Here is a 72,089-nt window from a genome sequence, read left to right as displayed (position 1 = left end):
TGCTCATTGACTCATCAGTATGCACCGCACTAGGTGATGACGACGACATGATTAAACCTAATTCATGACAACATTAAAATATTTGTCATTAATATGTTTACATAAAAACTTAAAGCTAGCATATTAATTATTCTAAGATCTCAATTTTAAATACACAAAATCATCATAAATACATTAAATCTTATAATAAGAATTTACTATCAAAACTTATCTTAAAAACAAAAAAATATGATAAAGCCTAAATGTGCATCTAAATCCGCGTTTACATACGCGTCTATATTGGCGTCTATTTCCGTATCTATGTTCGCATCTATACTCGCGTCTACCTGAACAATAGACGCGCATATACACACAAAAATAGACACACACAACAAAATTCAAACCATACTTAAATCATTTCTTTTCAAACTGCGCCTTTCCTTTCCTGTGTTTTTTGCAGTTCTAAAGCTTGAGTTTAGCCAACATGCAGTCTCTTCATGCCTCACCTAGTCTCTTGATGCCTCACCTCCTCATGACTCACCTCTTCTTTCATTTCAAACACACAAGAAGGGAAAAAGGAAAGCCAAGGAGAGGAAGAAAGAGAGAACAAGAGAGAGGAGAACAAGAAGAAGTAGCCATGCAAGCAAGCAAGGATTAAGGGAGGGTAACTTACCAAGGAGAGGAAGAAGGAGAAGGAAGAAAGGCCACCACCTGCCACACCAAACACCCAAGGTGAGTCTCTCTCTCTCTCTCTCTCTCTCTCTCTCTCTCTCTCTCTCTCTCTCTCTCTCTGTTTCTCTATTTCTCTCTCTGCTCTGTCTGTGTATTTAGGATTTCTGATTCCATTATGTATTGCATTTTGTAAATCATCAATGGCGGTCGTTGGGCTAAAATCAGCCGACTGAGCGCGTCTGATAGCGCGTCTACATTTCAGTGTAGATGCAGGTATAGACGCGAATGTTTCATCCTCACTTGAGGATGTGCTCATTGACTCATCAGCATGCACCGCACTAGGTGATGACGACGACATGATTAAACCTAGTTTATGATAACATCAAAATATTTGATATTCATATATTTAAATAAAAACTTAAAGCTAGTGTATTAATTATTCTAAGATCTCAATTTTAAATATACAAAAATCATCATAAATACATTAAAACTTATGATAAGAATTCACTATCAAAACTTATCTTAAAAACAAAAAATTATGATAAAGCCTAAATGCACGTCTATATCCACGTTTACATACGCGTCTATATTGGCATCTATTTCCACGTCTATGTTCGCGTCTATACTCGCATCTACTTGAATAATAGATGCGCATATATACACAATAATAGACGCACATGTCAAAATTCAAACCATACTTAAATCATTTCTTCTCAAACTGGACCTTTCCTTTCCTGCATTTTTTGCGGTTCTGAAGCTTGAGTTTAGCCAACATCCAGTCTCTTCATGCCTCACCTCCTCATGACTCACCTCTTCTTTCATTTTAAACACACAAGAAGGGAAAAAGGAAAGCCAAGGAGAGGAAGAAAGAGAGAACAAGAGAGAGGAGAACAAGAAGAAGCAGCAAGTAAGCAAGCAAGCATCAAGGGAGGGTAACTTACCAAGGAGAGGAAGAAGGAGAAGAAAGAAGTGCCACCACCCGCCATACCAAACACCCAAGGTGACTCTCTCTCTCTCTCTCTCTCTCTCTCTCTCTCTCTCTCTCTCTCTTTGTTTCTCTCTTTCTCTCTCTGCTCTATCTGTGTATTTAGGATTTCTGATTCCATTATGTATAGCATTTTGTAGATCATCAATGGCGGTCGTCGGGCTAAAATCAGCCGATTGAGCCCGTCTGATAGCGCGTCTACATTTCAGTGTAGACGCAGGTATAGACGCAAAAAAATGTTTCCTCTCATTGTGTTTGAGGGCACGTCTTAGAGCGCGTGTGCTAGCGCATGTGTAGGTCAATCTACACGCAATGATACACGCGCGCACATATTGACTTGGAATTTGCGTTTGACAGTGTGTCTATACTGCATCTCAGATGCGAATATAGACACGCTAAACAGAAGATTGACTTTGGGAGCGCATTTGAGAGCGCGTCTAACCTGAAATTTAGATGCGGTTATACACGTGCCAGCTCTCCTAGCTCTGATAAAAAATAATATATTTTTGCAATGATGAATGTGACCAATCCTATGTTTGTGTTTATCAGTTTTCTTGTTTATGAGAAGCACTAGCACTTAAGTTTTATGCTCAATGTCTAAAGATAGCTCTTTGAAAATGTAGGTAATATATGATTTTTTGTATATAAACAAATTTGTCTTTTTCCTCTGTTTTTTTTACAAATGTTGTATCCTGGTTCATCTAGCAATGACCTGGATAATTTGGATCGCATGAATGATACATTGGCCTCGTTTGGCAAGGGGATCAATGCATTTTTTGGAGGTTTCCCTAGTAGGGAAGACTTCATGGGAGAGATGACCAAACACCTTGGCCGCTCTCCCACAACAGACGAGGTGTTCAGTGTCATGTCTAGAACGCCTCTGACGTCTTTGCCTAGCACTACTTCCCAAACTCCAATTGTAGGTACTCCACATGCAGGTACTCCATATGCAAGTACTCCACGTGTAGCACCTGTACGTGCATCAGCTGAAGCACGTGCATCCAGTGAGGCAAAGGGTAGTCGATAGAGAGGGAGGAGGGAGAGTCGAGGGGGAGGACGAGGCTTGTGTGGGGGTTGCCTAGGAGGTGGCGAGCAATCACCCTCACCAGTAGATCACGTAGAGGAGGTTGTACGCCAATACTATAGATTTACAGATGCTGGTGGCATCTTCCATGATGATGAAAGAAGGGATGTAATGGCGTACATGAGGAGCGTCGTGCATGCGACGTATAAAGATTGTTTCATTGCCTTCATAAATCAGAAAAGCGGCTTGTGGCAGGAGGTGTTGAGGGTAGTCCATAGCAGGTACCCAAATCGTGAGGGTCAGCGATTCTCGGATGATTGGGGACGCACAAAAGTGAGGGATATGCTTCACAACAAAAGATCCCACCTCATGACATGCGCTAAGGACTTACTGCGGAGGCAGGAGGAGGGGCGTGGAGCCTATAGCCAACCACCTATGTGCCACCGCATAGAGTGGAAGAAAGCCAAGAAGAAAGCAGTAAAGAAAGTGAAGAGTTGCCAGCACGCAGAGGCGCAACGGATCCAAATGGAAACAATGGGATCGTCGCATTACGGATCGGGCAGCAGAGAGTCGTGGGAGACAGAGTTTGTAAGTATATTTTGATTTCTAGTTTTTTAAAATTTATATTTATTTCAATTCTTTATATAATTTATTCTAATATATTGTGTCTCATAATTGTTTGTATATCTCATAATTGTTTTGCAGACTACTATCGTTGGTAGGATATCTACCCCTAGAGAGGTAGGTTACCATCGAGGGCATAACCGCATAGCCACATGGCTTCACTTCTATGAGGAGAGTCTCATCATTGAGGACCAATACAACCAAGCTATCAGGATTCGATAGCCAGAGGAGGTATGTTTTTCTTACTTTCCTATTAAAAGTATAGCTAATTATAACTTTTTCTCCACCATGTCTACGTAAGCAACCTTGATCTTTTGTGTGTGTAGGCGAACCCGGATGTGGAGCATAGCAAGGAGGGGGATAGCGATGCTAGTAGCCATGGTGGTACTAGCGAAGATATTTCTTCTTCAGATTCGTAGAGGAGCACCATACCTCCTCATGAGGCCTTGTTTTCTTGTATATGTATGATCCATCTTTGAGCCTACTGCTTGCGGCCACGCTTTAGGTTGCAAGCACTTAAACTTTCCATGTAAATGCTTTTGATCTATAATGAATACATGGACTTTTATTTTGAATTCTCATGCCCATAATATACAATGTCTTTTTCCCAAATGCACAATCTAATGTATGGGAGGGGGAAAAAAAAAACCAGAGAGCATGTGGTTGCTTTTTCCAGTTCTGTTTTGTGTGTCTATCCGCGCGTCTAAATTGCAGAAAATACGCGTTTATACGTGCTGTATAGTGCAAAGTACATGCACTTATACACGCGCTAGATAATTAAAATTTAAAAAAGAAATTAAATATCTGTTTTAAAAAATGAGATTTTTTGTTTTCCGTTCGCGTCTACCGGTGCTTGTAAAAGTGCGTCTATAAGCGTGTCTATATGCCCATCTAACTGCAAAATAGACGCGCTAATAGATACGCAAAATGAATTAAATAAATAGTAATTTTGGTTTATTATGTGAATGTATTCACACTGTATATGTGCATCTATTGTGCGTCTATTTTTGCGTGTAAATTCGTTCATAAATACGATTATAGACGTGACACGGTAGACCCGCAAATAGACGGGTGGATAGACGCGCCCGTAAGATTTTCTCTATATTCAAAAATCGCGTCTAAAAGTGCGTCTATGAGGCCTTTTTGTTGTAGTGCTCTGTATGCTGAATGCCCTTGTCCTCTCAACCTCCAATCCTGGGACGGATTCTTCTCGTTCCAAAGGGGGACGGGGTAAGGTGGAATTTAAAAAGTGAAACAAGTATGAAATGTCAATAAAAGTTGAAATGCAATGGTAAAATGTAATGGTAAAAGTCTGAAAAGTAAAGTTAAGGCTATACTCAAAATATTTCAGATCAATAAAATCTGCTACGCTTTTCTTCTTTCAACAAGTTACTTGTCAAAAAGCACTAATAGTGGAAATGGCTGAACTTGCAGGCATCTATCATGGCAAGCCAAGACAAGGCTGGCAAGCTCCCCTTCTCGGAGGAGGAGCAAGCGAAGTACGGGCTCACAGTGGAGACTAGAACCTTTATCTAGTTGAAGTTCCGTCACATTTTCAACCTTGAAGATGTGGCCATCGAAGAGCTGACAGAGCGCCAGAAATACCTAGAAGCAGTGGGCCAAAGGGTGGACTACACCCAATGCACCGACTTTTTGTGCACCTTTAACAGAAATAGAGGCACCATCAGGGTGCGCGAGAATGAAGCCAGCCGGCAAGTATAGTTTGAGTTGACACCGAAATTGGTGGAGAGGGCACTGGGCTGCCAAATAAAGTGGAAAGAAAGCCGAAGAGGGACGTCTACGCCATGTTGGGAATGGACAAGGTGAAGGTCCATACCAATGATGGGATTAGCTTGGTAGACATCCCAAACCCAAATATCCAGCGGCAAGGAAAAATGGTGCACACTTTGTTCTCGATCCAGAGGTACAACACCATAATGAGCCGCATCAACGTGCCTCTGCTTGACAGCATTGCGGCACAATCACTGGACGAGGTAAATCTGAACAGGTTTGTGAGGAGAACCATAGAGGCTTCAGCTAAGGCTCTAGCAACGGGAGGAAGAGCGGCTGGAGGAGAATCCCCATTGTCCAGATCAAAACGCAAGGCATCATCCTCCATAGCCTCAACCATAGGGTTTGGAGTCGTCATTACTACCATAATCCGAGAAGCACTAGGGCAAGGATGGGAAGAAGAAGATAAGAAGGCAGATGAAGAAGGAAGTGACGAGTCACTATCACAACCCCCACCTCACACAGAAGAACATCACAGGTCTTCAGATGAAACAGAGACTGACAAAGATGAAGAGGGAGAGTCCCAGGGCAGCCCACAGAGGCACACAGAACAAAGAACGAAAGCCCTGCATGGAAAGAGGGAAGAAGAGCGCAAGAAAAAAGAAAAAGAAGATCTGGAGAGGGCTCGGAGGGAGTCGCTCAGGGATGAGGAGGAGAGAAAAAAGAAGGAGCAAGAGGAGGCAAGATTAGCTAAGATGGAATCAAAGAAGGTAGAGGAGGAGAGGAAGAGGACTGAAGAGAAGTTGAGAAGAAAGGAAGAGGAAGAAATAGCATTGGCCACCCGTCACTCCATTGAGGAGCAGCACAAAAGAGATGAGGAGGGCGCAAAGAGCCCACACAGAATAGAAGCACCTGGTCCCAGTACCAATGTACCAGAAATCACACCCCCACCCCCAGCACAAGGAAAATGCAAAGAACCAATGGCGCCAATTCCCCCTCTCTTTGTACCTACCACACCAGCCACTCATCATGACAACGCCCACTACCACCGCCACCCAAGGCTCCACTCCCAAGGTCTATCTCAGCAATGTATTGGAGTGGGTGCAGTTTTTGGTTGACAAGCATATGCGTCAAGAAGGAGGAGAGGTCACGCCCTCTGCACCCGAAACTAAGAGACCTATACCTGCTGATGCAGAGTCGCAAAGGGACCCAAAGAGACAAAAAACAAAAACTTCCACCACCTCCATCCCCACAACAGGCATGGCAACACAAGAATATGATGAATACGTGAAGTAGCTGCTAGGTCAACTAGAAAAGGCGAAGGAAGAGAAGAAAGCAGCGACTGTTGAGCTGGAAGCTGAGAAAGAGGCTAGAGCTACCAACTAGAAACAACGAGGCAGCTAGCCGTAGCTCAGAGAGAACTACATGAGCTGAAAGGGCAGCTCTAGGAAAAGGAGGATGCGGAGGCCGAGTATGAGACCAAGGCCAGTGAAGACGCCGAGGTCATGGCATCTTTAAGACAACGAAATGATGAACTTATAGGATTTTGCAAGGACCTGCAGGCCCAGGGGGAGAAGATCATAAGGCAGCGAATGACTTGGAGGTGGTACAAGAAGAGAGGGCTCGTAGGTATAAGCAAGAGATAGAAAAGTCAAAACAGGAGCTGAGTGCGGAGCAAAAGAAACAGGTGCAGCTGAAGAAGGACATGCAAAACCAAGAGCAGTGGACTGACAGTGCTGGCTCAAAGGTAAGGTGAGAGTTTGGAGGATATGAGAAAGAAGGCCAAGGAGTGGGCCGTTCACAATGAAAGGCAGGTGAAGACTCTCGCCCAACGCATAGGATAGTTGGAGAAAGATAAATTGATGGCAGAAAACATGGCTGGTGCCATCTTCATGAGCTTCAATGCTTAACAACGTGCTTTCATGACCACCCTGCTGGACGTAACAGTGCCAGAAGACAACAAGACCATGGAAACAGCCTGCAAGAAACTAGGCATGGCACGCAGAGCACTAAAAGTAGGACTACAACTGCCGACTCGAATGAAAAGAGCCAGCCCAAGCCTGGAAGAACAACGTAATTCACTACTAGAGGCAGGGCTATCTCCCCAGGAGATTGACTCCTTAGGCTTCACAGCAGAGGCAATACAGCAAGAGGGGGATGAGACCGACTTCAGTTTTGAAATGGGGCCTCAAGAGGAGTTGGTCCATCCACCCCCTTTGCCACCACTAGTAGACCAGCTGCCCACCACTAACCCATCCGTAGAGAGAGCAGCCGCTCAAGAAGAAAGGCAAAGGAAGCTTATTGAAGAGGTCAAGGCTAGACAGAGGGCTTGGCTAGTGATAGCGGCTAGAGTGTCAATTTGGCCCAACCTAGAAGAGCGCCTTGCGCGCTTCCAAGCAAACATCATTGCCTTGGAGTAGCAGGAGCTGAATAGACAACCCTATGACTTCGCTTTCAGCTTCCCCACGAACTTAAAAAGAGTTTTACCCATTAAAGTGGTGGACGAAGTGATAGGTGTCGCAGGAAGGCTTAGAGATAGGTGCTTGCTGGAAAGAGAGCAGCATCCGACTGCATGGAGCAATGTAGACAGCAAATACTGGCAAAACAAGGTATTCAGACCGCCAAGATCTGTGCCAGGATTCGAAAGCCAGCCTCTGTGAAGGAGAAGGCTATGTTTGATGAATATGGACACTTGGATGACCTTTTGCAATGCACTCTCCTCCGAGCATAATGATCCCACTCACATGCCGTACCCTCAGAGGATTGGAGTCGATTTTGACCCAAGTGCCCATGGAAGGTATGATTTCCCAATCATCTACAACCCTAATTGTACAAATTACAAGGATTCTCTTACCTTCACCCCTAGCGATCTATGTAATGACATTGTACACTTCCTAGACACATTCTCCTCTTGCCCTGACCCAGCGTTTATCACCACTTGTAATTACCTTCGCCTACTTAGAATTATCCTTAGGATAGATCCCACTCCGCAAGAGCGCAACCTACCCCCTCTCTTCTTCGATCCTAACATGATTGATAGTTGTGCCATGGCCCATCTCATGATGCGAGCCACGCTCCTACCCTTGTTTTTCCTAGCCCTTTTAGAGGAAATGAGTGACAACCAATTTTTGACTTGTAGTCATCCCTTCCTCTCCACCACCACACTCCAAACCCGCCTCGATCTACGTACGTATCTGCAAAGCCGACCCTTCCTTAATAGATCCCACAAACCCCAACCTCCTTCCCAACATGATCAGAGTGAGCAACAGTAGCCATATCCCCCTCTGTAACTTCTTCCCTTATTAACAACCAAAAAAAAAAGAGAAGAAAAGAAAAGAAAAGCAAAGAACATACAAAAAGAGAAAAGCTAAGAATGAAAGGCAAAGTAGAAAGCATGACAACACAAGCACTCACTTGTAGAAGCACACAATCACCACATAAACACTATCACTGCACCTAGGGGTTCTCAAGTTAGGCGTGCCTGGTGGCTTCGGTCGGCCAGCTCTACTCCTAACCCCCTAGCCCCTTTTGCTCCCCCACTTCACCCTTAGGGCACATCAAGGGCACGAAATACCTAGGGAGGTAACACTCGCCTATGGTTAGACCTGTCACCCTAAGCCACTTGCACTGCACCTCCCTCGGCACAAATGGGGTCCTCAAGTGTCGGACATCACCCAAGCTTGCATGTGGTTAGACTCACCTCCCCGTTCCACTAGCACGAGCACAATACACTAACACAGTACGGTAGACACTCCCCTTAGGTAGAGCACATCACCTTCTCGTGTCAGGCATCATAGAAAGTAATAAACCACCAACTTTGGAGGCCTCGTCAATCACTCGCTATCCATTTAATTTCTCCGACAACCATCCTTCCTCAGCTTCCACGAGCACCTGAATCTCCACGTGGCCCTCCCCTTTACATCATCATTTGTCCAACTGCCTACCACTCTGCAACAACACAGAAGTGCCATGGAACTGGCACCCGTCTAGGAGGGGTTAATATTAACCCCGAGTCAAGATGGCGGAAAATGAAAGAAAAAGCAAAAAAAGCATGGAAAAAGAGCAAAGTGATGCCAGGAGGCATATTCCACGGTGGATTCCGTGAGGTTTTATGGTGGATTCCGTAAACTTACTTAGATGACCGGGGCTCATACGCAAAGAGGATTCTTTGTGCGAGAAGTTGATGGGGACGCCTGTCCTTTTCGGGCGTTTCATTAATTTAGTGTGTACATGGGTGATTCCATAGCGGGTGATTCCGCAAAATGCATATTAAATTAATAAACGTTTATGAGTTTAGAGTGCGCACTCGTAATAAATTAAGGTTAGGATTTATTTCTAACCAGTTGATTTATTTATGTAGCTGAAGACTGCTAGGTATTCACTTTTGTCGGTTTAATTGTGTTATTTTACTAACGATTGTGAATGCTTCAGTTGATGTGTAGAGATAGCAGCAGTGGCGGAGGAAAGCATTGGAGTCTAGCGGGTTTTCGACCTTTGGACTATATTTTGATAGGCGCCACGCCTATATTTTGTTATGTCTATAGAGACATCGATTATTTATTATTATTTTGTATGCGCTTATGCGCCTGGATATGTTATTTCTATTTGGACATTGAGATTGGGCGTGCCAGACTCTATGGGCACCGTCCATTAGCTTTATTTTCTTATTTTTGGTAGAAAGCAAACTCAAAAGCTAAAAGCTTGTCATATTTTTGTAATTGGGCTATTTTTGAGCATGAAGATTGGAAATATACATTAAATACATGCTTTGTGAAGCGCTCACACAAGGCATGGGGGAGATTGAACCCAATTTGTCTCTTGCTTCATGTCGTGCTTGCTTTTACATGGGTTTTTGTGCTAAAAAGTAGAGTACTTTGTTCTTGGGGACCTTCCGGGATTCACCACGTGAGCTATCTGCGACCGATCTGCGCACCAGTGGTATCAGAGTGAAGCAGAGATCAAGAGCTTCCAATCGCTACCAATCTCGGGCGAAGGCGGAGCTCCAGGAACAAACGGCCTCTACAGTCAATCTCGTCACGAACCGTCGATACAGGCAGACTTCTGGCGATCAAGAACCCCTATTTCCACTGTCAGATCGCGAAGGACCAGGCTCTGCAGGCGGAGGACCACTCAAACACCTCCTTCATCAAGTCGTGGAGTTACAGAGATAAGCTCCATTATTTTTATCAATATTTCTTTCAATAAAGCTTAGAGAAAGCTTAAGAAGCTTATTAAGCTTCCAAAATTCAAATCGATTTGCAAGAAGACATCTCCGAAATTTTCGCGTCATTAAAAAAACGCCCCCCCCCCTTCACGAAAAAAACGGCGGCCTCTGCTAGTCCTCCTTAAGCCCTTAATCACTTAAGCTTAAGCTTAACTACTCAAGCTTAAGGCTTTTTGCAAGTTACACAGGGCAGAGAAGTCGATATACTCCGGGTCACGCACTCCAGAAGTCAAGTTCAGTAAGTCACTTGGAATCAAGTTCTGCAAGTTCTGCAAGTCGGCCTAAGTCCAGCAAGTCCACAACTCTGCAAGTCTGTTAAGTCTGCAACTCTGCAAGTCAGACTAAATCAGAACTGACTAGTGCTTAAAACTCATAGAATACTTGTTCGTATGCAAAAACTCTGAACTGGAAAGTTGTTCGCAGCAAGCTGTTCTACCTATCTACAAGTTCGTTGAAGTACTTTCAGCAAACGGAGACAGAAATATTGCAGAATTTCTAAAAATTGAAGAAGAAAATACCCAAAAATACATAGCCTTGTAACCCCAAATTTGAGCTACGCTCATCCCGCTAACTGATTTTGAGTGAGAAAGGTTTGTTGAGTTTTACAGGATGACTACCCCACATATGGATGATCCTATGGCTGAAGACGATCTACCCGAGCCTACCATGGAACAAAAGCTGGATCTTATCATGTTGCAATTGGAAGAAGAGCGAAGAGCTAGGCAAGCCTTGCAAGCGCAATTGACAAAGCTACAAGGAGCGTCCACTGATAAAGAAGAACCTCAAGCTGAAGATCTGATTCGCCGTACCATCGACGCCACTCTTGAAGCACAAACCATTCGCAAGGAATCCAAGATAAGTAAATGAAGTTTCAAGTTTCGCACTTTCAATGGCATAAGAGAAGGAAAGACTGTTTTATCATTCATTAGCCAGTTTGATGACTATTTCCATGAGGAAACTTATCCCGAGAAAGATAAAATCAAGTGTGTTACTAACCATCTGATAGACAGAGCATCACTTTGGTGGACTGTAGTCCGCAAGAGTATAGAATATCCTGCTACATGGGAAGATTTCAAGAAGAAGTTCATGCAAAATTTCCTTCCACCGCAATTTCATGAGAAGGCTATCAAGCAATGGGATTTACTTCAACAACGCGATCGTGAGCCTATTCCACAGTATACAGAGCGTTTTTGGAATGCACTCCTACAGAAACGCATGCTTGAAGACGTACCAGAGACAACACATAAGCGGAAGTACATGTCTGGACTTGGACATTACTACGCTGAGGTGAATATGTTCAAGCCTGCTACCCTTGAAGACGCCATCTCCTTAGCTCACGACACTGAAGATAAGTTACGTGGAAGAGATCGACGACCACAGCCATTCCAAGCAAACGGTAATTATGGATCTAAACAATTCAATTCCAATTTTAGAAGGTTTAATCTAGGTCGTTTTTCATCACCATCTTTCCGTAAGAATTGGCCTAAACCACCTGCATTACCATCCACTGTCAATCCAAATCCTAAGCCTATTCAACAAGCAAATCCAAATATTCCCAGACTTCCAGCCATTGCAAATAATGTGACCAAAGCCAAGCCCATAGTATGCTACAAGTGTCACCAGCCAGGGCATCTCGCAGCAAATTGTCATTCAAAGAAGCCATCAGCACATATCAACTACCTTGGAGCTATGGACGAAGACGAGCATGAGGATATGCCGGATTTCACTGAAGAAGAAGATGATCCTACTACTACTTCCGACACTTTACCAGGTATGCCTACCTCACATTCATTGTTGACTATGAAATGTATGGTGCATGGAAAAGAAAGAACTATATTGCATGATGATGGTAGTACGTATGACTTTATTTCAACAAAATTGGTAAAGGAATTGAAATTGCATACAGTACCTACGCACTATCGCATAAAAGCTGCATTTTTAGGCACTAGGTACAATGGCACACAAGAAGTTCAAGATTTAGAAATTCAAATTGGTTCATATATTGAAAGAAGAAATTTCTTAGTTGTCCCATTACAGTCTAGCGACATTATTCTAGGAATGCCATGGAGACACCAACATAATCCCAATATAGATTATTCCACACACACAATGAATATAAATTTTCAAGGAAAATCTATTACATTATTTGGTATGCATGCATCTCATATGTTTCCACTGCTTTCGCATACTCAAGCAAAACGTGCACTACGCAAGAATACTAAATCATATCTCATTTGGGTGAATGAATTGCACGCAAAAGAAACTCATATGCACCCTCAGCATAAGGAATTTCTTGCATATTTTAAGGACTGTTTTGCAGAAGACCTACCACCAGGTTTACCTCCATCACGTCCAGAAGACCATAAGATTGACCTAATACCTGGCACACAACCACCTTGCAAAGCCCCATATAGGCACAATCAAATAGAGCAAAAAGAAATCCAGACTCAAGTTGAAGAATTACTCAATAGAGGTTTAATTCGACCTAGCAGTTCCCCATTCGGTGCACCTGTGCTCTTAGTCAAGAAAAAGAATAATACTTATCAGATGTGTATTGACTACCGAGCATTAAACAAGATCACTGTAAAGAATAGGTATCCTATACCTAGAGTTGATGACCTTATGGACAAACTGCAAGGATCTTCTATATTTAGTAAAATTGACCTTAAGTCTGGATATCATCAGGTGAGGCTAGAAAGATCCGACATATTTAAGACTGCATTCAGGACACAGTTTGGACATTACGAATTCTTAGTTATGCCATTTGGATTAACTAATGCACCTGCTACTTTCAGTAGAATGATGAACCGTATTTTTCTAAAATATCAATATTGTGTCATTGTTTTCTTTGATGATATTTTAGTGTTCAGTCAAAGTGAAAAAGAGCATTATGAGCATTTAACATTAGTTTTTCAATTACTGAAAGAAAATCAATTGTTTGCAAATCCTGACAAGAGTGAATTCTTTAAGACAGAAATAGAATATCTAGGTCATATTGTATCAAAAGAAGGAATAAAAGTTGATCCTAAGAAAATTGATGCAATATTGCATTGGCCTGTTCCTAAAAATGTACATGAATTACGCTCATTCCTTGGTCTTGCTAGTTTCTATAGGAAGTTTGTACGCAATTTCTCATTACTTGCTTTACCACTGACCAAACTTCTTAAGAAAGGCATTGTTTATCAATGGACTGAAAACCAGCAGAAATCCTTTGATTTACTCAAACGTGCATTGACCAATGCCCCTGTTCTACAATTGCCTGACTTTAACAGACCATTCTTTCTAGTTGTGACTGATGCTAGCGGATCAGGAATATGAGCCGTGCTAATGCAAGACAACCATCCAATAGCATATTCTAGTTCTAAGCTGAAACCCTCTGAGCTTAAATATTCCACTTATGACAAGGAACTCTTAGCAGTTGTACAAGCATTAAAACAGTGGAAGCATTATTTAATGGGTTCAGAATTCATGATAAAGACCGACCAGCAAAGCATTAGACATCTACTTAGCCAACCCCAAATTTCTGACCGTCATATCAAATGGGCTTCATTCATTCAAAGTTTCCATCCTATCATTCAATACCAACCTGGAAAAGAAAATGTAGTTGCTGATGCATTAAGTAGAAGACCTGCAATTCATAACATTTCTATCATATCTTTTGATTCTTTAATTGCTATGAAAGACACATATCACCAGGATATTACTTTTCATTCTGATTGGCAAAAATTAGTTCAAAATAATTTCATTCCTGTTGATTCATTGTCATATAATGATGGGTTCATGTTCTTTGAAAAGAGACTGTGTGTTACTATTCCATTCCGATTTTTTGTTTTGAATGAAATTCATTGTCCCCCATATCAAGGTCATAGAGGTATTATCTCTACATTACGCATGTTAACTGAAGATTTTTATTGGCCGCATATGGATGCAGATGTATCTAATTTTGTCTCTGAATGTTTGATTTGTCAAAGAATAAAAAGACATCATGGTAAACAGTATGGATTATTAATGCCTTTATCTATTCCATCTAAACCTTGGGAACATATATCTATGGATTTCATTACTGGCTTACCAAATACTAAATCTAACCATGACATGATTTGGACAATTGTAGATAGATTTAGTAAGCAAGCATATTTCATTGCATGTAAGAAAACTTTAACAGCATCACAAGCAGCACAGTTATTTTTGAAAACTGTTTTTACTAACCATGGATTGCCGAAAGTGATTATTTCAGATAGAGATTCTAGATTTTGTAATAATTTTTGGATTACACTGTTTGTAAATCTAGGCACAAAGATTGATTTCTCATCTGCATTTCATCCAGAAACAAATGGACAAACAGAAGCCACAAATAGCACCATTCTAGATCTTTTACGTGCATACACTATCTCTAAACCTCAGACATGGGATACTCATTTACATTTATTACAGTTTGCATATAACAATACACCGCACACATCTACAAAGAAAGCACCTTTTGAAGTTATTTATGGATATAGATTATCTACACCTGTTGCCTCTTTGTCTAATAGAATACAAAGTGCCGATGATATTGCTGTTATGCATAACACTATTTTTGATGAGGTCAAGGATATGATTGCTAAAGCCCAACAATCATATACCAAACAAGCCAACAAGAAAAGACAAGCCATGAATTTCAAAGTTGATGATTATGTTTGGCTTAGAATAGAAAAGCGTAGACTGCAAAGTGTAGATAGACATCCAGTTGTCAAATTAGCTCCTAGATTCTACGGACCATTTAGAATCATTCATAAGATTAATGACAATGCATTCAAGTTAGAACTGCCATCCCATTGGAAAATTCATAATACATTTCATATTAGTTTATTGAGACCATTTAGAGGACAATTACCTATCCACCCTGTCTATGAAAACCCAACTTTACTAGAAGAAGAGACTGAAATACTTGAACTAGAAGCCATTATAGACACTGACTACATGACCACTAGAACTGGCCGAAGGTATTCTAGATATCTAGTAAAATTTAAGAACCATCCTGTAGAGGAAGCACAATGGATGCACGCTAGAGACTTAAATGCTTTCCCCACTCTATTAGCTCCACATTGAGCTAATAGCAATTGAGGTCAATTGCTATCCCACCCCGGGGGTATGATGCCAGGAGGCATATTCCACGGTGGATTTCGTGAGGTTTTATGGTGGATTCCGTAAACTTACTTAGATGACCGGGGCTCATACGCAAAGAGGATTCTTTGTGCGAGAAGTTGATGGGGACGCCTGTCCTTTTCGGGCGTTTCATTAATTTAGTGTGTACATGGGTGATTCCATAGCGGGTGATTCCGCAAAATGCATATTAAATTAATAAACGTTTATGAGTTTAGAGTGCGCACTCGTAATAAATTAAGGTTAGGATTTATTTCTAACCAGTTGATTTATTTATGTAGCTGAAGACTGCTAGGTATTCACTTTTGTCGGTTTAATTGTGTTATTTTACTAACGATTGTGAATGCTTCAGTTGATGTGTAGAGATAGCAGCAGTGGCGGAGGAAAGCATTGGAGTCTAGCGGGTTTTCGACCTTTGGACTATATTTTGATAGGTGCCACGCCTATATTTTGTTATGTCTATAGAGACATCGATTATTTATTATTATTTTGTATGCGCTTATGCGCCTGGATATGTTATTTCTATTTGGACATTGAGATTGGGCGTGCCAGACTCTATGGGCACCGTCCATTAGCTTTATTTTCTTATTTTTGGTAGAAAGCAAACTCAAAAGCTAAAAGCTTGTCATATTTTTGTAATTGGGCTATTTTTGAGCATGAAGATTGGAAATATACATTAAATACATGCTTTGTGAAGCGCTCACACAAGGCATGGGGGAGATTGAACCCAATTTGTCTCTTGCTTCATGTCGTGCTTGCTTTTACATGGGTTTTTGTGCTAAAAAGTAGAGTACTTTGTTCTTGGGGACCTTCCGGGATTCACCACGTGAGCTATCTGCGACCGATCTGCGCACCACAAAGACACGCAAGCGATTGCTAAAGCTAAGGCGGGACAAAAAGTGCAATTTTAAATGAAAGGCGCCTCAAAAACTTGGAAAACTCTTGTAAAAGAGCACCAGGCTCCCTCCTGTGCCAATTGTAAAATATTAGATGGGTGTAGGCTAAAGGCATAATGCTAGAAGAGTAAAATGGAAAACGGACCTTGCCACAATTGTTAAAAAGGGGATGGGTGCCCATGGTATTTTAGGGCTTGTATATAAAGTTCAAAAAAATGAATGGAAGCTTATTCTTTGGTGTGTGGCTAACAAGAGCTCTCATCTTCTTCTCTTCTTCTCTCCTTCTTGCTTGTGTGTGCTCTTGAGAGAGGGAGTGTGAGAGTGTGAGGGAGTGAGTGTGTGGGAGTGAGGGATCAAGTGGGTGAAGCTCTTCACCATCTCCTCTTCTCTTATTCTCTTCTCTTCTCTCGCGTGCGAGGCTATGGAGGATGGAGCTTGGAGATGGAGGAGGCTTGAGGATGCTTGAGCTAGCATCAAGAATTGTGGAGCTACTGAGGTGTGCGAGGGAGGAGGCTACTCGCATTGGCATCAAGGTAAGCTCACTACACACGTAGGATCGACGGTGCGTTGGCTAGGTGAGAGATAGCCATTAGAGCTCGCTTGAAACACTTGAAGCAATAAGCGGTCCGTGGGTCTTGGCGGTTGAGCGAAAGCTCCCACATCGAGTTTCAATCTGAGATCATTGATAAGAGATCTTAGATTTTGAGCAAATGGTAAGAAAAGTTTATATCAATCATGCATTGTATTTGGAAGCTAATTGAATACCATATATAAAAAGATTGGGTGTGGCTGGTAAATTTTTCATGCGCATGGGGCCACATTGACTTTACCTTCCCACGCTTTACTCGAGAGCCAAGGAATCTTTGGCTCGGTCTTGCAATGGATGGCATGAACCCATTCGGTCTGCGCTCAACTTCTTACAATGTGTGGCCTATAGTCCTTGTCAACTACAATATCCCTCCATTGCTTTCTACAAAGAAAGGACATCTCATCCTTAGCTTACTCGTTCCCTGCCGCTACAAAGTCAAAAATATGGATGTGTATCTTTGTCCATTAGTCAATGAGCTTAAGATTTTGTGGGAGGAGGGGATCACTATGCAAAATATGAGCAAGTGTGATGGTCGATGGTCTGCCAATATTCGAGCCATTCTCATGTGAATGATGTATGACTTTTCGGGATTCAAAGAGTGCTAATGTAAGTAGGCTTCCATTCTCGTTGATAATATTTATCATAGCTTATTCAAGTTTTTTTTCATTGGATAGAGGTGTTGGGATAGGTCTAGTTACCTCAGGTTATCATGCATTTCCATTATGCGGGCCACAGTTAGATTCCCAAAGGTCACAAACCATGAAGAAGATTGTATATCAAAGACACACTGCTTTCTTGCCAAAGGGTCATGAACTCAGGGAAGATTTTCTTGGACGATCTCCAGCACGTATGAATGCCCAAAGCTGGTACGAGGTGAAAATGGTCCACACAGAGCTACATCCAAATGGAATGCGACAGTTCTCAGTTTTCTACGAGTTGCCATATTGGACCCACTTATAGATCAACCACTTGTTGGATCCCATGCATATTTTCAAGAACATGGGCAGCTTGCTGTGGGACCACATCAGAGGGAAAAGAGACACTATAGGGGCATGCATGGATTTAAAGAAGGTAAGCAAGATGGAGACTCTTTGGCTGCAATCGAGTGTTGATGGTCGCTTGCAGCTACCTTGCGCTCCTTGGGTTTTGTCCACTAAAGAAGAGCGCATTGTGAAGCAAATAGTCAAGTCTATCTGTACTCCCGACGGGTATAATGTGTTCTCTCAGGTCTGCGTCTTCTAAAGATGACCAATTATCAAGGCTAAAATCCCAGGATTGGCATAAGATATGTCAAGTTTTTAGTACAAATGGATTGTAAGTGCCTTGCATATTTTGCTATTTGGAGTGTAGCCGTTGTTCATAATGCTTTCTCATTTGTGGCAGTTTGTACTACCAATCAGGATCGCAAGATGCCTTACTTCAGAAATACGTGGGGCAATTTACAAGTTGTCTACTTTAGTGCAATGGATCTCACAGAAGGAGATTAAGACGTCCTCTATTGAATCTCCGAGGCAGGGAGTAGTGGAGACGGTATGTCTCTTTGAAAAATACCTGACTACCACCATGCTTACGATACAAATCTAGCTTCTTGTGCATCTTGTAGATGAAGTGGAGATTGATGGACCTATCCACATGCGATGGATGTTCTTCTTGGAGCACTTCATGAAAACCCTAAAAGGCTTTGTGCGACAATGAGCTCGGCTAGAAGGTAGCATGGCTGAAGGTTGGTTCGTGTCTGAGGCACTAGTGCATATTTCACAATGGCTATCAATGGTGGATTCAGACAACAGTATGCGATGGTTGTTGAAGGACGATGCTAGACTGACCAGAGATATGGTAGTTGGAAATGGGGTAGAAAAAAGAATGGATGCTGCAATGGAGGAGAAAGTGAATAGCTTTTGTATGTTGCACCATGCCTCTATGGAAACGTGGCTCGTTAGGTACCAGTAAGCTAGGAAAGATCGAGAGGAAGCGCAATTTGAATTTTGACGTAATATGGGCCATCAACCAATTTGATATCCCAAGGGCATGGAGGAGATGCAGCAATTTATGTCAATGCGATGGTTACATGAAGCTTTGAGCACAGCGTCTCGCAAAGGGGTGGAGGTCTCAATCGTGGAGTGGGAATTCTCAAGGGGATATAGTCCAAAGGTGATGACGTGTTTAGGATTTGTCGTATCTATATTTTATATGCGACAACTAATTGAGTATTTCAATGTATAGTACAAAATATATAGTGTAGCATGGTCACGCGAACAACATTTTTGCGTGGAGCGTATTGACAAAATGCACTCCACAACTGATTGTGGTATCATGGCAAGGTTCGAGCAAGAGAGCGAATGACGTGCAACGGATCCAAACACAGTTATAGATTAGATGGAGTATTTTGGAAACTTGCAAAGTATTACCATGGTGGATTACCGTAGCTTCTCCATGATCCTATTCGATGTGTAGTGGTTCAAAGTGGTACTTCAAGGAGCTCGAGCAACAGTTCGATGAGGTCCATCTGGATTTCTCAAAATAGATTTTGAAAAAAAATGGATGGATTCGCACGACACATTTGTGTTGCTGGCTCATTGTGAACAGGTGCATGAGCTCATGTATTTTTTAATTTTATTACAACATGGTACATGCCATAATAGTTAAATCTCTCTTGTACGTGATTGTGAATATGTAAATTTCTATCCAAATCTCCGACAACCTCGATGGTGGTATGTTATACCTTTAGCTCCCCGAAGTGCAAGAGTACATGATCAAAGCAATGTTCCAAGCATAAATGAGGACAATATGCAAATAGAGGGGTCGGTATTGCAAGGGGTGGAGGCCACCGAAAGCTTGGAGCATGTAGAGGAGCCAACATCGGGTAACAATGATGGAAATACAATAGTCCAAGAATTCTTTGAGAATGAGGTGAACTCGTCCTTTTTTGGTGACATGTTTATCAACCTTCCAATGTATGCAGAGTTGTGTCAGGAGATTGACATGGGACCATAGGATACTTCATATTTGGAGCATCTACATACTCAATTCCTTGACGAATCACTTATAAGGGTACATACAATATGCACTTTAAGAAAGATAATTTTTAAAAAATTTATATTGTTATGCTTTGTATGATTTATATTGATTATGCTAACATCATTTTTTGTCTGTGCAGGTGACCTTTGTGGATATTTAGATCATTAGGATGAGTCGAGAGATGAGAGATGAGGAGCTACAAGAGATCTTCATGCATATGTCTCCAAATCAGATGGCGAGATTCAAAGACATGGCGGACCAAGAGCTATCTCTCGGACACTTTCACGCTATGACCAATTAATAAATTGAAATAACATATTTACTGCTAATAGCATTTAAGGTTTTGGTTAAGTTTGGTTAATAGGGTACGGCCCTAACCCAAGGCTATAGGGTTAACAAACAAACCCTTGAGGATCTTGCCAAGTCGCAATTGATCCAGGATCGAGTGCTGGATGAATTCGGAAAGCAAGATTTGCTCCTTAGCAGTTGGCCAAATAACGACCAATGGAAACGATTGTTCTTGTAACAGTTTTAAGAGCACTGTTTTGCTTTGTTGCTCAAAGAATTAAAGGATGAAAAGATATCTAATGCTTCATGTTGAAAGCCTGAAGGGAGAGGCAGCTTCAGTTACCCCTGAGTGCCTGCCTGACCCTAATCAAGGGGGTTGTTAACTGCGCCAGGAAGGTGGACCGAACCCACCGCGAGAGGTCTCTCGGTTGAGCGCTACTTGGAGCAGGAGGACGCTTGGGTGCCAGAGGGGGACTGTGGCCATAAATCCCTCGCCTTTCGAGCCCTGCAGAAGAGGCCAATGTGACTTGGGATTGGATCTCAAGGCCCGTGTACTAGTCTATGGGCAGAATCTTGGATTAGTAATTCCTGTGGATTGCTGGATAGCCTTCGGGTGGATTATGGATAAGTCTACGGGCTGGCCTTTATGTATTTCAAAGATAAATTTGATAATCTATTGAAAAGGAACTTATTTTACATTGCTTTTCTATGTCAAGTGCTATGATTTCGTGAAGGAACTAGTGCCTAACGGGCTAATTAAAGAAGCTGATTGATACATGACCAACTAAATGTATTAGGTAATTAAATAACTAAAACTACCCAAGGAAAGTGCAGAGGATGTGGCCATAGGTCCGTCCTACGGATGGGTGGTCCCAGTTGGCAGGGAACTTTTCTCAATCATCATGATGGACAACGAGAAGATCGTTTCAAAGGATACGAATAGGAAAAGGGCGATGACCTCTAGTGTCTAAGTTATAATGATTCTGATTTATGCTTTTTTAGGGGAACGGAATGGGACTATGCCTTATGGCAAAGAGGTTGAGCTTCGCATCCCTCTCGTTTCCCATTCTCCTTGAACCAAGTACAGCCTGAATCCGCTTCGGACTTAGCATTTCTGCGTAAAGTAGTTCGCTTAGGTTTGATGCTAGTTGCCGTTAAGAAATGACCAATAGGAAAAACCCTAATTCAGGTCGGTCCTAAGTGGGAACGGCTGGAATACATCCGCTACGTGGCAAACGCAGGAAGTCCTAGATCACCAACCTCGTAACATTCCATGTGAGTGCCACGTGGAGCTTTCTAGACATCCTTTTCGATGGACTACTAAGACCTGTCCTGAAGATTACACATGGACACGTTATAGTTGGTATCAGAGGGAAAGCAAATGTTTAATGTTCCAAACATTTCCTTACTTTTAATGTTGTCTTGCAGAATTATGAAGCATGGAACAGGTTCTTAGTGTTCCGTCTCATGTTTATGACTGCGATGCATTCCCTGGATTATCAACAAAGGGTTGGGATGATGAACATTCTAGAGCGTGTTTATAATCCATCGCCTTTGTACATGGAATGAAGATGGACGGGTGCCTCAGGAATCTACTATATAGCTACCCACCGGTTTGCATACCTTCAAACAAACCTAAAAAGGATCAAGTGGTTGGAAGACCTGAAAGTCGTGAAGCTGTTCATTTTTTTGGAGGCTTATGTAAATTCGACTTTGCATATTTGAGGTCGGAGGGTTGAGCTAAACTCATATGTCTATGAGGAAGTGACCCGTGTAATCCCCGCCGAATCAAAGTGTTGGGGCGCTATGAGAAGAATGGGTTCCAAAGGAAAGGATACCCTAGTCATCAAATGACTTACCGATTCTTGAAGATCCATGATCCGAAACGATACTATGATCCAGCTCCTGTAGATAAATGTAATACAACATTATTCTCCCCAAACTAAATACAAACATTTGGCTTATCATCACAAGAAATGTTGTATTCCGAAAGGGCTATGCCCATATAAATACAATAAGACTTCTTTTTATCAATGTTTGTTTTGTCGATGAGAATTGATAAAAAGATTAAGACGTTAGGATTCTTGGTTGATAGCTGAATTAGAAATGAAGTATAAATCACAACGTTTATTGTGTAATAACATTAAGAAACCTTTATCCAGGCACAACCCCAGGTACAGATCCCCAGTTTGCCTCCTACGTCAAGTACTACTGTAATCTAGGAGAAGAAGTTTCTTCTCAAGTAGATTAAGCCGCCCGAATTTGATGGGAGAGGCAGGTCCGTCCAAGCAAATGCTGAAATTTGGATTGAATCCATGGAGGATTACTTTGAAGCAGTCGGTACTGCACCCGCCCAAGTTCTGGTCAATCCTAAGTGGGAACGACAAGAATACTTCCGCTACGTGGCAGACGCAGAAAGCCCTAGATCGCAAACCCCGTAACATTCCATGGGAGTGCCGGGCAAAGCTTTCTAGACATCCTTTGTGATGGACTTCTAAGACGTGTCTTGGATGATACTAGTGGACACGTTACAGTTGGTATCAGAGCCGGCGACCAACAACGAAATTGCTTTTATGAAATCTCACTGAAATGAAGTAAAGAAATTGTTGTTGTCCAAACATTTCCTTACCTTCGATGCTGTCTTGCAGAATTATGAAGCGTGGAACAAGTTTTTGGTATTTCGAGTCATGTTTATGACTGCAATGCATTCTTCGCTTTATAGACAAAGAATTGGGATGATGAACATCCTAGAGCAGATTTATAATCCATTACCTTTGTACATGGAACGAAGATGGACGGGTGCTTCAGGAATCTACTATATAACCACCCACCGGTTTGCTTATCTACAGACCAACCTAAAAAGGATCAAGTGGTTGGAAGACTTAAAAGTCGTGAAGCTGTTCGTTTTTGTGGAAGCTCACGTAAATTCAACTTTACATATTCGAGGTCGGAGGGTTGAAATGAACTCATATGTATATGAGAAAGTAACCTGTGTAATCCCCACCGACAAAATTAAAGTGTTGGGCCGCCATGAGAAGTATGGATTTCAACAGAAAGGATATCCTGAACTTCCAATGACTTATCGATTCCTGAAGATCCATGACCCAAAACCTTACTATTACACAGTTCCTGTAGATAAATGCAATACAACGTTGTTCTCCCCAAACTAAATGTAACAATTGGTTTATCATCACATGAAACGTTGTATTCGAAAGGGCTATGCCCATGTATATACAAATAAAGACTTCTTTTTATCAATGTCTGGCTGTGCATAAGAGTTGATAAAAAGTTAAGTAGCTACATTGTTTACGAGATAGCTGAATTAAAGATAAGCTAACATCAATTATCGTATAATAATGTTAAGAAAACCAGGCACAACCCGAGGTATAGGTTCCAAATTCGCCTCCTACATCAAGTACTGTTGTGATCCAGGAGAAGAAGCTCCTTCTCAAGCAGATTAAGCCACCCGAGTTTGAGGGGAGAGGCAGATTCGTCTAGGCTGATGCTGAAATTTGGATTGAATCCATGGAGGATTACTTTGAAGCAGCCGGTACTGCACCCGCCAATCAGGCTATGCTTGCCAAGTTAAAGCTCACCGGTGAAGCCAGACTTTGGTGGAAGCAATGGGGCAGGGATCAAGGGATCGTAGAGGGATCCGTTTCCTGGGAGAAGCTAAAGAAAGCCATGTAGAGAAGATACTTACCACCTGCATATTGCACGCAGAAAATGAACGAGTTCTACGAGCTAAAACAGCTAGGACTCACTCTTGACGCATACTACTCTAAATTTGTCTCACTTTTAAAGTATGCGCCACAGATGGACATGACACAGCAGGTGTCCAAATTTTATGCGGGCTTAAATCCACTAGTAAATACCCATCTCGAATCTATGCGTCCATTAGATCTTCAAGATGCACTCATTCGAGCGGCGCCTATAATTCAGGAGGTACAAGCTAGACCAAGCAATAACAAAACTTGGTCTTATAATGACCCGAACAGAGGAGCATTCAGACCTCAAATGAAGAGAGTTCAAGGTCATAATCAGGGACAAAGAAAGAAATCAAGGACGAATAACGTCAATAACTTTGTTCCTACTCAAAGTAATGGCTGAAACCTCCGTTGTTTCCACTGCAACGAACTTCAAGAGGCAATGTCCCAAGCTTGGTGGAGGACATCGCCAAGTGCCTTTCCAAGGAACATGCCATGGCCAAGGAGCCGCTACCCGAGGAAGAGGAAGAACCGCCTGCATTGCCAATAGGCAAATGTGCAAAGAAGAAGAAGAAGAAGAAGATCCCGACCATGGAAGCAGAATTCGAAAGAGCGACAGTCCATGCCACTTTACACAAGAAAGGGCCGAATTGCCAGTTCTCGGTGATTCAGACACCGTCAGACTATCAAGGTAAAGGTTTCAAAAGCTTGATTGATTGTGGCAGTACACATTTCTTTATCTCACCAGCATGTGCAAAAAGACTAGGAATAGCCACAGTAGAAGCACCTTCCTTGCTTGTGGAATTGGCAAATGGCCGTGAGGTAACTTGTACCAGGCAAACTGCTAAGGTGGAATTCTTTCTGGGAGGAAAGAAGACTTCGGTTAAATTCAGAGTCATGAATTTAGGTATCCATGAGTGTCTACTCAGAATGGATTGGCTTAAGCCCAAACGACGCCCACATTCACTGTGGAAAGGGCCAAGTTTCCTTTCGAAACTCTGAAAGGGAATTAGTCACAACTGAAGGTGAGGCAGGAGTGCCAAGAATCCAATTGGCCAAAGTATCTCAGATCATAAAAGGAGTCAGAAAAGGATTACCCGTTTACTTGATCAAACTCAATAAGTTAGATCAAAAGGAAGAGTCTCATGAAGGACCTTCTTGGCTAAAGGAATACGCGGACGTATTCCTTGAAGAGTTGATTGAGCTTCCGCCTCAAAGAGAAGCGCATCATGAGATTGGGTTAGTGCCTGGAGCTGCACCAATTGCCAAGAGACCTTATAGAATGTCCATACCATAAGCAATCGAGCTGAAGGAACAACTCAAACAACTGTTAGATCAGGGCTACATCCGGCCTAGCAATTCACCGTGGGGAGCTCCAGTACTATTCTAGAAAAAGAAAGATGGGACACTTCGACTATGTATTGATTACTGAGGGTTGAATCAATCAAAAGTCAAGAACAAGTATCCTATTCCTAGAATAGATGAGCTTCTTGATCGTCTTCAAGGTGCGAAGATCTTCTCCAAGATTAATCTCAGGTCAGGTTACTATTAGAGAAGGATCAAGGAAGAATATATCCCAAAGATGGCCTTCAATACAAGATATGGGAACTTTGAGTTCCTGGTTATGTCATTCGGGCTCATGAATGCACTTGCCATCTTCAATAGGTTAATGCAGGACATCTTTAGGCCATATCTTGATGATTTTGTGCTTGTATTCTTCGATGACAATTTAGTCTATTCTAAACAGGAAGAAGATCATGAACCTCAACAGCGGATTGTCCTTGAGACAATGAGGTCACATAAGCTGCATGCAAAAATGAAGAAGTGTACATTCTTCAAGCATCAGATTGAATATCTAGGATTCATAGTTTCATCTGAAGGAATATTAGTAGACCCAGCCAAGGTGAGAGATGTGCTTGAGTGGCCAATACCAGTATTCGTCAAAGAGATACATAGCTTTCTTTGATTGACAGGATGGTATAGGGTCTTCATAAAAAACTATGCTTTAATTGCAGCACCTCTGACGTATTTACTAAAGAAGCAGACTTCCATTACATGGTCAACTCCCGAACAAAATAGCTTCGACAGATTGAAGCAAAGTTTGGTATCAGCACCTATTCTAAAACTTCCAGACCTCAATAAGGAATTCGAGGTAGTAACTAATGCTAGCATTCTTGCCTTAGGGTGTGTACTTATGCAGGAAGGTCATCCAGTAGCATACTCTTCAAGGAAATTGAAGAGTCATGAAAAGAATTATGCTACGCATGATCTGGAATTACTAGTTGTCATCCATGCTCTAAAGCTTTGGAGACACTACTTGTTGGGTAACAAGTTTACTCTAGTAACCGATCATAAGAGTCTCAAATGGATCTTTACCCAGAACGAGCTCAACATGAGGCAACGTTGGTGGATTGAAGTGTTAGAGGAATATGACTTTGAAATCAAGTATCGACTAGGGAAAGAGAATGTAGTTGCCGATGCACTTAGTCGCAAGGCATTCCTAAATTCCCTAATCTTGCAGAATCCAACAACGGCCAGATCTCTAGCTACAAAAGTATCTATGCCAAACAAAAAACCCTATACTTGAGTTAGCTAGAGAGGAAGCATGCCATGATTTGGCCTACCAAACAATGCTAAAGGAGATCTCTACCAAGGAGCAGAATAAAAAGTTGCAAGCTAAGTATTAGGAATTTTCCATTGATAATGGACTTTGCTACTACAGAACAAGGCTATGTATACTAGCAAGCTAGTCACTTAAGTAGAAAATAATGTGGGAAGCTCATGATTCCCCTTTTGCAGGACATCCTGGCTATGCTAAGACTCTTAATGCAGTTAGGAAGAGCTACCATTGGGAGAGGCTCAAAGGTGACGTTCTCAAATATGTCACCGAGTGTTTGTCTTGCCAACGTATCAAAGCCAAACATGTCATGATGCCAGGGAAACTGCAACCGCTTGACATCCCCCAAATGAAGTGGGAATTCGTTAGTATGGATTTTGTTGTAGGCTTACCCCAAGTCCAGGGAGGATACAACTCCATCATGGTTGTGGTTGACATGCTTACCAAGGTTGCACACCTTATTCCAGTAAAGACAAACTATAAAGCCTCCGACATTGCAAGATTGTTTATCAAAGAGATATTCAAACTACATGGTTTACCTAGAAGAATCATTAGTGACTATGATTCTCTCTTCAAATCACACTTCTGCAGAGCTATCTTTGAAGCTATTGGGACTCAACTCTGTTTTAGCACTGCCTACCATCCCCAAATGGATGGCCAAACAGAGCGAGTAAATCAAGCTATCAAGGATATGCTTAGGGCATACTGCTCTCGAGAACCAAAGAGGTGGATTCAATACTTGCCTTTGGTAGAATTTGCATACAATGCTTCTTACCAGCAGAGCATTCAGATGACCCCTTTTCAAGCATTATATGGTCATGATTGCAGAAGTCCCCTAAACTTCTCAGATCCAACCTTAAGGGTTGAAGCTTCAAGACAGATGTTGGAAGACATGGATGATAAAATAAAGTCAATAAGACAAGACATACAAGCAGCCAAGGATAGATAAAAGGCATACGCAGATTTGAAGCATCAAGAAAGAGTCTTCGAAGAAGGAGACATGGTCTTCATTCGCGTATGCCCTAAAAAGAGTTCCCTATCCTTAGGAGATTGCAAGAAGCTAAGTCCAAGGTATTGTGGGCCGTACAAAATCCTCAAATGCCTAGGACCCAATGCTTATAGATTGCAACTCCCTGAGAACTTAAAGGTTCACAATCTATTCCATATCAGCCTATTGAAAAAATATGTACCCAACCCTAACCATGTACTTGATGACCAACAAATTGTAATGCCTAGTCAAGGAGTCCTTAAACTAATGCCAGATAGGATCTTAGATGTTAGGGAGAGACAGTTAAGATCCAGAAACTTGAGAGAATGCCTCGTCCAGTGGAAAGATTATCCAGAAGAGGATGCCACTTGGGTAGATGAAGGCACTCTCAACCATCAATATCCCCAGTTTATCTCGAGATGAGGACTTCTCGATTTCTCTAAGGGGGGGAGAATGTAATATATATCAAGTACTTTTTTTTTCCCCTCTCGCACGGCAGCGCATTGTGCTGGAAGGGGGAAGGGGATAGAGGAGCCAGCAAGCTCCTCACTGGAGCTTGCTCGGCTCCACAGGCATGCATAGTGACATGCTTGAGAGGGAGGATTCCCTCCCCTCCCCTATATAAATGAGGGAGGGCCACAGGCTAATGGGTACAAAAGGAGGGAGAGGCACAAAAGACAAGGAAATACTACCACCCGCTCGCCGTGAGGTAGATGCCAACGCCAAACTATTGTGAGGGAGCTTGCTGTGGAAGAGGAGGAGCCGCCCTGCCGCCAACTGCAGTCGTCTTTGCTGCCATCAAACATCCGTTGTCATGAAGTGACTCCACTCCCTCTCCACACGTGGGCCTGTGAACCCACAGAAGCTTCAAGAAGCTTCTTGAAGCTTCTAAGGGGGGGACTCCTTAAGCCCCCTTCCTATACTTTCATAAATCCTTTCACCCCCCCTCCCGGTTTTATCCCCTTAGAACCCTTTCACCCCCCCATATCCCTTTTTTCCTCATCCTTTTGCCCCGTGCTAAAACCCAATAGGCCTTTATCCTGGGCTGTACAAAAACCTTTCACCCCTTGATGAGCCTTTCAAAAACCTTTCACCCACTTTTATGCGCCTTCTAAAAACCTTTTTACTCCCTGATTTAGCCTTAAACCCTTTCTCCCTTAAGCACCTTCTCGGGGAGCCCTTAACCCTTTCCGTGGAACCACTAAGCCTTCCCGTGGAGCCCCCATAAAACCCTTTCCATGGATGGAATCCCCAAAATGAACTAAGGCTTGAAAAGCCTTATTACCCTTTTCCCCCGTGCTATATGCCCTTCACCCTTCACCTTTTCCCTTTCACCCGGGGTTAAAATCCCTAAAACCTTTACTACTCTGTGTCCCAAAAACCTCTCCAAAAATCCCCCTTCCTATACCTTTTACCCCAAGCCCAAAGATCTCCCAAGGCCTTTATATGTTTTTTGAAACCACACTCACGCACACCATTTTCTCCCGCATATAAATCCCTATAGGGCCTTCTCTTTTAGGCTTTCTAAACCTTTCCCTCTTCGAAGAAGCTAAGACCTTAAAGGTCTTGTTAACCCTTCCTCATGGTTAATCCCTTAACGGCTCCTTGCCTCGAAAGAAAGAAGAAGAGTACTGAAGCGGTGGTGAAATTTCAAAAAAGGAGTGTAAAGTTGCCTTCACATTCGAAGGATTACAACTGTGATGCTACCTAAGAAAGTCTAAAGAGTAGCTGCGGGAGGGTCATCTCCCGGTATCCATGTGGATATCTCACCCCAAAACTACGTTTTTCCTTCTTGGTTTTATATCGGTTTTAATTCAATCATGCAAGATGAATTGTTAGGGATAAGATATATTTTGTCCTAGTTATTTATGATGAAAGAATTTAGTTTAGTTGAACATGCAAAATGGATAAAATATAAAACATAGTTTTCCTTCAAATAACCTTATGCACTGAAACAAATTATGAGCAAGATTATTTACCCACTAAAGTAGTATATTCCAGTTAAATCTTGAAGGAATAAAAACTGCATCTTGCACCATTAACCCCTATTCTTTCTTGCAACGAATCATCATAAAAGATGAAATTCATGAAAGGTTTCTTACGTTGCTTAAACTCTAGGAAGTTATCATTGCTAACTGCATATCTTAGCAAGGAAAAGATTGTTTATTTGGCATGAGTTTTGTTCGCAAGGAAAAATGAAGTTTAATTGAATTTACCTAACCTCAAAGCAATAAAGTTTAGGACTAAAAAATCAATTGTCACATAGATAACAAATCCTGCCGAGGTGATCTCGATACTACCTTCTAAAAGTTAACCAAATTAATATAAACTTAGAAATACCTATGCTGTGAAGTATGCATTGGGAATGATTTAAAAAAACCAAGAAATGTTTATACCTTAAATACTTGCCTACCTTCCCTGATTGTAGGGTCAATAAATTGTAAATGTAAAAGAACTAGGGTTTGTCCCTGAGGTTCTTAAAAAGAGACCCTAGGTCTGACAAACGTTAGCCTAAAGAAACTAAAACGGATTGTTTCATTGCATATTACGATGCAGGACTTGCGCACCAAGTACGAAGTCATATGGTCTTGTGATTGATTCACAAGAAGAAAGGTTAAATACCCTCAACAAGGATGGCAGATCCTTACGCAAGTTATCTTGCAAAAAGATGTATTCTTTAATATCCTTCTAACTAAGGAAGGTTAAAAAAACCGGAAACTAAAGTATCCAATGAACTTTAGGGTTGACCAAGTTGGGTTAATAGGGTATGCCCTAACCCAGAATATAAGGGATCTTGCCAAGTTGCAAGACACCCTAGAACGAGTGTTGATGCATTCTAAAGGAAAGAATCATTCCTTAGCAGTTTGCCAACAACAAGATCGGTTAATGGAAATGTTTGTGCTTGCTAAAGATTTTAGAGCATTGTTTGATTTATGAATTACAAATTAAATGAATATCTATACTTCAGGTTGAAGACCTGAAGGGAGAGGTAGTTTCAGCTACCCCTGATTGCCTGCCTGACCCTAACCAAGGGGGTTGTTGACCACTCCGGGAACGTGGACCGAACCCGTCGCAAGAGGTCTCTCCGTTGAGCTCTACTTGGAGCAGGAGGACGCTTGGGTGCCAAGGGGGCTCTGGTTGTAAATCCCTTGCCTTTCGGGTCCTGCACAAGAGGTTAACATGAGTTGGGATTAGATCTCGAGGCCCGCATACTAGTCTACGGGCGGAAGCTTGGAAAAGTGATCCCTGTGGATTACTGGATAGCCTTCGGGCAAAGCGTATGGGTGGAACTCCTTGTATTTCAAAGATAAATATGATGATATGTTAATAAAGAACTTGTTTGATATTGTTTTTCTATGTCACGTGATAAGATTACGTGAAGGAACCAGTGCTTAACGGTTTAATTAAAGAAGTTGATTATTACATATCCAATTAATGCGTTAGATAATTACATAACTAAAACAACCCGATGAAAGTGCGGAGGATGGGCCATGGGTACGGTTGGATGGTCCCAGTTGGCCGGGAACTTTTCTCAAATCTCGAAGAACATCGGGATGATCGTCAAAGGATTCAAACAACAAAACCATTGACCTAGAGTTATGTCTTAACCAATTTACATTGTTTTAGGGGAACGGAATGGGGCTATGCCTTATGGCAAAGAGGTTGAGCTTTGCATCCCTCTCATTTCCCATTCTCTTTGAACTAAGTGCAGCGTGAATCCGCTTCGGACCTGGCGTTTCTGCGTAAAGTAGTTCGCTTGGGTCTGACGCTAGTTGCTATTAGAAAATGACCAATCAGGAAAACCCAAATTTCGATCGATCCTAAGTGGGAACGACCACAATACTTCCGCTACGTGGCAGACGCGGAAAGCCCTAGATCGCAAACCCCGTAACATTTCGCATAGCTTTCTAGACATTCTTTCCGATGGACTGCTAAGACATGTCCTAGATGATACTATTGGACACGTTACAGTTGCCAACAGGGAGATGTGCGAAGAAGAAGAAGATCCGACCATGAAAGCCGAGTTTGAAAGGGCAACAGTCCATGCCCCTCTTCACAAGAAAGGGCCGAATTGGCAGTTCTCGGTGATTTAGACAGCGTCAGACTATCAAGGTAAAGGTTTCAAAACCTTGATTGATTGTGGTAGTACACATTCCTTTATCTCACCAGCTTGTGCAAAAAGAGTAGAAATAGGCATAATAAAAGCACCTATCTTGCTTGTGGAATTGGAAAATGGTCGTGAGGTTACTTGTACCAGGCAAACTTCTAAGGTGGAATTCTTTCTAGGAGAAAAGATGACTTCGGTCAAATTCAGAGTCATGAATTTAGGTATCCATGAGTGTCTACTTGGAATGGATTGGCTTAAGCCTAATGACACCCACATTCATTGTGGAAAGGGCCAAATTTCCTTTTGAAACTCTGAAGGGGAATTGGTCACAACTCAAGGTGAGGCTGGAGTGCCAAAAATTCAATTGGCCAAAGCATCTCGGATCATAAAGGGAGTCCGTTAAGGACTACATGTCTACTTGATTAAGCTCAAAAATTTAGATCAGAAGTAGGATTCTAGTGAAGGACCTTCATGGCTAAAGGAATATGCGGACGTATTTCCTGAAGAGTTAACAGAACTCCCACCTCAAAGGGAAGTGAATCATGAGATCAAGCTAGTACCAGGAGCTGCGCCAATTGCAAAAAGACCCTATAGAATGTCTATCTTGAAAGAAATTGAGATAAAAGAATAACTCAAGCAACTACTAAATTAGGGCTACATTTATCCTATTAGTTCACCATGGGGAGCTCCAGTACTGTTCCAAAACAAGAAAGATGGAATGCTTCGATTGTGTATTGATTATCGAGGATTGAATCAATCAACTATCAAGAACAAGTACCCTTTTCCTAGAATAGATGAGTTTCTTGATCATCTTTAGAGTGCGAATATCTTCTCCAAGATTGATCTCACGTCTGGTTAAGATCAGATAAGAATCAAGGATAAAGATATCCCAAAGATGGCCTTCAACACAATATATGGGCACTTTGAGTTCCTAGTTATGTCATTTGGGCTTACGAATGCACCTGCCACCTTCAACAGGTTAATGCAGGATATCTTTAGGCCATATCTTGATGAGTTCGTACTCGTCTTCTTCAACGACACTTTAGTCTATTTCATACAGGAGGAAGATCATGAGTCTCAACTTCAAATTTTCCTTGAGACAATGAGGGCACATAAGCTGTATGCTCAGATGAAGAAGTGTGCATTCTTCAAACGTGAGATTGAATATATGGGATTCATCGTATGAGTGGAAGGAATATCAGTGGACCCAGCCAAAGTTAGAGATGTGATGGAATGGCCAATACCAACAACTGTCAAAAAAATACATAGTTTTCTTGGATTGGCAGGATGGTATAGGGTCTTCATAAAAAACTATGCTTTGATTGCAAAACCTCTGACAGACTTACTAAAGAAGCAAACTTCCATTGCATGGTCAACTCCCGAACAAACTAGCTTTGATAGATTGAGCAAAGTTTGGTATCAGCACCTATCCTAAAACTTCTAGACCTCAGCAAGGAGTTCGAGGTAGTAATTGATGCTAGCACACTTGCCTTAGGATGTGTGCTCATGCAGGAAGGTCATCCTGTAGCATACTCTTCAAGGAAACTAAAGATCCATGAGAAGAATTATGCTACCCATAATCTGGAATTGTTAGCTGTCATCCATGCTCTAAAGCTTTGGAGACACGACCTGTTGGGTAACAAGTTTACTCTAGTGACTGATCATAAGAGTCTCAAGTAGATCTTTACCCAGAACGAGCTCAACATGAGGCAACACCAGTGGATTGAAGTGCTAGAGGAGTACGACTTTGAAAGCAAGTACCGACTAGGAAAAGAGAATGTAGTTGCCGATGCACTCAGTCGCAAGATATTCCTTAATTCTCAAATCTTGCAAAATCCATCAATAGCTAGATCTCTACCCACAAAAGTATCCATGCCAAACAACCCAATACTTGAGTTAGCTGGAGAGGAAGCATGCCATGATCTAGCCTATCAAAAGATGCTAAGGGAGATCTCTATCAAGGTTTAGGACTAAAAGCTGTAGGCTAAGTATCATGAATTCTCTATCAATAGTGGACTTGTCTACTACAGAACAAGAGTATGTATACCGGCAAGCCAGTCACTTAAGCAGAAGATATTGTGGGAAGCTCATGATTCCCCTTTCTCAGGACATCCTGGCTATGCCAAGACTCTCAATGCAGTTAGAAAGAGCTACTATTGGGAAAGGCCTAAAGGTGACATTCTCAAATATGTCACCGAGTGTTTTTCTTGTCAACGTATCAAAGCCAAACATGTCAAGATGCTAGGGAAGTTGCAACAACTTGACATTCCCCAAATGAAATGGGAATTCATTAGTATGGACTTTGTTGTTGGCCTACCCCAAGTTCAGGGGGGATACAACTCCATCATGGTTTTGGTTGACATGCTTATTAAGGTTGCACACCTTATTCCAGTAAAGACAAACTATAAAGCCTTAGACATTGCAAGGCTGTTTATTAGGGAGATATTCAAGCCACATGGGCTACCCAGAAGAATCATTAATGATCGTGACTCTCTCTTCACATCACACTTCTGGAGAGCTATCTTTGAAGCCATTGGGACTCAACTCTGTTTTAGCACCGCATACCATCCCCAAACGGATGGCCAAACAGAGCGAGTCAATCAAGTCATCGAGGATATGCTTAGGGTGCACTGCTATCGTGAGCCAAAAAGGTAGATTCAATGCTTTCCTTTGGTTGAATTTGCCTACAATGCTTCTTACCAACAAAGCATTCAAATGACCCCTTTTCAAGCATTGTATGGTCATGACTGTCAAAGTCCCCTAAACTTCTTAGATCCAACCTTAAGTGTTGAAGCTTCAAGGCACATGTCGGAAGAGATGGATGACCAAATAAAGTCAATAAGACAGGACATCCAAGCCGCCAAGGATAGACAGAAGGCATACGCAGATTTAAAGCATCAAGATAGAATCTTGGAGAAAGGAGATATGGTCTTCATGCGAGTACGTCCAAAGAAGAGTTCCTTGTCCTTAGGAGATTACATGAAGCTAAGTCCAAGGTATTGTGGACTGTACAAGATCCTCAAGTGCCTAGGACCTAATGCTTATAGACTGCAACCCCCTGAGAACCTAAAGGTTTCATAATGTATTCCATATCAGCCTATTGAAGAAGTATGTACCTAATCCTAACCATGTACTCGATGACCAACAAGTTGTAATGCCTAGTTAAGGAGTCCTTGAACTAAGGCCTGACAGGATCTTAGATGTTAGGGAGAGACAACTGAGATCCAAAACCTTGAGAGAATGCCTCGTCCAGTGGAAAGATTATCCCAAGGACGATGCCACTTGGATAGATGAAAGCACTCTCAACCATCACTATCCCCAGTTGATCTCGAGATGAGGACATCTCAATTCCTCTAAGGAGGAGAGAATGGAACAATTCCAATCTCTAAAAAAACCACACTCCTCATGAGAACCTCCTCTTACTAGAAATCCAAATGGATAATTGTTGAAATTTATTGAAATTTATTTTAATTCCCTCCCTTCCCCCCCCACTCGACTGTTGTGCTGGGGGAGAGGGAGGGAAATCGGGATGATTAAGCATCCCTGTTAGGTGCCATGGAGGGGGCGAAGGCATGTAGGGTGCTGCGTAGGGGAGGGAGGATCCCCCTCCCTCACCTATATAAGCTTGGTATGGAAGATAGCTAGGGGGATTCCAGCTCGTCATTGCCATCGAGAGGGAGGATCTAAGACACTGTTGCTACTGCCGTTGAAAATGAGATGCTACCTGGCCGCCGTTGCAAGCTGCCACCTGTGGGCCAAGTGCCATTGCCTTCCATCAGCCGCCGTCATACGCCACCGCATGCGTGTATTGGCTGTCATCCCCAGTCCGGCCACGTGCTGGGCCACAAACCATTAGAAGCTTCTAAGCTTCTTAAAAGCTTCTAAGGGGGAGGGTCCTTTAAGCCCCCTTTCCCCCCCCCCCCCCCTCCACATACAAAACAAAACCCTCTTTAAGGTCTTTTTACACCGCTTTTCCCCCCTTTCCTTTTCACCAAGAGACCAAGAGCTATTTCCCATTCCCCCCTCTGTAATCCAAAGCCTCCTCTTCCCATGGCTTTATTAAGCCTTCCTCTCTAAGGGTTTTATAACCTCTTTTCCACCCTCCCCAGGATTTAAAACCCTCCCCGTGGGTTTTTCCCCACATATTGATTTACGGTCCTTTAAGCCCTTTTTTTATTGCAAGTCCCTCAAAGGTTCATCTTAACCTCGGGGTCCCTTAGAACCCCCTTCCTATTGACCTTCGCAAAACATCCTCTTTACTCCCTTTTTACATACCGAAAAGTTACTTTCTTTTCCCCCTTTACGTGTATACAATTTGCACCAAAGCTTCTACGAAAGGAAGGAAAAAATTTCATAAAGGATGGTGGAATTACAAAGGGATTTTTGCGTGCAAATGAGACGACCAAGGTCATAAATCTGCATCCAAGACGAAAAGGCCGCATTCGCGATGGCTCCTAAGAAAGCACAAGGCACAACCGTAGGAGGATAGTCTCCTAACATCCATGTGGACATTTCACCACAAGTCCAGGTTTTTTTCTTCCTAATTCTCATTTACGTCGTTATAATTCAATCGTGAATGGATCATTTTTGGAGATAGGATGCATCTTTCTACTAAAATACTTTGACTAATTTAAAGGAAAGAGCTCACCATGGAAGAATTCGGTCATTAGTATTTTTTTTCCAATAAAACGAACAAAATAAAGCAAGCATAAGATTTCTATGCATGTCTAGCAAGTTGGTTTTATGCATTAATTAGATTAATTAATGCCCATGTTTACAAAATGGAATTATGATAGTACACTTCAGCATGGAAGGAATAAAACACATATCACATTATTGAACATATTTTCTTCGAAATGATTCGTTATAGAAAGTTTCTAGCAACTGTAGGAAATTTCTAGGGCTGCATGAAGAAGATTTAACTCTAGGCAAGTGGCCTAAAAACTTAAATCAACGAAAGGGTGTGTAAGTTCAACATACGACAAAGTCCATTCAGAAAAGAAAGTAGAAAAAGACTGCATGTTTAAACATAAAATCCCAAAGCTTAGTAGCATGAATTCTGTTTGCATGTTATAGGATGATGAATTGGAATTATGCTATAACTTAACCTATGCTTTGATCTTAACCCGAAAAGTTAGGACTTGTGAATCAACTTATACGTAGGCATTATATCATGTGGTTACGAAAATGGTAGCATAATTATCTTCAAGATTAGACAAGTTAAATTGGTTTAAACCTAAATACCTAAAAATCGCAAGAGACTCGTTTAGGAAGGGTTAATTCAATGCAACATATTCCAAAGAACTAACTATGATTTAACACGTTGAGGACGTGACCTAGTCACTCATATTGCCAAAGCTGAAACTCCTATACCCTAAAGACTTGCTCGCATTTACGGAATGTAGGGACAATAGGACATACTTGCAAGAAAAGATCTAGGGTTTTTACCCTAAGGATCTCTTGCTAAAAAGATGAAACTCGGAACCCTAGGACCGATAATGTCGGCCTAATGCAATCAGGAACAGATTGTTATATCTAATCATGATACCATGATTAGAAGACACCATTGATGGGTAGAATAGTCCCATAGTTTGATGTGACACTTATGCAACAAGTTGCAGAGTCGCATGAACTTGTGATTTGATCACAAGGGAATGGCCAATTCCTCGGAATGAGATTGGCAGATTCTTATGCAAGTTTATCTTGCAAGAGGATGAATAATTGTCCTGATATAGTACATTTCTTGGGTAAAGTGACCAAGATACGGGGATTAGATATTTTCATGGAAGCAAAAGACCAATCAATAATTTGAAATAACATATTTACTGCTAATATCACTTAAGGTTTTGGTTTAGTTGGGTTAATAGGGTACGGCCCTAACCCAAGGATATAGGGTTAACAAACAAACCCTTGAGGATCTTGCCAAGTCGCAATTGATCTCGGATTGAGTGCTGGATGTATTCTGAAAGAAGGATTCGCTCCTTAACAGTTGGCCAAATAACGACCAATGGAAATGATTGTGCTTGTAATAGTTTTAAGAGCACTGTTTTGCTTTGTTACTCAAATAATTGAAGGATGAAAATATATCTAATGCTTTAGGTTGAAGGCCTAAAGGGAGAGGCAGCTTCACTTACCCCTGACTACCTGCCTGACCCTAACCAAGGGGGTTGTTAACCGCGCCGGGAAGGTGGACTGAACTCGCAGCGAGAGGTCTCTCCGTTGAGCATTACTTGGAGCAGGAGGACGCTTGGGTGCCAGAGGGGGCTTTGGCTATAAATCCCTCGCCTTCTGGGCCCTACACAAGAGGCCAACGTGACTTGGGATTGGATCTCGAGGCCCGCATACTAGTCTATGGGCAGAATCTTGGATTAGTAATCCCTCTGGATTGCTGGATAGCCTTCAAGCGGATTATGGATAAGCCTACGGGCTGGACTTTATGTATTTCAAAGATAAATTTGATAACCTGTTGAAAATGAACTTATTTGACATTGCTTTTCTATGTCAACTGCTATGATTACGTGAAGGAACCAGTTCCTAATGGGCTAATTAAGGAAGTTGATTGATACATGCCCAACTAAATGTGTTAGGTAATTAAATAACTAAAACAACCCAAGGAAAGTGCGGAGGATGTGGCCATAGGTCCGTCCTACGGATGGGTGGTCCCAGTTGGCCGGGAACTTTTCTTAGTCATCATGATGGACAGCAAGAAGATCGTTTCAAAGGATACAAGCAGAAAAAGGGCGCTGACCTAGAGTTTAAATTATAAATGATTCTGATTTACGCTGTTTTAGGGGAACAGAATGGGACTATGCCTTATGGCAGAGAGATTGAGTTCCGCATCCCTCTTGTTTTCCATTCTCCTTGAACCAAGTGCAGCGTGAATCCACTTCGGACCTGGTGTTTCTACGTAAAGTAGTTTGCTTAGGTTCGATGCTAGTTGCCATTAGGAAATGACCAATAGGGAAAACCCTAATTCAGTTCGGCGGTCCTAAGTGGGAACGACTGAAATACTTTCGCTACGTGGCAGACGCGGGAAGTCCTAGATTGCTAACCCTGTAACATTCCATAGGAGTGCCCGGCGGAGCTTTCTAGACATCCTTTCGGATGGACTACTAAGATGTGTCCAGAAGATTATAGGTGGACACGTTACATTGGTAGAGAATCTTTCGATTCTTTTCCCTAGTGATTCTCAAAGAATCTTCAAAAGTTTTTGGAAATTTCACCTTTACCTTCTTCCTAAGCAAGGGGTACAAACATGAAATAAATCGATCCTATTGAAGGCAATTTGGAGCTCTCTCACTAGGATTCGGTGAGTCTCACCATTGCCTCCAAAGCTTCAAAAACCCTTTCTCATAAGTTACATAACCATAAGGATCACTTTGATGGAGGGCCAAAAGCCATTACCATAACTCTTCAGCTCAGTTAGTTTGTTGAAATCTCTGCAAGAAAGCTACCTTCAATCCCTTCCATTCAGCTCTTTGGGTCGGATTCAGAGTTTGGAACCACATTCTGGCTTCTTCCTTGAGCATGAAAGGAAAAGCCCTCAAATTTAATGCTTCATCATCCCTCCCAAAGAAAAGAAAGGCCATCTTAAGGTTGTCCAAAAAATCCATTGCATTTTTCCCATTGCGCCCAAAGAAGCTTGGAAATGCCATGTTGCCTTAGTAGAGTACAAAGATGAACACGTCTAGACTTAAGTTGTATTTTATGGGGAGAAGGATAAATGGGTTCACAAATGCATTGATTTCAACAAGATGTCTAGGCCCTAGTATGCTTCTAATAATGCCTTGGAATCTAAGCTTTGTGCTGGCTACAATATGCACAGTTTGCATAGCAAGAGGTTGGATTGGTCCATACTACTAGCGGTGATTCATCTGAAACTATTATAATAAAATAAAGACATGTACATTGAAGGATGCATCATAGTCTAGCACCGGGAAGATTATAGGTTCTAGTGATACAAGAATCTCCCTTAATCTTTTAGCCCAAAAGTACATGACAAGATGCTGCTAGAAGAAAATCTTCCTCTTGATGCATACATTATCCCAAATATTTTTTACACAGTCGAAGATGTAGAAATTTGGGCCATTATTATTATTCATAAGTGGAGACTACTTAAGGGAGTAGAGGGAATGCACTTTCTTGAATTATAAAGGATTTTCCCCAGAGTGTTTCTTTCTGGAACCCACCAACTTTGCTATACATAGAATTTGCTCACTAGTGATTGTTCTTGCCTTAGTGTATCCATCCTCATTGATATATATTTCATAAGGTGTGATGGGCATCTTTTCAACCACACCCAACCTTCGAGCTAGCAATAGTTGAAGGTAGTCTCCATACTTTTCACCTCTACAAAACTCCACAGAGCTCATTCATAGTTGTCCTCCTTTGATGTGGATTAGGCCAGAGAGAGAGAGAGAGGGATTTGATGATTTGGAGATGAGGACCTCCCAGAAGGGCCTTTACTTTTTTTGCAAAACACTCACCACAATGATGAGAATCTAGCAATTCATGGCAACATGATTTTTTCCGTTGTGAGAGAATGGAATTTCTAAGGTGAACACCTTTCGTCCGCATACATGCCGTCATCCGATAGGCATACTTCCTTTCTTAGGCTTCCTTGGGAGACCATTGTGGGAGTCGTGGACTTTGACCAGCTTCAAAAAGAGTTATTGAAGGCGTTGGAGAAGAGCCACTTGGAGCACTTGTTGTAGAGGATGCATCACTATGTATTGTATCGTTCCGCATAGGAGGTAGAGAATTGTTGATGAGAATGTCCTCAGCAAGGGCACCAATTTATGATGAAGGAAATTTGGTATGGCAGCCTCTATACTATGCTAAACTCCCTTTTGCCACTAAGTGAATGAGGTAAGGGCATCACCTAGTTGTGGAAGAGCGGACTAGGACGCTATGCAAGAGCGAGAGGAGCTTATGAGAGGAAAACTAAGAGAGAGAGAGAGAGAGAGAGAGAGAGAGAGAGAGAGAGAGAGAGAGAGAGAGAGAGAGAACTACAAAAAATATATGAATCAATAAAACTTGAGAGGGCACAAGAGATGGAGAATCCTCAAGACATAACCAATATACACAATATGGACACCAATAACATGGGCTTATTACACTATAGAGCATGTATAAGCTATAATAAGGGAATGAGCTGCATAAGCTCATGAGAGAGAATGAGGAAGGCTCAATAGGGCTGAAGAAGGCCTCTTGGCTCTCTCTTGCAAATTACAAAGGAGAAGGCATCTTTATATAGGCCTTGAGAGTATTTAGGGAGAAGCTTAAGATAGAATAGGAATTAACACTACCAAAGCTGCATTAAGGCGGTTCCACCAATGTGGAAGCTCCATCTAGATGTTTTGTTGACCAATTTTGTACTTAATCAAGTTCCATCGTAGGTGAGTTATCTCCATTCTCCCCCCATAGCTTGAGTCCAAGAGCTCTCCTATAAAAAGATATAGAGAATCTTCATAAAATAAGATCATATCTAGCAATAATGGAGAGAGAGTAGTGAGAATTCATACATTACTACTACAATTAAGGATGATTTGAGGGTGATTCAGGAGGGAAATTCTAATGGTTTATTAGCTTGAGAGAGAGAAGAAGAGAGGGGAAAGGGTTGGGAGTCTAATGAATGATGTTTTATGAAAGTGTTAAGTGTGGGGAAGAAAGTGCGGGTGTGTATAAAATTGTGAGGTGGTCTCCACCGCAGTTTGAAAAAGTTGGCGTCCACATTTTTGGCCATATCTCCAAAAAATTATTTAAAAAATACCAGCCAAAACTTCAGCTTACACGCTATAATTTTTATGTTGAAAAGTCTTTTTGGATCAGAGTGATGAAAGTATTTTTAAAAATCTTACAAAATCATGTGCCTGATTTTTCTTTCACTAATGCTTCCAAGAAGGGTCCCATTTGTTTGAATTATCATAAGGCTCCAAAGCCATGACATTATGAGCCTCACATGCCCTTCGAATGGCTCCAAATCTATTTCATGTATTTGCTTTTCACATTACACATTTTTCCTTGACCTTCCTCCATTGATCTTTACTCTTCACCTCCCCTTGGTAAACCGGTCCATGAAACATTTCTATCGAGTGATTTCTTGGATTTCCCAAGAGGTTGTTCCTACCCTCTTCTTTATTTCAAACCTCCAAATGTACAAAAAAACAAAAAAGTGTTAGACAAATATTTTTTTGTAACTTTCTCGGATCAATTGTGAATCCTAATTTGAGGAGTCAATATTATCTCATGAAGGAGGTTCATCATCATACATAAAAGGAAAAGAAGTGAGTAAATTTGTATCATCAATATCCTCTAGTGACCACATTTGCCCAGCATCCTCCTTAGACCATGTGCTGCTCATTGAAAATAGCATCATGACTTATGATTACGTTCTAGAAGATGGATCATAAAACTTGTATCCCTTAGAAAAAGGTGAATATCCAATGAAAATAACTTTCACATTCGGAGGATCAAGTTTTCTGCGAGTCTCTTTGAGTACATGAATATAACCAATACATCCAAAAATTTGAAACGTGAAATAGAGGGAGTTTCACCTATCCAAGTAGTAATATCTGTTTTATCAAAAGGAGCAGTTGTAAGAATATGATTTTGCACAAATACTATTGTTAAGACTTATTGAGCCCAAAAACATTGAGATAAGCCATAATGAGTGAGCATACATTGCATGTCATTGAGAATAGTAATGTTTTTACATTCAACAATACCATTATGTTGAGGAGAGTAGGGAACCGTATATGATGACTATCGTGATTATTACAATAATCATCAAAATCATTTGAAATGTATTCTCAATCATTATTACTATGAAGTTTCTTGATGCGATGACCATGTACGAAGTTCTGTAGTTTTTTTATATTTCTTCAAAGTTAATAAAGCTTCTCGTTTGTGTCGCAAGAGAAAAATAGTGGTGTATCTTGAGAAGTCATCAATAAAAGTCATGAAATACCAATATTGAGATTTTGATGGAAAAAAAGGTCCACAAATATCAATGTGAATAAGATTAAGAAAATCTCAAGAATAAGCTGTACTGGAAATGGAAAAGGGTTTGTGAAAATTATTTCCAAGTGCACAATATTCACAAATACCCATATGAGGAGGAGCTTTGAATTCCATACCTTGAACAAGGTTACATCGATAAAGATCGACAAGCTTAGAAAAATAGAGTGAACAAAGTGATGATATCATATTTTGTTGGTAAGATTGCCAGGAGCTCTAGCAATATTTGCAACATATTGAATTAAAGATAACTCAAAAATATTACCATTTCGAGAAGCAACAACTATGGTTTGGCCATCTTTCTCAATGCTAAACTTGGTATGGTCAAAACTGACAAAGAGACCAAGATCCACAAGTCTTGCAACTGAAAGAAGATTCTTTTGTAGATTTGGGACATGTAAAACTCCATGTAGAATTCTTGTTGAATAAAGAGTGCCAATATATAAATCACCTATACCTTTGACTTGACAGGTTGTGTCAGCGCAAGACAAACCAATTTCTTGACAAGAATAGAATGATAATTATGTAACCATTGGGATTGATATGTCATGTTTTCCATATGAATATAATCAATAATAAAAAGAGATCCATCACACAATTTTAAAACATGAAGTATCCTTTTAAGAGAGATAGAATAACTCACACAATTTGCTTTTTCAATAGTGTTGTCATGTATAGCAGCATATGCTCTATTACGATCTGAACCGAAACACCTCTTAAAACATAGATGGGTTGGATGATCACTCTTTCTCCAGTAGTCATAAGGAGAATAATCTCTGGATAAACATGGTTTTTTATTTGTAATCCCATGTTCTTCATCATATTTTTTGCCTAGAAATCATCTATAGTGTGACCATTTCTATTGCAATAAGAACAATGTCTATTAGGAAACTTGAGACAAGAGAAGTTACCACCATGACAACTCCTACAATGTGTAGAATGTTGAAAGGGATGCCTTCGAGCAAGTAAAGCTTGGTCAATTTGTTTTGACAATCTGTCCTCTTGTGAGATCATAATTGTTTCTTGATTTTTGTGTCATCATTTATGTCATTGTGAATGTTCAATCAAAGATATACAAGCTTGATCAAAATTAATCCCGTCTTTTTTAGATAATATGGTGACAATATTATCATAGGCAGGATCCTTTACAATATCAAGAATCTATGTTACCAATTGGTTTCGTGGAGAAATAGAATCGCACAGTGGCATCAAGTTGATTGATAATGTTCTTGAATGATTCAATATGTATTATCATAGAAGTTCCAATATTGTATTGTAACTTAGGGAGATGACTACGAAGATAATGTATTCTTATAATAGATTTATTCTCAAAATTTTCTATCAGATACTCCTATATAGCTTGTGAGGTTGAAAGATTACATACATTAAAGATAAGAGATTCTTGAAGAACAGAAAGAATATACGAATGAGCTACTTTGTCACTTCTGACCCACTCATTATAAATAGTTTTCCATTCTTCAAAGATAGGTCCTTCAATTACAATAATATTATCATGAGCCTAATTAATTGGTTGAGGCACTCATAATTACCAAGAACAATATGATGCAAGTCATTGCTTTCAAGAATTAATAGCATCTTTACTTTCCACACAAGGAATCCTTGTCCTTGAAAGTGAGGAATAAAATGCTGTCCAAAAGGAAATCCCTTGATGATTATAGAATTTGACATAGCTGGCTGAGAGAATATGTACAATATGAGATCATAAAATTTGCACATCATATATGAAATGACAAGATGAAAGTGTAGCACAACAAATAGTACATAGAAGCTATGCTGTAAGGAAAGATGTTTCGTTCAAAAAGCATACTCCAAAAGAAAGATACCCAGGATAGATGAAACGTGGGCCAGAATAAAGCAACCCAAAACAAACAAAATGTGTGAGAGAAGAAATCAGTCCAACATAGCTGATAAATATGAATAACATTCAAAACGTTAATGCTTTACTTTCTAGCCAAGAATAGATGATGATCTTGCTAATTTTGGCAGAAATATAGAAACACAAGAGTGAGTAATCGTGACAAAACTTGGGTCTTAGAAGCTTGCACAAAAAGCTATTGTCCTATTTGTTTTCCTATTTCAAGTCCACTTTACCTGAATGGGCATAACTTTTGACACAAAACTCCAAATTAAGCATAGATTTGATGGAAAGAAAGCTTGTGAGTCCTTAAGAGTTTCCCAAATAGAAACTTTCAGGGTGTCTAGACAAAGTATATCTACAATTCAACATATCTACAATCTAAACGATGATCGATAATACTGGAGTGAACTTCTTCTATGCTTAAAATTCAAAACATAAGATGTTCGTAACGTATACAATACATCAATTTTAAGCATGAAAAGAACATGAATCAAGAATTGAAGAGATACTACATAGGTATACTTCTTGATTATCTTCTTCATGGAATTGGTTGTAGTCAATATTGATAGCTCTGATATCAAGTTGAGATGTAGAGAGAAAAGATATGTAGAGACACGATAGAGAGAGAAGAGACATATCATATACATTTCCAAAGACTATATCATATTGATCACAATCTACATATATATAGTTGAGACCTAGTCTAGATAGCGTGAGCTATATATAGCTCCAACACTTGGTATATGCATCTTTGCATCAAGGTCTGCCAAGTCAATGGCTTCATGTTCATTGGGTTGTTTTACCCACTGCTTCAACATTTTCCATAATATGAGGTTTTACTTAAGAAAATTCTCCTAATGGCAAGGTTACAAGATTTGAAATCAGTATTGTGAGAAAATTGCTAACCTTTTCCTTTTCCTCTAACTCAAAGCCTTTCTGCCAATGCTATTAGGTAGCTAAGGTGTCTCCACGTCATCTAGATTTTGCATGTGTGGTGCTACATGGGTTATTGATGTGCCTCTTGTTCTTGACTGTGTAGGGGAGACTAGTGGACTCATGCTAGAGAGCTCATTAATATCATCCTCCATGATAGGCTATGCATCTTGCAAATGTGCTTGAGCTTCTCTCACCCACTCTTTGACTTGATCTACAACTTCTAATTGGTGTTTTGAATCGATGTATTTCTCCAACCTTTCCACTTTCCCTTGCCAGTATCTTAGGAGAAGATGTTTCTGCCTCTACATTCATAAACTGTTTTTCTTTGGTTAGTGTAGTGGCACTATTAGTCTTGAGTGTTATCTTAGCATCCACCCTCTTTCTTAACCTTCTTCAAATCCTTTTTCCCTCAAATGTTGCATATAAGTTGCTAGGTCTAGGCAATGAGATACCAGCCTACTTTGTCTAAGCTTTGGTCATGATGTTGACTAGGATTGGTGTGACTTCATCATCAAGTGTTTCGATGCTAAAGAGTCCAAGTGGTATTGAAGAAACAATTTCCATACTAGTGGAGGGGTTTTGTCTAGGAAAATTAGCATACAAATATGTAACTCCACACTCTGGACATTTTAAGTTGACCTTGTCCTTATTTGCTTTCTCTTTTTCATGGCAACAAGATGAAATGTGCTCAGGATGTCCACAAGTCGAACATGCTAGTGGCTCTTGGTTTAGGACCCCTCCTAGACCTCTACCTCTTTCCTTGACTAAACCCATAATCAACATTGGTCTAAATTCCATCAGTATAGGATTACCCTCATTGTCGTTGAAGACATGAGGATTCATATAATTTCATCCTCTAGTGGCTCCTCTACAATGTGTATCGGGGCATCATTGGGTGGATGGGTCACTACGGATCCAGGTGCCCTTGGGATTCCTATGGGATTGATGTCCAACTTAGGGGTAGTTGGCTTTGAGTCATTGGGCATTGAGATAGAGCTAATGAAGCTCCTCTTCCAAAGTTGGGCTACCTATTCCTCCCTAGATAATAAAGATTAGTATAGGGTTGTTGATATGGGAGCCTTCTTATCAATCACTAGTGCAATGCATCATGTCCAAACCTACCGTAGTTAGCATAAGGCCATGATCTAGGGTCGGGTCATTCAGCTAGGAGATGGCTCCCACCACACGACACACATTGCACATGGGGTCACATTGGCCTTCTCAACATCTCTTGTAGCTTGACTAACTATAACTTCAAGTTAGCTATTTCTAGGTTTTGGTCTATGTTTTTTCCCTTATCCTGCATGCCATGGATTGACTAATCACTAAGGATTATGGTTGTCTCAATATTCCTAGAGGTGGTGTTCTCTTGCGGTACGACTCTTGAGCTTCTCTATCTCAACAAGTTTTCCATGTATATTGCATCTTCAAAGACCCTAACTAACCCATCCCTTTGTAGTTTTGAGTTACTAGAGCTAAGGCCTTATAAAAGTTTTTCATTTTGAATTCCATCAATAAACATAATGGATACTGCTCTCTCATTGGATCACTTTGTCACTCGAATCCTCTTGTAGAGACTTCTTATGTGATGATATAGTCTTGGATTTCCTCCTTATCTTTTGATGACTAACATTCCTCAACTTGGCAATGAGGTTGTTCGAATATCTAGCCTCAAAAAATATTTTAATAAAAAGATCCTTTAGGTTGTAAAAGTTGTTATGCTCAGTGCTGTCTAGGCTAGTAAACCAACTTTGTCCCTTATCTCCTAGGCAAAGTCCAAAAGCTTGAGCATGTTCAGCAAGGTCCATGAGACTGTTTGTCTCATGCACTCACTCAAACTTCTTAATGAAGCTATAAGAATTGTTACTTATTTGATAGCTCTCAATTTTTTTTGCAACTATAGGTATCTTGGTCTAGCTTCTAGAATTTGGAGTGATCCCTAGGTCCAGCTAGCAATGTAGTTGCTAGGGTTGCCCCACTTTGCTCTGTGGCAATTTTATCTAATAGCCACTTTGTGAGGAGCTCACTCAATGTAAGAGCAACCTCTAATTCTCACTTCCTATTGACATTTCCTCTGGCTATGTCCTTACTTGTGATGACTAGTACTCGTTGGACCTTGTTAAGCTCTATTTCTTCGCATAGCCTCTAAGCATGTTGCTCTTCATTGTAGCTAGATAAGGGTTGCAATGAAACTATTCCTAGCATCCTCTCCTCCTTGAGATTGTTCTATGATTTCATCTGTAGATCTCCCATGGTATGCTATTTTCATTTGACAATTGTATCATGATTTGAGTTGCTATATGTCGATTGGAAATTCTCCTAGGTCGAGGTCTTGGTTGCTTGCTTGTGCTAACACCTATCATGTTGGCAGTCTCATAAACCACTAAGGTGTCAATGAGAATGACTAGATTGGCTAAGGACATGTCTCTAATTATGGTTTGTTCCTTTCTTCAGTTGGGGGTTTAAGGCTATTCATCTACTATCAGTGTTGAGTATTGTGGTCTATCCCTGTGGTCCCAGGGATGTTGCAAGTCCTATTGGTGGGTTAATATCTTAGCTTATTTCCCCTTTAGTGTGTTCCTTGTTAATGAAATCACTTCTTAGATTTACACGTACTCACACACTTGGATGGTACAATACAGGGTGAGCTATGCACAATCAAACTTTCCACTTCTCTCATGCACCTAAGTGCCTATAATGCAATGTGAAACCTTCAGTGAAATCATTCACACACCCACTAGGCAATCAAATAGTGTTTCTATTAGGTAGCAAGCTGCAACAAGTGATTGATTTATTTGTTCAATTCTTGGACCAATTGAGGAAAATTATGGCATTGGTTAGTTTTATGGTTATGCTTACAGTTTCCTAGGGTCACTCGATACTGAGCTTATGCATTGGTATGGTTGGGGGGTTTGGATGGTCCTTAAGAATGTGTAATGGTCTTGGTAATCTTCCAATTCAAACATCGAAGTTGCACGCCTTTGATTGTCAGAGTCCGAGGTTTGACCATTTGATTCGTGGATTTGGCTTGTTTGAAAGGGTAGGTCCCTAACTCAGATAGGGGCATTCGTTTGAGTCTGAGAGATGGTGTCTTCAAGAGGACAATTGAAGCATTTGAGACCATTGTCCGAATAGACTTATTGCTATCTGAGTGACCATCCGAGTTCTGGTTAGGACAACTTGACCATTTGAGGCCCATGAACATAATCCGATTGGTGGGAAAAACACACTCAATGACAAAAAATCCATGAGAATGAATCGTTAATCACACATGTGCCTAAAACACCATATTGGGGAATATGGGAATTTCCCATAAGTTTGGGACATGTGGTCAAATCTTTGGATCTGTCATAACTTGAACACTATAACTCCAAATCGAGTGCTCTATAGCTCAATAGATTCCATTTTTAATGTGCTTTCCAATGATAGGTCACATCATATGGTTTTGGAAAAATTATGGGTATGTTATCTAGGAGCCACGTTTTTGTATTCAAAAAATGGGAATTGGGAGATTCCCAAACTCACTAATATTGTGTTCTAAGCATGATCTTGTCCTCATTCACCAGTTAGCAAGGATTGCTATTGACACATGGATTGCTATTGATCTCTTGGCCCCTTACTCTCTCCTAACCTATTACTCTCTCTCTCAATCTTTCACAAACTCAAATGAGTTCTTCCCAACACCATATTGGGGAATATGGGAATTTCCCATAAGTTTGGGACACATGGTCAAATCTTTGGATTTGTCATAACTTGAACACTATAACTCCAAATCGAGCGCTCTATAGCTCAATAGATTCTATTTTTCAAGCACTTTCCAATGATAGGTCACATCATATGGTTTTGAGAAACTTATGGGCATGTTATGCGGGTGCCACCTTTTTAGTATTCAAAAAATGGGAATTGGGAGATTCCCAAAGTCACTAATATTGTGTTTCCCCCCTTTTGTCTCCTTTTAATGCTCTGTCTCTTTCTTTCCCTACAATCTGATTTTTTCCAAGATATTCAAAATCTTTCTTCCTTTCTTTCTTTACTTCCTTGTTTCCTGGTTGTCACAAAAACTGATCTTTTCTTTCTTTTTCACTATTTCCCAAATCTTAATGTCTCCTACTGATGAAAATCATCCTCACTTATCTAACTAATATTCCTAAATCTTCCAACACCTAAACTATCTGGTAAAGGAGATCGAACACCTTTCGACTCCCTTGCTTTCTACCTAAATCAAGCACCATTTTAGAAATGAATGTCTACTTTGTTGCTCCATTTGGAGCACGCAAGCAGTCAAGCTTAAATTAGTTTGTCCTAGCAAAACGCTCGCAAAATAGAACCAAAATGTCATAGCTATCACTAGCAACCATCAAGATCCTATGGATTGCATATCAACTCAAGTATTTCAAGTGAGTGACAATGGCTACCTCTCACATAGCCATGCATGCTCTCGCACAAGGATGTTGTGAGCTTACCGTTGAATCTGATCATTGTAGTCCTCTTTCTTGAATCCTTTGGTGGCTCCACAATTCAAGGTACTTGCTCAAGCAAGCTCTGTCTCCAAGCTCCAAGCTCCAACGTCCAACCTCCATAGCCACTCGTGGAAGAAAAGAGAAGAGAAGAATGAGAAAAAGAAGAGAGGAGAAGAAGAGCTTCTCCATGGTCCCTCACTCTCATACACTCATACTCTCCCTCTCTCACACTCCCTTTCTCTCTTTCATGCACTAGAAGGAAGCAAGAGTTGGAAAAAAAAGAGAGCTAGTATGCACATACACCAAGAATGAACTTATCCATTCACTTTATGACTTTTATACATGCCCTTGTCCCCTTGGGCACCCAACCCATTTCCATAACCAGCCAATCAGTCTTTGTCCTCTTTTCCACTTTATTTTTTATTATTTTTCCTATTCTCATGGCTTCTTTGCATGTGCCTCTTCTTTTACAACTTGTATAGGAGCCTTGCATAGGAGGGAGCCTAGTGCTCTTTTACAAAGGGTTAAAATGTTCTTTATTTCTCGTGTGCCTTGTTCTTGATTTTTTTTAAAAAAATTCATGCTTCTTGGTCTTGTTTTTCCAATGTACTATCTTATTCTCTTTTATGATGACAATATTTATTTCGCAAGGGTAAGAAGTTGCACAAGGCTAAATAAAATCTAAATAAGAGAATTGTTTCACTACTTTGTGTCAAAATGATATGGTTTCAAACCACTTTGGACCTTGCCCTTTACCATGGCCCATTAGGATTTCTACATCAAGACTAACCTCCAACCAAGAGGCCATCTTATTTGTAATCCATACCCTAGTGGAAATAGGTTATTAGTTTTACATTTTTGTGGTATGTTAGATATCCTAGAATTCAACATAAGGGATGTTATTATAATTGGTTGAAGTGCCACAATGGATCTTGGCTTACAATATTTCATTTTAACTAATTTTTTTGATAAAGAAAGTCCATCAACTTTTTTGTGAGTTTGTTTGTCTACCTTAAGCTTTTGGGTATTTTGTTCCCTCCTATGTTTTGTGCTACTTTAATATTCCCCAATATGGATGATTGTTAGTGTATTAAAAAACTTTATTTGTTGTGTTTGCAATGCCTTCATAGACACCCAACACAAACTTTAAGGATCCTATATAAGAACATTACTCCAACACACTCATGTGCAATAGCTTTCTTTAGCAGCCCAAAAGAAGATAGAAAGTGCACCTTGTGCATAATAAACAATGTGCTCTACACATAATATTCTATAAAATCCCACCAAGCTTAGGGGATACTACATTAAACACTTACAATGGCTAAGCGATTCTTTTTAAAAAATATTATCAATGTTAAAAGATCACAATTCCAACGAGTTCTTGATGTTTCTTTAAGACGTAAGGCATTATAGTAACATTGAAAACATTCAAATCACACATTCCAATGAATTCTTGATGTATCTTTGTAAAAGAAGTGTACATAAGGCATCACAATGACATTGAAATCATTCAAAGGAGAAGGTCAAATCTTTAAAGAATCAATGGAAAAGTATGCTTAAGTATTTGACAGTATTTAAGTATTGTATCAAATAGTCTAGATAAACATATTCTTACACAAACATGTTACACACATCTTACTAAGACAATTGATAAATGAAGGACCTATTATCCTCTTTAGTGAGTACATACATTTACTTTGTGGCCCCCTATATTAGCCCTTATTATGCTTTCTTACCTCAGTAGCCACAATCAAGATTTCCCCATTTTTTTATTTTTTTCAAAATCCCAATCCATCCATTTATTACCAAATTAGGATGGCATTGTGGCATCAAAGATAAGTCCTACAACATGAAACACACACACACACACACACACACACACACACACATCACAACATCACAAAGCCAATATTTTCCACCTCTAGATTGCCATGGGATATGGGCTACTTTTGCATATCAATGATGTCATTTTTGTGTGAGATATTTCATGTTGATACTTAGGGTAAGCAAAGCAAATGGATGAATAGTTGAATGATCTTCCATACAAATCCTCGTCCTTACTTACTACTTGATTGATAATTAAGTGGTTATTATAGACATTGGTGGTCACAATGATTCTCCTAAGGCTTGGCCTAGGAAATGTCCAATGAGAATAATATTTTAGACATGCATGGCATCAATTGAGAAAAAGGGAAAAAATAGCACATTGTATAATAGAATGATAGTGTTTACATATTTCTAGAATGATCAAATCTCCCCATTTGTTATAATGTCAACATTCAAATTTCACATGTTTGTATATAATCACATCTCTTTCACCATTTGTTCTAGATTCCTAGGTTAAAACCCATTTTGTGCAAAGGTGGGGAAGGGAGCTCTGAATTCAAGGAAACATTAATTTCCCACGATTGATTCCAATTATGTTTGATGCCCCCATTATGAGCACACAACCAAAAGCTCCAAGGGTAACATACACCTTATATCAGCACAATGTGTGATTTGCTTAATATCATGAAAATTTTTCAACTTGGTACCTCTATGTCAGCTTTCAAATTGTGATGTAAACAAGTGTGCAAACGAAGTTTAAAAAATATTCTTCTTGGCCTATAAGTAGCTAGTTTGTGTATAATAATCTGTGGGATATATATACTTAACAAACTATTAAGTATGAATCTGTGCCAAAAACTTAGTTGTGCCAATAAATCTCATCACTCTCTCTCTATCTCTCTCTCTCTCTCTCTCTCTCTCTCTCTCTCTCTCTCTCTCTCTCTCTCTCTCTCTCTCTCTCTCTCTCTCTCTCTCTCTCCCCAACTATAACATGCCATTCACTAGGTGGTGATTTTCATGCCTTACACCTACCTTGCATTCTCTTTAAGTGATTTTCTATTTTAATAGAAGAGGCTCATGAGAGGAGGTTGATGAATTAACACACCAAAATCCATGCCTACTTGGAAAAAAACTCAAGCATATCCACATATATACTTATTTGCTTATAGATTTACAACATTGCTTGATTAAAGAATCAGATCATGAATCACATCCTTGTGTAACATAATTAAGATTATAGGCTTCCTCCCAAGAGGGAGTATTAGAAAAATGGTGCTAGATTGCACAAACCAAATGAACATAAAGCTTTTAGCATGTAGGATGAACTATAAAAAGGGACCTTTAAAAAATGCACATAATTTAAACATTTGTATTGACATATATGCATCATAACCATGTTTGGGACATGTAACATGAAAGCTTCACATCCTTAAATAGTCTATGTGATCCCTAGGTTTGTTGACTAGGTTGTTGAATGTAAACATTTTGTAAAACAAAAAGTATCATGTAGCATGAGGACTTCACGAGGAATTCATGAAAAGTGGAAAGGAAAAAGAGTGAAAAGGCATGGGATTGGAGTAAAATTAGTATAATAAGAGGCTTACTAAACTTGTTTCAATTCTAGGAAGTGACTTGTAATTTTGTGATACTTTCCTAATCTCATTTAATGATTTTTTAAATGATGATATAATGGCCACAACTACTTAGGGTTATATTAATTTTCTAGCAAGATATGCCCCACATTCCATTTTCATTTTATTTAAATATTCCTTTATGATCAATGTTGGGAAGAAAAAAAAATTCACTTGCAAATAATAAAAAATTCATAACTTTAGATACTCAATATGCTTGCTTGTCCTGATTGTTAAGCACACTCCTAGTAGATTATTTGCTAATTACTAGCACAATTATAGCACACTGCTAGTAAGTTTGTAGCACATTATTTTCACACATAAACATGTTCTTAGCAAGTCCTTAGCACACTATATGTGCCATAGTTTTCCTCTTGAAGTAATAGACATCAAATTCATAGACAAGTGACTTGCACCATAAACATGCCCTTATATATTATGTTCCTTTGATTGCAGCCACAAACTTTGTGATGCTGTATCTTGGATTGAGCTATAAGGAGGCCTTGATTGAATATATGTGCTTCCAATATGTGTACAATGATCCTTGTTTCATCGTTTTTTTTCTGGCTTGAGGTGTGTAATGACTTTTGCTTCTTTGGAGCATTTACTTATTTGAGTCTTGGATGGTGCTTCGTATCTATTTTCTTTTCATCCCCAACACATCAAAATATTTGGGAGTACAAAGCCACAAAGAAAATAAATAATAGAAATAATGACAGAAGCATTGGCTTGAGAATGGTAATTTAGCTATTGATGAATATTTCAAATGAAGAATATCATTAAATGCTGTGAAATATTTCAATACATGAACACAATACAATGGAAGAGAGGTCAAGCAAGAGCTTTTGGTTTAGTTTTTCAACATCTTGTAAGGATTAGAGTGCCATAGTACAAGAGAGAGGTGGGTGAGGTTCAAAGCATGTTAGTATTTGATGCTCTCAATACTATCACTTTCATCAAGTAGCCAAACTCAAAGGAGGAGTTCTTTTTTAAGAAGAGTGCACTCAATATGTTGATGATCTCAAATAAATATCCACATATCCCTATGAAGCCCCTTTGAATCCTTGAAGGTTCCAAGTGAAACTTTTACTTGGCCAAGTCACAATTTGACAGTCCTATAGATACCTATGATAGAATGTTGTAATTAGTTACATGTTGGAAGCAACAACACAAGTCAACCCAATAACAAAAAATACCATATTAGAGAATTTCGGAATCTCCCATGTTCCACTTTTAAATAAGGAGTAAAGATTTGACCAAGTGGCTAAATCTTAACCCCATATTTGAGAGTGGGACTTGGGGTGATTTTTGTATGGTATCTAGAAAAAATTTTACCTTCAAGGGGATAAGAGTTAACCATGTGTCCAAATATTAATCACATTAGGAATTTCCAAACTTTATGAAAATTTCCAAATTCCTAAATATGTGGTTAAATGCAATGAAAGAGCTAATCCTTATTTTTTGGAAAATAGAGACACGATTTTTGCACGAAAAAAGGATGCTTTTCAAATTCAAATTGAGAGAGATGATTACATTTATAAACCTATGAATCTTCTACCCAAGTAGCACCTAAAAAGTTACAAGAGCACTTGTGTGACTATACACATTGTTATCACATTCGTAGTGCATATCAGCACCTTTTCAGTGAACTCGTAGCATTGTTAGCACACCGTCAACATATTATTAGTACATTCTCAACATAATGCTTAGTACACGTTAGCACATTCTTGGTATATCACCTCCGAGAGAGAGAGAGAGAGAGAGAGAGAGAGAGAGAGAGAGAGAGAGAGAGAGAGAGTGTGTGTGTGTGTGTGTGTGTGCGTGTGTGTGTGTGTGAGCATGTGTATATCAAGCATGCAAAGAAGAGGACGTAGTCATGCCTAGCTGAAATGAGTGAGGTGAAAAGCTTCATGATCATGTACAATGTGGCAAAGAGGCACAACATTGGGACTTTTTGATGCCAGGAGGCATATTCCACGGTGGATTCCGTGCCACGGTGGATTCCGTGAGGTTTTACGGTGGATTCCGTAAATTTAGATGACCGGGGCTCATACACAAAGAGGATTCTTTGTGCGAGAAGTTGATGGGGACGCCTATCCTTTTTGGGCGTTTCATTAATTTAGCGTGTACATGGGTGATTCCATAGCGGGTTATTCCCCAAAATGCATATTAAATTAATAAACATTTATGAGTTTAGAGTGCGCACTCGTAATAAATTAAGGTTAGGATTTATTTCTAACCAGTTGATTTATTTATGTAGCTGAAGACTGCTAGGTATTCACTTTTGTCGGTTTAATTGTATTATTTTACTAACGATTGTGAATGCTTCAGTTGATGTGTAGAGATAGCAGCAGTGGCAGAGGAAAGCATTGGAGTCTAGCGGGTATTCGACATTTGGACTATATTTTGATAGGCACCACGCCTATATTTTGTTATGTCTATTGAGACATCGATTATTGATTATTATTTTGTATGCGCTTATGCGCCCGGGTATGTTATTTCTATTTGGACATTGAGATTGGGCGTGCCAGACTCTATGGGCACCGTCCATTAGCTTTATTTTCTTATTTTTGTAGAAAGCAAACTAAAAAGCTAAAAGCTTGTCATATTTTTGTAATTGGGCTATTTGTAGAAAGCAAACTAAAAAGCTAAAAGCTTGTCATATTTTTGTAATTGGGCTATTATTGAGCATGAAGATTGGAAATATACATTAAATACATGCTTTGTGAAGCGCTCACACAAGGCATGGGGGAGATTGAACCCAATTTGTCTCTTGCCTCTTGTCGTGCATGCTTTTACATTGTTTTTTGTGCAAAAAGGTAGAGTTCATTGTTCTTGGGGACCTTCAGGGATTCACTACGTGAGCTATCTACGACCGATCTGCGTACCAGTGGTATCAGAGCGGAGCAGAGATCAAGAGCTTCCAATCGCTACCAATCTCGGGTGAAGGCGGAGCTCCAGGAACAAACGGGCTCTACAGTCAATCTCGTTGCGAACCGTTGATACAGGCAGACTTCTGGTGATCAAGAACCCCTGTTTCCACTGTCAGATCGCGAAGGACCAGGCTGTGCAGGCGAAGGACCACTCATACATTCCCTTCATCAAGTCGTTGAAAACAGTGAGCAAACTTCTTAATCTCCTTAATCAAAAGCTTAATTATAAAGCTTTAAAAGCTTAAGGGAAGCTTAAGACCTCTCAATTTCATCAGGGCGTATCAGAGTGTAGCCCCGAAAATTTTGCATGATAAAAAACGCCCCCCCCCACGAAAATTCACGCCGCCTGATCAACTATTAAGCTATTAAGCTTAATTACCCAAGTCAAGTTAAGCCGAGTTTTGCAAATCACACAGGACAAGGAAGTCCACAAACTCCAGGTCCTGCGTTGTCAAAGTCAAGTTCAGCAAGTCAATTGGAATCAAGTTCTGCAAGTTCAGCAAGTCGGCCTAAGTTCAGCAAGTCAACAACTCTGCAAGTCTGCTAAGTCTGCAACTCTGCAAGTCAGACTAAATCAGAACTGACTAGTGCTTAAAACTCCTAGAAGACTTGTTCGTATGCAAAAACTCTGAACTGGAAAGTTGTTCGTAGCAAGCTGTTCTACCTATCCACAAGTTCGTTGAAGTACTTTCAGCAAACGGATACAGAAATATTGCAGATTTTCTGAAAAATATACAAAGAAATACCCAAAAATACATAGCCTTGTAACCCCAAAATTTGAGCTACGCTCATCCCGCTAACCTGATTTTGAGTGAGAAAGGTTTGTTGAGTTTTACAGGATGACTACCCCACATATGGATGATCCTATGGCTGAAGACGACCTACCTGAGCCTACCATGGAACAAAAGCTGGATCTAATCATGCTACAATTGGAAGAAGAGCGAAGGGCTAGGCAAGCATTGCAAGCGCAATTGACAAAACTTCAAAGAGCATCCACCGACAAAGAAGAACCTCAAGGTGAAGATTTGATTCGACGTACCATCGACGCCACTCTTGAAGCACAAACCATTCGCAAGGAATCCAAGATAAGTAAACGGAGTTTCAAGTTTCGCACTTTCAATGGCATAAGAGAAGGAAAGACTGTTTTATCATTCATTAGCCAGTTTGATGACTATTTCCATGAGGAAACTTATCCCGAAAAAGATAAAATCAAGTGTGTTACTAATCATCTAATAGACAGAGCATCACTATGGTGGACCGTAGTCCGCAAGAGCATAGAATGTCCTGCTACTTGGGAAGATTTCAAGAAGAAATTCATGCAGAATTTCTTTCCACCGCAATTTCATGAGAAGGCTATCAAGCAATGGGATTTACTTCAACAGCAAGATCGTGAGCCTATTCCACAGTATACAGAGCGTTTTTGGAATGCACTCCTACAGCTACGCATGCTTGAAGATGTACCAGAGACGACACATAAACGGAAGTATATGTCTGGACTTCTTGGACATTACTATGCTGAAGTGAACATGTTCAAGCCTGCTACCCTTGAAGACACCATCTCCTTAGCTCACGACACTGAAGATAAGTTACGCGGAAGAGACAGACGACCACAGCAATTCCAAGCCAACAGTAATTATGGATCTAAACAATTCAATTTCAATTTTAGAAGGTTTAATCCAGGTCGTTTCTCATCACCATCTTTCTGCAAGAATTGGCCTAAACCACCTGCATTACCATCCAATGTCAATCCAAATCCTAAACCTATTCCACAAGCAAATCCAAATGTACCCAGACTTCCAGCCATTGCAAATAATGTAACCAAAGCCAAGCCAATAGTATGCTACAAGTGTCACCAGCCAGGGCATCTCGCAGCAAATTGTCATTCAAAGAAGCCACCAGCACATATCAACTATCTTGGAGCCATGGACGAAGACGAGCATGAGGATATGCCAGATTTCACTGAAGATGAGGATGATCCTATTACTACTTCCGACACTATACCAGGTATGCCTACTCCACATTCATTATTGACTATCAAATGTATGGTGCATGGAAAGGAAAGAACTATCTTGCATGATGATGGTAGTACCCATGACTTTATTTCAGTAAAACTGGTAAAGGAATTGAAATTGCATACTGTACCTACGCACTATCGCATAAAAGCTGCATTTTTAGGCACTAGGTACAATGACACACAAAAAGTACAAGATTTAGAAATTCAAACTGGTCCATACATTGAAAGAAGAAATTTCTTAGTTGTCCCATTACAGTCAAGCGACATTATTTTAGGAATGCCATGGAGACACCAGCATAATCCAAATATAGATTATTCCACGCACACAATGAATATTAATTTTCAAGGAAAATCTATTACATTATATGGTGTGCATGCATCTCATATTTTTCCACTGCTTTCACATACTCAAGCAAAACGTGCACTACGCAAGAATACTAAATCATATCTCATTTGGGTGAATGAATTGCACGCAAAGGAAAATCATATGCATCCTAGGCATAAGGAATTTCTTGCATATTTTAAGGATTGTTTTGCAGAAGACCTACCACCAGGTTTACCACCTTCACGTCCAGAAGACCATAAGATTGATTTAATTCCTGGCACACAACCACCTTGCAAAGCACCATATAGGCACAATCAAATAGAGCAAAAAGAAATCTAGAGTCAAGTTGAAGAATTACTAAATAGAGGCCTAATTCGACCTAGCAGTTCTCCATTCGGTGCACCTGTACTTTTAGTCAAGAAAAAGAATAATACTTATCGTATGTGTATTGACTACCGAGCATTAAATAAGATCATTGTTAAGAATATATATCCTATACCTAGAGTTGATGACCTTATGGACAAACTGCAAGGATATTCTATATTTAGTAAAATTGACCTTAAGTATGGATATCATTAGGTGAGGTTAGATAGATCCGACATATTTAAGACTGCATTCAAAACACAGTTTGGCCATTACAAATTCTTAGTCATGCCATTCGGATTAACTAATGCACCTACTACTTTTAGTAGAATGATGAACCGTATCTTCCTGAAATATCAGTATTATGTGATTGTTTTCTTTGATGATATTTTAGTGTTCAGTCAAACTGAAAAAGAGCATTATGAGCATTTATCATTAGTTTTTCAATTACTAAAAGAAAATCAATTGTTTGCAAATCCTGAAAAGAGTGAATTCTTTAAGACGGAAATAGAATATTTAGGTCATATTGTATCAAAAGAAGGAATTAAAGTTGATCCTAAGAAAATTGATGCAATATTGCATTGGCATGTTCCTAAAAATGTACATGAATTACGCTCATTCCTTGGTCTTGCTAGTTTCTATAGGAAGTTTGTACGTAATTTCTCATTACTTGCTTTACCATTAACAAAACTTCTTAAGAAAGGAATTGTTTATCAATGGATTGAAACTCAACAGAAATCCTTTGATTTTCTGAAACGTGCATTAACTAATGCCCCTGTTCTACAATTGCCTGATTTTAACCGACCATTCTTTCTAGTTGTGACCGATGCTAGCGGATTAGGAATAGGAGCCGTATTAATGCAAGACAACCATCCAATAGCATATTCTAGTTCTAAACTGAAACCCTTTGAGCTCAAATATTCCACTTATGACAAAGAACTATTAGCAGTTGTATAAGCATTAAAACAATGGAAGCATTATTTAATGGGTTCAGAATTCATGATAAAGACCGACCAGCAAAGCATTAGACATCTACTTAGCCAACCCCAAATTTCTGACCGTCATATCAAATGGGCCTCCTTCATTCAAAGTTTTCATCCTATCATTCAATACCAACCTGGAAAAGAAAATGTAGTTGCTGATGCATTGAGTAGAAGACCTGCAATTCATAATATTTCCATCATATCTTTTGATTCTTTGATTGCTATGAAAGATACATATCACCAAGATATTACTTTTCATTCTGATTGGCAAAAATTAGTTCAAAATAATTTCATTCCTGTTGATTCATTATCATATAATGATGGATTTATGTTTTTTGAAAAGAGACTGTGTGTTACTATTCCATTCCGATCTTTTGTTTTGAATGAAATTCATTGTCCCCCATATCAAGGTCATAGAGGTATCATATCTACATTACACATGTTAACTGAAGATTTTTATTGGCCGCATATGGATGCAGATGTATCTAATTTCGTTTCTGAATGTTTGATTTGTCAAAGAATAAAGAGACATAATGGTAAACAGTATGGATTATTAATGCCTTTGTCTATTCCATCTAAACCTTGGGAACATATATCTATGGATTTCATTACTCGTTTACCAAATACTAAATCTAACCATGACATGATTTGGACAATTGTAGATAGATTTAGTAAGCAAGCATATTTCATTGCATGTAAGAAAACTTTAACAGCATCACAAGCAGCACAATTATTTTTGAAAACTGTTTTTACTAACCATGGATTGCCAAAAGTGATTATTTCAGATCGAGATTCTAGATTTTGTAATAATTTTTGGATTACACTGTTTGCAAATCTAGGCACAAAGATTGATTTCTCATCTGCATTTCATCCAGAAACAAATGGACAAACAGAAGCCACAAATAGCACCATTCTAGATCTTTTATGTGCATATACTATCTCTAAACCTCAGACATGGGATACTCATTTGCATTTATTACAGTTTTCATATAACAATACACCGCACACATCTACAAAGAATGCACCTTTTGAAGTCATTTATGGATATAGATTATCTACACCTGTTGCATCTTTGTCTAATAGAATTCAGAGTGCTGATGATATTGCTACTATGCATAACAGTATTTTTGATGAGGTTAAGGATATGATTGCTAAAGCCCAACAATCATATACCAAACAAGCCAACAAGAAAAGACAAGCCATGAATTTCAAAGTTGATGATTATGTTTGGCTTAGAATAGAAAAGCGTAGACTGCAAAGTGTAGATAGACATCCAGTTGTCAAATTAGCTCCTAGATTCTATGGACCATTTAGAATCATTCATAAGATTAATGATAATGCATTCAAGTTAGAATTGCCATCTCATTGGAAAATTCATAATACATTTCATATCAGTTTATTGAGACCATTTAGAGGCCAATTACCTATCCACCCTGTTTATGAAAACCTACCTTTACTAGAAGAAGAGACTGAAATACTTGAACCAGAAGCCATCATAGACACTGACTACATGACCACTAGAACTGGCCGAAGGTATTCTAGATATTTAGTAAAATTTAAGAACCATCCTGTAGAGGAAGCACAATGGATGCACGCTAGAGACTTAAATGCTTTCCCCACTCTGTTAGCTCCACATTGAGCTAATAGCAATTGAGGTCAATTGCTATCCCACCCCGGGGGTATGATGCCAGGAGGCATATTCCACGGTGGATTCCGTGCCACGGTGGATTCCGTGAGGTTTTACGGTGGATTCCGTAAATTTAGATGACCGGGGCTCATACACAAAGAGGATTCTTTGTGCGAGAAGTTGATGGGGACGCCTGTCCTTTTCGGGCGTTTCATTAATTTAGTGTGTACATGGGTGATTCCATAGCGGGTGATTCCGCAAAATGCATATTAAATTAATAAACGTTTATGAGTTTAGAGTGCGCACTTGTAATAAATTAAGGTTAGGATTTATTTCTAACCAGTTGATTTATTTATGTAGCTGAAGACTGCTAGGTATTCACTTTTGTCGGTTTAATTGTATTATTTTACTAACGACTGTGAATGCTTCAGTTGATGTGTAGAGATAGCAGCAGTGGCGGAGGAAAGCATTGGAGTCTAGCGGGTATTCGACATTTGGACCATATTTTGATAGGCGCCACGCCTATATTTTGTTATGTCTATTGAGACATCGATTATTGATTATTATTTTTTATGCGCTTATGCGCCCGGGTATGTTATTTCTATTTGGACATTGAGATTGGGCGTGCCAGACTCTATGGGCACCGTCCATTAGCTTTATTTTCCTATTTTTGTAGAAAGCAAACTCAAAAGCTAAAAGCTTGTCATATTTTTGTAATTGGGCTATTATTGAGCATGAAGATTAGAAATATACATTAAATACATGCTTTGTGAAGCGCTCACACAAGGCATGGGGGAGATTGAACCCAATTTGTCTCTTGCCTCTTGTCGTGCATGCTTTTACATTGTTTTTTGTGCAAAAAGGTAGAGTTCATTGTTCTTGGGGACCTTCAGGGATTCACTACATGAGCTATCTGCGACCGATCTGCGCACCACTTTTCTCTATTAGTGCTATTGCCTTTGGTGTATCCTTGTCAGACGAGGGACTTCAATTCATTCGACAGCCATGATGTAGCCTTGCACCTTCGATTAAAGTACTTCTATCTCCTTGCTAGCATGTGTACCTACCTCAAGCATAATGGCTATGATATATTTGGAGTGGAAATAAGGATGCAATTCATGAGTATCCATTCACTCATAACACTACCTTGCTACTATCTAGCAAAGAAATGCTGACCAGAGATTTTTTCTTCTATATTCCACAACATGGATGTGGAATTGCATCATTGAATGTCATAGTTGTAGCATCAATAGTGTTGCACCATTTTATAGTGTGGGCTAGTTTTTTGAAGAGGCAACAAGCATGCCACAAGTTTGTTGTTGGTGAACAAGAACCCAATCAAATATCTCAAAACATTTTTTCTAACTCATGTGAGACACTAAGTGCAATGAGAAATTTGAAACATGCTGTTGAAGACATTTTGTTATGTTGGAAACATTTTGGAAATATGTATGTTAATTGTAGTTTGCATGTAGAAGCACAATAGGTATTTAACATGCTACCTACTCAAGATCTTATTACATGGAATTCATAGATTTTAGGATTTGTTGAAAATGGGCTTGTTGAAGTAGCATTGAATTTCTTTGACCTTATGTAGTGTTAAGGTTATCTCCATTTGATGTCACATTTGTTTGTAGCTTGAGATCTTTGGTAGCCTCAGAGCCATAGAAAAAGGAAGGCTACTTTTTATACTGAGAATGTCAAAAGAGGATTTAGAGAAAATCCATTTTTTGAGAGCGTGATGGTAATACTGTATGCAAAATGTGTACCTTTTACTGAATCATACCACATTCCTAATCAAATTTCAACCCAAAATGCTATACTTTGGATTGCATTGATCACATATATTGCTAAACATGGTTTTCATGAGGCATCATGTCACTTACAATTAATGTAGCTAGAGAACATGTCTCTAGTAGCTACTACATTTTCATATAGCTTGACATAGCTTATGGTGTAGTTGGAGATTTAGAATTAGGTCAAGGAATGCACAATCCCTAAGATCTCATGGAATGTGAATGTAATTCAATGGCCTAGTATGCTATCATCAAATGAATGCTGGTTGCACTTTCACTAGCAACATATTTGCAAGGTGGGATGATAAGTCCCTCTAGGCCAAGGTATGCAATAATGAATGTAGAAGATGTTCTATTTTGGAGATAATGAATGTAGACCGTATTGGTGATATGCCAAGCAATGAAGGCTTGGATGTTAGGCTTAGAGGTGGATGTTGCCATAGTGATGATATCAATTATGGCAAAGAGGCAAGTGGGTAAATGCATAGTGAGAGGAATAGAGGAGAAAGGGTCAATCCCCTTAGCACTAGCCATCTGTTCTTGGACAAAGATCTAGACATCCTAATTTTCATATTTGCTCTTGCTTGCAAGTAGGAGCGAAAGATTTGTATGTTATGACTCTTTATTTTGTTGGAAACTTGTGAGTTCAAAGTTTTGAGAACATAATGGAGAAGTTTCTCAAAGCTTTTGAATGTCATTTTGGAGGCTTGACATTGCTTTTAGGTTCCAAGTTCAATTGTTTCCATGCATAGTTGTTGTAATGAGATGTGTAAGATGGTGGTGGTGGAAGCAATGATGAAGGCATGGTAGTAGTATATCTTATAAGCACCTATGATTTCTTTTTTAAGGGGAGAAGAAAAAGCTATAGGGACATAATATAGTGAATCTTAAAACCTTGTGGTAGCATAAGAGTAAGAAAGAATGGAAAATTAGAGAGGTATATAGGTTATTTCTAACAAAAAGTCACGTTATTGTTCTAGATACTGCATTGATAAATATGTATGCTCACTATGGTGTGCTTGAAAAATTGCAAGAATGGTTTAATGAGGTTTTGACACTAAAGATAGTTTCATGGAATACCTAATTATTGGCATGTTGAGCATAGAGATGGTGATGAAGCTTTGAAATGCATCGAGCACATGTGAGACAAAGGCCTTTGCCAAATGTAGTCACCCTTACTTCCATTTTGGAGCATGTGGCATCATATTAGCAATTGAGAAGACTGAAGAGATACATGCTGAGTTGTGCAAGTTCTAAACAATGGAAAACCATAACATTATGCTAGGTATTGCATTGGTGAGCATGGATGCTTATTGTGAATGCCAATTGTAACATCAAGGTAAGCCCTACTAAATAGGTCTAATTCTATTATGCAAGAAAGGCCTTCTTTTTCTAGAGACTTGTTTTTGAAAGGGTCTAATAAGTGTGTTGTTCTATCATTGTTGAAGTAGAAGGTAGCAAGTGATCACACCACATGTTGCAACAATAGAATTCATGTATGTTGAGCATGGACACAATGATGGATTTTTGAAACTTTTTGAGCACATGCATGACAAAGGCCTTGGCTAGATGCACTCACCTTGCTATTTTACTATTTGCAGCAACGTAGGAGCAATTGAGAGGGCTGAATAGATACATGTTGAGGTCCACCAGGGACAATGAACATCATGATATTGTGTGAGCTATGCATTGCTAAGTATATATGCCAACAATGTGTGCCAAGTGTGTTATTCTTTGAAATGCTTAGGACATGCAAGATGAGGATCTTTCCCTAGATGTAGTCACTTTCATTGCACTTTGAAGGCTTGCCATAGCATGAGCAATTGAGAAGGGGAAACACATAGATGTTGAAGCCCATGTATGCTAATCATGTGTGCCAATTGTTTTGTGCTCACAAAGTGTTAGAAGTGTTTGCTTCCGGCTCATCAATTGTGATAACTGCTAGTTATGTTGAGTATGGACACAATGATGGAGCTTTGAATACTTCGGCACATGCAATATGAGGGTCTTTCCCTAGAAGTAGTCACCTTCATTACACTTTGAAAGCTTAACATTAACATGAGTGATTGAGAAGGACAAAGAGATGCATGTCAAAGCCCATAACTTGGGGCTTTTGTGAGGAATTCTTTAGTGAGCATGTATGCTAAGGGATATGCACTTACAATAGCATTCCTATGATCTACCAAACTAAAGCAATCCAAGAAGAAAATTTAAGTCATGTTAGCGAAGCATGTATGCAAATTGGGGGTTCACATCATTTACTTGGAGGAAACCTAAGTCTTTTTAGAAAGGGACTGCTGTTTAGAGCAATAGAGTGTTTTAAGGGGCTACTCTTTAGAGTAATCGAGTGTTTTAAGTCATTTCTACTATGACGAAGAGAAGGTTGGCCATTGTAAAAACTTGTGAATTGAAATGTCATTTTGTGGAGCAACCTGTTTCAAATCATCTTTACTATGATGAAGAGAAGGTTAACCAATGTAAAAAAAATGTGGACTAAAATGTAATTTTTTGGTGGGGGTGCTGAAGATAGTGGAGCTAGAATTGTGGATATACAATTTTAGAATCATCCTATACTAAGGCAGAAAATATAAGTCTAGACCCTAAGGGTTGTGTGATGTTGAAATAGGAGGAAGGCATGAACATGTAGTATGCCACAGTAAACAATGAATGTCAATTTTTGGACCATAGATGTGATCAATATCTCACAAAAAGACCTTTGCATGTAAGTTGTTCAAAGATTAACATTGCCTTCTATTTCATTATAGGTGTTTTTCTTTCAAATAGATGTGATCCTAATTTTTATTCTAAATATCATCATGATGATGGAGAGATATAGCATATTGATCAAGAAAGATATAATTGATACATTGCCAATGTCTCAAAAAGGTATGGCATGATGTCTTTTCAATTCATTTGTTGGTTTTTTTCTATCCCCACAGAGAAATGCTTTTCTTGCTATCTCAATAATAATTGAAATATCCTCACTTGCTATTTCAGTGCTATTGCAAGTTCTTTTTTATCCACAAAAAATGCTTTACTTGTTGTCCGAGGATGTAGACAAGTTGTAGGAAGTAGATCAATTGGTTTGCAAACCATAATGATAGTGGTATCAAATTGTATGAAAATAATAATGATCCTATGCTTTGTGATGTGAAGGAGCTTAAATCTCAGACATAATCTCAGCAAGTTCCTAGGCCCTTAAGTAGATCATGGGCAGATCTTGTGAGTCTGCATGCTTCCCTACTTTTTTTGGGTATCAATGTTTCTCATGTTGCATGTGGTGCTTGTCCTAGAATGATGATGATGATGCATCAGGTCTTAAAATCCTTTCAAAATATTAGTAGTAGATACATTGTGGCTGACTAGATATATTGATATTGTTTTGTTAGCATAATGAGTAAGCCCTTGCCTAGCACAATGCTTGTAGATTCTTGAGCCCCATTCTCTCTCACTTTTCTCATATTGGGTCAATCAAGTTTTTGGTTCCTTGGAATCTATATCTATATTATTGGAACATGTCCCACCTTGATGGAAAGACCATGATACAAATTGGTTCAAGTTCACAGTAGGCAACTATAACTTTGGAGATCTTGGGTGCTTTGAAAAATGTTGAGCCTTCTTGCTATTGTTTCAATTTTCTATTGTTTGAGGTCTGCGTTTTGACTTTTTTAATTACTAATTGGACCCATTATTGATTGTTGCAAACTAGTTTTCCAGCTTGGATGACCATCTTCTATTAAATTTCCACCCAGTTTCTACTCTTTTTTCTAATGTTTTGTAATCTACCATCATCTGCATTTTCGGGACAATAGGATGAAGCAACCTATTTTTATGCAAGATGACGGTATTTATCATAGTTAGTACTTGTGTTTTGACTTCAACCTCTATGTTCTCACTACTTATGCTTGTGTAGGGCTAGGAAATAGTGTTTTAAGTTGATTTTTGCTATGTTTGGTGTATATTTTCATCTTATCCATTACATGTAAACTCTATGATACAATCTATACTCTTGGTTTGGTTGTATTCTGTTTCTCCTCCTCTTCTTTCCATTCTTTTCTATTTCTATTATCTTTAGATCACTCCCTCCTATTATTCCATTGATGACAAATTACATGGCTTTGATTATCTCACATGGAGTGTTGTTATGAGATCTTGGTTTGTCCTTTGTATAGAAGTGGTTATGATATGTTGTATTTGGAGCTTGTGAGCATCTTACTCCTCTTTTGGCTAATTTTTTATTAGGAAATTTATGAAGAAGTTGTGCTTACATGGGATATTTGTTAAATATGCGGGATCTAGAGCATGGCAGATGCAGAAGCCATGGAGGTTGGAAAAGAAAGAGTGAGTTCATGAAGACATTGACATGACTCATTGTTACACAAGTGAATTAGGTTTCAAGATGGAAGCTTGGACTCATAAACACAATCTTGTGTATTGAGTGACAATGACACTTATACTTTGTTGAAGGAAAAAAGTACTATGACTTTGCATTAGAAAAGAGAGCAAGTACAATGCTTTATAGGAAACTGGATGGTAGCACTTCTCCTACTTTGCATATGGGATTCTAGTCTTGAGCCCTCACTGCTCCTTACAAAGAGAATTAAGTAGGTGTGATTTCAAACATCTCAACACCCGTCCTCAATCACAACAAGAAGTACAAAGTGTGTAGAGGCTTTAGTGAGAGCAACACTTGCAAAGTGTGGGTACACTATAAACATGGCAAAACACTAGAGACTGTAGCATAAAAGACTAAGGGTGGGTACCACAAACATGATGGACATCCAGAGGTTGTAGCAGGGGCCTCACAAAGTGTACAAAGGTTGTAGTACAAGGCTACATGAGGAGTTTACAAGTTCATGTTAGAAGCATTAGGGCTAGGCATTACAAGGCTAAAAAAGTCTATCCAAATAGAATGACTGATGAGGTTTGACCGGTGGTATTCTTCTTATTCTTCTTCTTCTTTTGCTCCTTTTTTTTCTTCTTCTTTGATAGCAACTAGATAGGCGTTTTGGGACCTCTTTTTGGCATGGCAAAACTTATTGGTGTGGTCAGTCCTTTTGCAGAAGTCATAGAAGAGCTACTCCTTCTTGCCTTTATACTTGTTGCCAACATATAATGCTTGTTCATCTCTAGAGGTGCTTGGTTCTTCCTTAGTTTTTAGCTTCTTTTCCTCCTCTAATAGTGATGCTTGAATATCAACAAGATCAGGGTTTGGCATATTGATTAGAGTTGTCGATACATTATTATATTCAGGAGGCAAACTTTTAAGTAGAACAACAATGCAAACATCCTCTTTCATTTTAATGTTGATTGCTGCAAGTTGTGTTAGAAGTCCTTCCATTTAATTTAGATTTGTTGCAAGTGATGTGTTGGAATTCATTTCAAGCTTGAAAACTTCAATCAAGAGACCATACTTTGATGACTTAGATTGTGCACCAAACAAAGTGTCAAGTCTATTCCATGTATCATGTGAAGTATCACAGTTATTTACATGGTGGATATAGCTATCATCTAGCTCTTATTTGATAATTGCCTAAGCCATATCATCATAATTTTTCCAAGTGGCTACAAGGTCCGCATCACGAGGCTTCTTTTCCTTTCTAGTGGTAATGGCCCAGAGGCCCTTCCTCATTAGGATGAGTTTGATGCGGGTTTGCCAGGTGTGAAACCTGACTCCTTTGAAGCGAGTTGATGGAGAGTCTTCTCGCATGTTGGATTTGTAGGGATAGCAGCAAATCAACTTTAAAATTCTTAGATTTTATAAGTGGAAGAGAAGATTACAGTGTGTCAAGAGACACAAGTCATGACAGTATGAAAACACACTATGTAAAGGATATGTCTGGGTTGACGTCGAACTTGAATCTTCTTAGTTTGGGGTCATCGATCTTCCTTCAATCTTTCCAAGTTCTTCCCCTCCTTGATTTGATGCTGGAACAGTAGATCAGAGTGGAAATTGGTTGCTCTAGGTGGAGGAAGAGAGAAAATGATGAGATTTTTAAGCTTTAGTGAAGTTTGGCTGAAGGGGGACTACAAGCTCTACCCCGAGACCTATGAACCACTTATTGCTCAAGTGTTTCGAACCAAGCGGCCATGGCTACCTCTCACATAGCTGACGCGCAATGCCTACCTTACGGGTGTAGTGAGCTTACCTTGATGCTCGATAGAGTACCCTCCTCTTTCTTGCACACCTGTAGCTCCACGATCGTTGAGGCAAGCTCAAGCAACCTCAATCCCTCTCCCATGAGCTTCATCCTCCATAGCCACGCACGAGACAAGAGAAGAGAAGAGAGGAGGGGAAGATGAAGAGAGAAGATGGAGAGCTTCTTCTCCAAGATCCCTCACTCTCACACAATCACTCCCTCACACTCTCTCAATCCCTCTCTCAAGCACAAGCAAGAAGGCAAGAAACAAGAGAAGAAGAATAAGAACCTTTCGCCACACACAAGAATGATCTTCTCATTCACTTTTTGAACTTTATATACATGCCCTACTTTTCATGGGCGTTCATACCCTCTTTTACATGGCCGGCCATTAGCCTAGGCTGATTTCTCATTTCCCACCGTTCTAATCTATCCTATTCCCAACTAATGCATACAATTTGCACAGGAGTGAGCCTGGCACTCTTTTACAAGGATTCGGGAGCTCTTTCACACTTAATGGTGCACTTTTTACTCTTTTACTTTCCTTGGGCGACTCTAAGACTTCCTGAGGGTTGTGCCCGTGCTTTTAATTTTTTCAGGATCTGGTTACCGGCTAAGGCGCCTTTTTCTTCTTTTTGTTCTGCGCCTTTTGCTATTTCCTTTTTTCCATTTCCCACTCCTCTGTGCTACGGTAAACATTACCCCCCTCCTAGCCAAGTGCCAGTCCCATGGCACTGTGGTGGGAAGTAGTGGGATAGATGATGCTATTGCTAGGTGGAATTTGTGGGTAGATGGCACTGATGCTTGTGAATGAGAGGTGATGGAGTTTGATGACGATGACCAGGAGAGATTTCGGCGTGCTTTATACTTCATGAAAATGCTCGGAATTTCACACACAGTTGTGGCTCCCATTCTGCGACGGCGGATAGAGGTTCCAATTGGTTGGTGGAAAATAGGTAGTCGGTTATCCTTTGGTCAACAGAAATGCTTGATCAATAAGCAATACCTTAGGAGAATGGTGTTGGAGGGATTTATCCTGGAGAAATGCCCCTAGACTCTGTCTTGACAAAGGTTTGCTTTGTCTTCGCATGGAAGATCTTTGTCTTTGTTTTGAAGATCTTGTTATCCTGAGGATCCTTGTCTTCGATTTGAAGATCTTCAGCTTTGATTTCAAGATCTTCAGCTTTGATTTCAAGATCTTCAGGTTTGATTTCAAGATCTTCAGTGCTGAGTTGAAGATCTTGAACCTTGCATTGAAAATCTTCAGGCTTGTGGAATCAATAAGCGATCCATAGATCTTGAGGCGGTAGGCATGCATCTTTGGAAGATGAGGTTCCAAAATCTAAGCCAATGGCAGATCCATCACTGGGTTTTCCTTATGCTTGATTTGGTTCAGTCATGGAAACCATTAGTAGGCGGATGATTGGCAACATGAAATTTGTTGAGCCATTTAAACCTTCGCAGCGAAGCTCCTGAAGTTGCAGTAATGGAGTCATGTCCGACTCATGGAAAAACTCCTTGTCATTGGAGGATGTAATGGATGATCTTCTTTAGCCAAGCAGCCAGTTCTTGAAACACGAACATAACCTGCAAGAAAAGTTGTGCACTTCCTAGGGGGTGTTTCTGTCTCACTGTGTAGTGCATGGTGCTCATGCCAGTGGAACTAGGAGAGGGGTCTAACCTTGGGCAAGCCCTTGGTAATGTCCCACACTTGAGGACCCAGTTCATGCATCATTGGAGGTGCGGTACAAAACTTAGGGTGATAGTTCTGAAAGTCTTGCCCTTGATGTGCCCTAAGTGTGAAGTGGGGAAGGGGCTAGGGAGAACCCTAGATGCAGTGAGTGTGGTGCACAATAACAATGAAGGGAGATTGCAAGCACATGTGAAGTGTTCTCCTTGTTAACTTGCTTAGTAGTAGATTCATCTTTCAGCTTTGCTATTTTTTGCTCTTGTCTTTCTCTCAGTCACCTTGTCTTTGTTTCCTTGTGGCTTTTTCTCTCTTTGCTTTCTTTTTTTTCTTTTTTTTTTTGAGAATGAGAGAGGGAGTACAATTGTCAAGGCATATCACACCCATTTAATCACGGGCCGGTCATAGGCATTGAGATAAGAATGCGTGACTTTGTAGGTATTCTTTAATATCGGCCTTAGCTCTCAGAGGAGTGGTTAACAAGAAAGGGTGATTACACCTTGTGAAGCGGGTGTCACTCATATTTTCTAAGAGCTCTAGACAGAAGGAAGGAAGGAGAGTAGCCCGCATCATTAACCTAGGCATAGCTCTACTATCTATTCCTAGGTTGATATCAAAGAAGAGTGGGGGGAGATGGGCTTCCTCTGCTGTGGGTTTTTGGAGTAGCAGGAATTTGATAAGTCGGAGGTAATTACAAGTTGTCAAAAACGCTGGATCTGGGCAGGAAGAGAAGTCTGCAAGGAAACGATTTATAGAAGGAAGTATATCTTCTAACCTAAACACTAAGCATTCCTCAGGGCTCCTAGCATTTACATTATATATTTTTGGGAAGTCGTAATCCCCATGCAAGTCTCTATCACAGTCCACGCCATGC

Source organism: Lygodium microphyllum, chromosome 22 (assembly GCF_053477565.2).
Source record: "Lygodium microphyllum isolate KBCC chromosome 22, Lygodium_microphyllum_v1.1.10, whole genome shotgun sequence".
Lineage (NCBI taxonomy): Eukaryota > Viridiplantae > Streptophyta > Polypodiopsida > Schizaeales > Lygodiaceae > Lygodium > Lygodium microphyllum.
This window is presented reverse-complemented; position numbering follows the sequence as displayed.